The sequence below is a fragment of the Petromyzon marinus genome, chromosome 27 (assembly GCF_048934315.1).
Source record: "Petromyzon marinus isolate PM22_M1 ecotype Great Lakes invasive population chromosome 27, UKy_Petmar_22M1.pri1.0, whole genome shotgun sequence".
NCBI classification, from domain to species: domain Eukaryota; kingdom Metazoa; phylum Chordata; class Hyperoartia; order Petromyzontiformes; family Petromyzontidae; genus Petromyzon; species Petromyzon marinus.
The window spans coordinates 2348141-2420229 of NC_133693.1; the positions used below are offsets into that span (position 1 = coordinate 2348141).

Below are 72089 nucleotides of genomic sequence, written 5' to 3' on the forward strand. Positions count from 1 at the left end.
CCACCCAACGCATCCACCCACCCACCCAACGCACCAACCCAATGCAGCCACCCAAACCACCGACCCAACGCATCCACCCACCCACCCAACGCACCAACCCAACGCACCCACCCACCAAACGAACTCAGCCACCCACCCAACGCACCCACCCACCCAACGCATCCACCCACCCACCCAACGCACCAACCCAACGCACCCACCCACCAAACGCACCCACCCAAACCACCGACCCAACGCACCCACCCACCCACCAAACCACCCACCCAACGCACTTACCCACCCGCAGTTGAGCTGTTTGGCTCTCCGATGCGTTTTCAGATTGTGCCGTGCATTGTTTTGGCACGATGTCTGACATTTTCCTCCATGTACTCGGAATGTCTTCAGGAATTTAATTAAATTTATTAAGTCCCGAAGCAACTGTACGTATGTTGAACTTTTTTCGCACCGTATGTAGCCAACCGTGCAAATCGGAGGTGCGGGGCGAGGAATGTTTAGTTCCTGGAGAAGCTCCCAGCACATAGAGCTCGACATCAAACATCGTGCTAAACAACCCCCATCACCTCTCCCTCGCTCATCCTACTTCTACCGCTACTCCCTGCCCCCACCCTGCAGCTACAACCAGGCCTACCCCTATCACTACCCCATCACTACCCCAACCCCTATCACTACCCCTGCCTCTATCACTACCCCTACTTAACCACTCCCACATGTTATCCTGTCATCACCATGACTACACCACCACTTACAACAAAAAAACCCGATCTTCATTTCAACCACTATCATCATATGTACACTTTTAAAATTGTTCTAAAGCACCCTGGAATAAGGTGCTGTATAAATCCATATACTACGAGACATCGGAGAGATAAACGTCGCGTTTTTTTCCCTGTTCTCTTTTGCCCGCAGTGTTCACGACGGGTTCCTCTCGCTCACGCAGCCTCTCTCGCGCCGAGCATCCCGTCCTCCGTGACCTTGCCAAGGTCCCCGACAGACTCTCCCCTCCACGCCCTTCTCCGGTCACTTTCATCTTCCGCAACTTCGCGCCTCAACGGTCAACGTTAATTCTCATTCCAGATACGTGAAGCAACAACGCTGGGAAATGAATTTCCCCCCTGTGGTTCACACGGTGCAATGTGTGTTGATTATATTTTTCATCAGCGTTGGCGCAGTGGTCGGCCCATTGACCGCCCTCTGGACGCGGGCCACCAGAGTTTGAATCCCGAGGACATGGCTGTCACCACCGGCAATTATCTCAACTTGTCCCTGGGCTCTTTCCTAGACTCACTCGGCCTCAAATGTGTACCTGGTTTAGTTGTGCAAACACATCTGGAGTTGGGGAGACAAAGGCGGCTGGGTGTGGTGCTGGCCACCCCCCCCCCCCTCTCGAGTGCCATCTCGGCCTTCATTGGTCCCCATTAACAGAGCTCGCCGCCAACAGTCTGTGTGGTCTACACGGGGGGAGCCCGCTGTCTTTGGTTTTTAATCTCCCATGTGCACAATTCCAATATCAAAGCCGTAGGCTCTAAGGCAGTTTAAGATTGTTTTTGTTTCAACAAATGCAAATGTTTCCAGACACTGTAGAATGTTATTTTTTCTCAATCTGTTAAGTCAGAGGATAGGAGATGTCGAGTGGTTAAATGCAGTGCATAGTCGTGAATGATGGCGTGTGCATTTAAACAAATTGCTTGGGGAATATTTACTTCCCTGCTTGGCCTGAAGAGCTTTCATGACTGCACGACACCTGTTGAAATCATTTGTCGGCCGATCTTTAAAGAGCCCTTCCGGCATATTTAATTCATAAGCGTATATATGCATGTAATTTAGTGGAGGCTTTTGCAAATGAAGCATTCCGAAAAGGGGTCCCATTTTACTACGCTGCAATGCATCAGGTGTGTCTGTACACACGCCCCAGACTCGTCCATCTCTCTCAATCGGCAAGACGATCACCACCCGGGTAATGTTCAGGGGCTGCGTTTTAAGTTCGCAATCGAAATTGCGACGTCAATCACAGAGGCGGCACAAGGCATGAGTAAACCAAGCACAGGCTCAAGGACCCAAGTAGCTCAAGGAATCCCGCCAACCCCCCCGTCCCCCCCCACCTTCTCCCCAGATACCATGGAATTAAAATACAAAATGCACCACAATCACCAACATCATCATCAGCCATCCATAATAGATGTTTTGGGTTAGAGCACACTACACAATTGTGTTTAATCTCCAAAACATCGGTGTGTTCAACGAATTGCCATGTTTTGATTCCGTGACAACACTTTCTAATTGGCTGTGTCGGGTGGTGGCGGGTTTAACGACACATTTATATATTTACGCTTTATTATGGATAATATTCGTCGCGAAAGCCGACCACGTGTTAAATCATCAGCCATGGTCAATCCGCTGCCGGATGAAGGCTTTCCCAAGCTTCCGCCATCTCGCACTGGCCACACGGTGCAATAATCCAGCGAGGACTCGCACGCGAGGCGATGCCACCGCTCCGTCTCCTTTGCCTGGCGTGTCCCGGGATGCTAAACGCCACCGTTGGACATTCAGATCGCGCGCAAACCGCATTGGCGAGTGTACAGACATCCGCCGACCGTTCCCGCATTCAGAGTCATTGGCTCTCACGGTGGCAACGCGGTGAATTCACATCAGGCTCAGGGGTGGGGGGGGGAGAGGGGGGGGGGGTGAAGCGATCGCTTATTGAAGGCTCTCCTAGAAAGGAACGGATTTGTGTATTTTCGTTTTACTTTGTATTTTTCCACTGTCCACCGCCAAAATAAAAAAAAACGCGATTGTGAAGAGTGATGCATATAGCTCGCTTGCGATTGACAAACCGGAGAATCTACATTTACGGTAATCATCATAAAATAATAGCAATTTCCTGAGTAACGGAGCATTGAGGGATTGGTGCTTGTCTCTTGCTTACAGCGCTGAACCATTGGTGGAAATTCCACATTCATATGGCAGGGGGCGAGTCTTTCCATAGGACAACCACTGTTGACTTTTCAACAAAGCGGTACTCATTTTATCGACACCGTGAGCGTGATGGAGCTGCAGTCAATCCCCCAACCAGGATCCGAACTCGCAACCTTTCGATCGCGAGCCCCTCGCGCTCTCCACCTCTGAGCCATCTGGTTGGATAAATATTAATGAGACACATCAGCAGAAACACAGAAGCGTTCAACATTAGGTCACGCGTACCGACCATAACGATTGGTGCAGTGTAATGGCAGCGAACTATCAGGAGCATATGTTGTGTTATAGGGGTGACGATGGCACGTTGTTCCTCCGCGCTCATGCTGACAGATGTTCCTCATTTACCCATTTAGGTGTGGATGATGCATCAATACACTCTTAGCATCTCGAAGTTAGTACGTCATCAATAAACTCTAAGAATCTCGAAGTTAGTACATCATCAAGAAACTCTAAGCATCTCGAAGTTAGTACGTCATCAATAAACTCTAAGCATCTCGAAGTTAGTACGTCATCAATAAACTCTAAGAATCTCGAAGTTAGTACGTCATCAATAAACCCTAACCATCTCGAAGTTAGTACGTCATCAATAAACTCTAAGCATCTCGAAGTTAGTACGTCACAAATTACACGTCAGAACCAGGGAAGCATGAGTCATGGAACATTCGGATGTTTATTAAAAAATATGTTTTTATATTCACATATTGCTTTTTCACAATTATAGTCTGATATCAGTGGCATGTCATCATATAAAGATATGTAAATTGGGAACTCTGATAGCTGGCAATGCACTGGCAGTTGACCAGCACATCATAACTATACTCTTTGGTTTTTTCGGTAAAGTCACGTAGGTAAAATAAAAATAAAAGAAAACAACTAAATTAAATCACGACGTTTCGGAGGCAACACAAGCTTCCGTCTTCAGGTTGAACAGACACAGCAAAATCAGCTGTATCCAGTGAACAGCTCTGGGACACCCGAGCTTATATACAGGTTAAGGGCGGGGGGAGGAGCCAGGAAGGGACGTGGGTGGGGAGGGGAGGGCTAAGTTAAGGGGGGGGGAGGAGCCAGGAAGAGACGTGGGTGGGGAGGGGAGGGCTAAGTTAAGGGGGGGGAGGAGCCAGGAAGTGACGTGGGTGGGGAGGGGATGGGCTAAGTTAAGCCGCCTTTTGTTTTGCTGCAGGGGGTTCGGGGGGAGCGGTGGCGTGCTGCACGAGAGCAAGCACCATCCTGGTAGAAACGGAAACGGCTGTACAATTATCAGCCAGCTAACGTTTGACTTGGTTGATGACATCTTTCCAAAAGTTGCTCAGTTGAAACCATCCTCTCGGTTGAAGTTGTGTCTATGTTTGTATATCTGGATGGCTTCATGGACAAATCTTAGGTAATAACCGGGAGGTTTGCAGATAACTTTGGTATCGGAGAAAACAATGTCATGAGAACCCGCTGTGTTGACACCATGATCAGCCACAGTCGAAGAATTCGTTCTGCCGTGTTTCAAATCTGATTTGTGCTCGCGAATTCGGTCAGAAATATGTCGTTTCGTCTCCCCGATATAGCAGTCACCACAGGTACAACTCAATTTGTAAACACCGGGGTACTGTAAGTCAGGAATGGCATAATTTACGGATGGGATCAGATCCCGGATTTTGTGTATTGTATTGAACCGGACCTGGATCTTGTGTTTGTTTAGAATTTTGGAAATCTTTTTGGTAACGCCTGCTATGTATGACAGTGTGATGGTTTTGATCGGAGTATCAGGTGGTTGTTTCTGTATGGTGGGAGAAACAGCTTGGCGGATGGTACGGTCAGAGTATCCGTTCTTCTTGAGGGCCAGATGTACATGTTTTAATTCACTGGCCAGGTGGTGTTGGTCAGAAATGCAATGAGCCCTATGGTATAATAAAACGCATGTCAAAAATGTTATAAATTGATTTGCATTTGAATGAGGGAAATAAGTATTTGACCCCTCTGCAAACATAACTTAGTACTTGGTGGCAAAACCCTTGTTGGCAATCACAGAGGTCAGACGTTTCTTGTAGTTGGCCACCAAGTTTGCACACATCTCAGGAGGGATTTTGTCCCACTCCTCTTTTCAGATCTTCTCCAAGTCATTAAGGTTTTGAGGCTGACGTTTGGCAACTCGAACCTTCAGCTCCCTCCACTGATTTTCTATGGGATTAAGGTCTGGAGACTGGCTAGGCCACTCCAGGTCCTTAATGTGCTTTTCTTGAGCCACTCCTTTGTTGCCTTGGCCGTGTGTTTTGGGTCATTGTTATGCTGGAATACCCATCTACGGCCCATTTTCAATGCCCTGGCTGAGGAAAGGAGGTTCTCACCCAAGATTTGACGGTACATGGCCCCGTCCAACGTCCCTTTGCTGCGGTGAAGTTGTCCTGTCCACCTAAGCAGAAAAACACCCCCAAAGCATAATGTTTCCACCTCCATGTTTGACGGTGGGGATGGTGTTCTTGGGGTCATAGGCAGCATTCCTCCTCCTCCAAACACGGCGAGTTGAGTTGATGCCAAAGAGCTCCATTTTGGTCTCATCTGACCACAACACTTTCACCCAGTTGTCCTCTGAATCATTCAGATGTTCATTGGCAAACTTCAGACGGGCATGTATATGTGCTTTCTTGAGCAGGGGGACCTTGCGGGGGCTGCAGGATTTCAGTCCTTCACGGCGTAGTGTGTTACCAATTGTTTTCTTGGTGACTATGGTCCCAGCTGCCTTGAGATCATTGACAAGATCCTCCCGTGTAGTTCTGGGGTGATTCCTCACCGTTCTCATGATCATTGCAACTCCACATGGAGCCCCAGGCCGAGGGAGATTGACAGTTCTTTTGTGTTTTTTCCATTTGTGAATAATCGCACCAACTGTTGTCACCTTCTCACCAAGCTGCTTGGCAATGGTCTTGTAGCCCATTCCAGCCTTGTGTAGGTCTACAATCTTGTCCCTGACATCCTTGGATAGCTCTTTGGTCTTGGCCATGGTGGAGAGTTTGGAATCTGATTGATTGCTTCTGTTGACATGTGTCTTTTATACAGGTAACAAGCTGAGATTAGGAACACTCCCTTTAAGAGTGTGCTCCTAATCTCAGCTCGTTACCTGTATAAAAGACAGCTGGGAGCCAGAAATCTTTCTGATTGAGAGGGGATCAAATACTTATTTCCCTCATTCAAATGCAAATCAATTTATAACATTTTTGATATGCGTTTTTCTGGATATTTTTGTTGTTATGCTGTCTCTCACTGTTCAAATAAACCTACCATTAAAATTATAGACTGATCATTTCTTTGTCAGTGGGCAAACGTACAAAATCAGCAGGGGATCAAATACGTTTTTCCCTCACTGTATATATAACTGGCCAATGTGCTGGACAAGGGCTAAAATTAAGAGCTCTATGGGTAATAGTGTGAAAGAAAAGACATTGGCCATAATATAAATCTGTGATAAAAAAAAATTCATCCACTGCTGGATGAGGGCCTCCGCACGCCATGTCGGCCAATGAGGGTTGCTTAACTTACGGCTCACCTCACCAGCTGAGTCATCAAAACCAACGGAGTCAGACCCAACGCGACCATTTGAGGGCTGCAGGCCCTCCGCACGGTCTCTCTCTCCCACACGCCTCTGTCTCGCACCAGCACCAACGGCCTGCTGGAACCCTCTAAACAAGAGACACGATTTACACTTTAGTTTTACGTCCATGTTGAATAGAGCTTAAGGTGAACACCGACCATGGTGAACACCGCCCATGATGAACAATACTCATGGTGTACACCACCCATTGTGGACACCGCCAATGGTGAACACCTACCATGGTGGACACTGGGAGCATTTTCCACCCCAGATGGTACCGATCAAGCCACTTGGTTCGTGGGCCACGGGCAGCGTGGCTCATGCGTGTTCACCCTGCCTCAAAAACAAAGGGAAACCTGATTAGCACGGTTGGCTACGTACGGTGCGAAAGAAGTTCAGCAAACACACACATATATACTCCCACGGGAGGTCATGCGGGAGATATCCGTGTGAACATCCGATGTCCATTTTGTTATCGATCTCACTGTGTTTCCATCTGACTGATGCACGTACAGCATAACAACAGCGAGCACGTGTCCCCGAGTATTAAATGGACCGGAGACAATGGAATACAAATAAGTCAGTTGTTTGAGAAATCAAGGCTTTTATCTGCCGTATAGATCTTCTGTATCACATCACCATTGCGTTCAAATAATACTTAGCACGTCGTAGAAGGCGTGAAGTGAGTCATCGAAAATCGCTTGACCGTCTGATTCTGGGCTCCATAAGCAGTTGCGATCACTCTGTGTGGATATTGTTCCTGGCAGCGCGTCGTTGAGACAGGAAAACATTGCATCGAGTCGCTAACACAATCATATCAACACACCACTGCACAACTACTGCTACCCTAAGTCATCAGCCGAAGTAGCCTTTTGGCGTCCTCTGGTCATGTCACTGGTGGTGTGACGGGGCCACACAGAAGGCTGGCTGCCTCTAGTGTAGGCCAAACATTACCAAAGACAATGCATATATTAATAATGATCATTATAGAAAGCACGTTTGTTTGCATGTTAACCGCAAGCGCGTGTGGTTAATGCAGACTTGACTCCGAGCAAAAGGTGTCTATTTAGAGTTTGAACATCTTAACACCTATTTTGTTGCCAGAAAGGCTAAAGTTTACGATTCTTATTTTTCCATACAGACATCCCCCTGGTGCACATTCAAACCGCTGCGAAGGCTACACCACATTTCTGGGGAGGCTTCAGCCGAGAGACGTGGCGAGCTGGGAAAGGCCCTCCCCTCTGTCTTCCTCAGCCCCGCCCATTTTGCACATAACCACGCCCACTCGCTCGCTAGCCCCCCACACCCAGTGAGCGTGCCGTTCGTTCTCACTGGAGGAGATGCCGGTGACAAAAAAATACGTTGAATTATCACTTGAGCGGTCACATAGGTTCGGAACTGAGCCGAGGATCACTTAAATATTATTTTAAATATTATTAAATATTATTGTTTTCGTGCTAAATATTAAATATTATTGTTATAGTGCAATGGAAGTCATGTTTGTTGGGATGAAGTGGGGCCGGTTGGGGAGGCGAGCTGCGCTGATGCTCTCTCTGTGAGCTGACCAATAACCACTGGGAGCCCTTCGCTAGTCGGGCAGCCCGCAACGTACCATAGTGCGGCTACGCTTTGGCCCGGTGGTGGGCAAAAGCCTCGCGCTGGATTGTGAAACACCCTGACAGATGGAGCACCTGGGCACTGAATAATCAGAGGATGGAGAATCCAGAGGGAGTCGTTCAATCTCCCCGGTGCAGTGATATGAAAAAAAACATAAATTGGTGTGAGTAAAAGCCCCACCTCTGTCTGCCCAGCGGCATAATGTGGTACACCGCAGTGAGTCCTGATGACGACCGCTTGTGTTGCGATCGAAACGTCGTGGTTTCTGTTTTTATTTATAAAATGTGTTTTTATATTTAAATTACTGAAAGAACCAAGAATAAGTCTACATTATAGACTGCTAGTACACTCACTCAGTTTAATAACCATTGCTACAGTCTACATCATTGACTGCCAATATGCTCACCAGTTTAAAAACCAGACTACAGTCTACATTATAGACTGCCAGTACGATCACCGAGGTTAAGAACCAGGCTATAGCATACATTATAGACTGCCAGTACGCTCACCGAGGTTAAGAACCAGGCTACAGTCTACATTAGTGGTTTTTTGTTGTTTATTTATTTTTATTCTATTTTTTATTCACTTTTTATTATTGTTTTACTATCTACGTGACTTTACCGAAAGAACCAAAAAATGTACACGGAATACACCAAAGTATGTGTTCTGTTTGTTTGCAGCTCAGAAGGTGGCAACCTTATCCAAGACATCCGGTCAGCGAGAAAGAGAAGGCCAAATTACTCTCGAGAGGGGCTCTGAAAATCTGAATCTTTATTTATACTGGGGGAATCCGATGAGCTATAAACCTTTTTTTTTACAAATGTCCAATATATGACAGATGTCCAAAGCAGTGAGAGTCCTGTTGCGAGTAACTACAGGGCTACACCCTAATCCAGCTAGAGAGACAGAAAGAGAGTGAAACAAAGATTGGCTATTCAGAGAGAAAACTCGCAGAGGTACGGACGGCTGTAGAGACACTTTGAGCAACAATGCAGCAGGACTTTGAATTTTGACTGTGAGGAATCCGAAGCTGGAGAAGCCACACAAACAAGCAGTTTTCAAGATGTAGAAGTGAAACTGGGGAAACAGCAGAGGGAGTTCAAAGTGGGGGGGGGGGGGGGGGGGAGTTGGAGAGAGACAACAAACAACAGCTACTTGCAATGGACGGCCGCCACACCTGGCTGGGGATTGGTGCGGAGCAGCAGTGGCGGCGAATCGGACACTTTGATTGTAAACGATTGTTTGTCTTCTATCGTTAAGAGAACACCCGGGTGCGTGCTTAGGGGGACGTTGCGCTTATCAGATGTCACGCACCGAAGCAGCCGCGCATTTCGTTCAGAGATAATTAGGTCACTGCAGGAGCGAAACACTCAGCAACATTTTTACGGCCACCGATGCAATACTGGTAAGGGAGACTGCACTTGTTCTCTGCAAGACTGGCGTTTTTGTTTTGCTGCTGCTGCTGTGTTCCCCGCAGCACCACGAATATCCCCCTCGTAAGATAGCCGGGCAGCCGGCTTGACGGCATCGTCCGCCTAACAAATCATAACAAACGAACATGACTGCACCTCCAACACAACGTGGCATCGAACATCATCACGCACCAAGGTTAGGCAACAAGAAAGTACCTGTGAAGTGAGAAGGGCCCCGTCGAAGCAATGTGTGGCACAAATGTTTCCACGAATAACACGGAGCTCGTCTTGTCCTATTTTGTTGTGCACTTGAAAAAAATGTTCGTCCAAGTGTGGGTTCAAATACGTATCTTTATTTTCACTTCTGAGATGTGAGAAATTGATGAAAATATATTCAGGCAAACTGCCAGGGCTGTCGGCGCTGGGGGGGGGGGGGGGTTGCTGGTGTGTGGCCTCCACCACCAAATGTCCCTTTGACATAATTACAACCGTCTGGTCCACAGGACGGGTTGTGCAGGATGAGAAGTATTCCCCGGTGGTCACATTTATTGTTTAAAAAGAAGGGGGACCGCATTGATTGCAAACAACTCACGGGGCAGTTCTCTCCCCCACTGTGTCGGGAATGGTCCTGGCAAGAGTAATACAACATTGCCTTGTCAAGCATGCGAAGGAGAGGCTTGCAGATTCCCAAAGTGGTTTCAGATTCCCAATGTGGTTTCAGATTGGGGAGTTTCTGCATAGATGCAATGTTATTTGTCTGTCTGCTACAGCAGAGAAGTAAGGAAGTTTAACAGGATCAAAATCTATGCTTTATTTATACCGTAAAGGCATATAATACAATCAATATGCCTTGGCTTTGGGTTATTCTTTGTGGTTTTGGGGTCTCTGGTCTGATATTCTACTTGCAATGATTTAAGCGCAAGTCATTACGGTGGGCAGGCCTGGGTAAAGTTGCGTGGTCGGAAGGCAGAGACATTTCCTGTTCACCTTGGGGTGCGACATGTCCTCTGGCCCATACATTATTTAACATATTTTTTATCACTTAGTTGAAGAAGCTTGCCATCGCTGTTTCTGAGGAATTTCCAGATGCAATGGGAGGCTAATCGATGCCTGGATTGTGGTCAAGGGACGGCTCTCTCTTGGGCAATCATGTTTTGTATACTAATGATGAGGTAATTTCTGCTCACTGTGACAAAGAGTTGGAGACTATTCTGAACCCGAAGTGTGCCACTTAAGAGATGGGGGTAAAAATCCCACTTCACACGGCCTCAAAGTGCACCTAGCCTGGTACAAGCACCGTGGTGATGTTACTTTCCACAGCGGTGAATGGCAGCTGCGTTTGTTGTGTTTATAGTTTGGAACTACTTTGGGCATCAGCTAAGCCTTGTGGTGGAGTTTGCAGACAGCGGAGGCAAGAATACATGAATGCCTTACAAATAAAAAAAATTCAGGAATCTCAATGTTAAACCAGAGCGTCAATACCTCATATTGAGACAGTTGTTACATAAGTATAACCCGGTCTGAACAGGTACCACGGCATGGAAATATGCCACGACATCATTTACAATGTAAAATTTATATATTTTTAAAATAACGTTTATCACCTTGCAAATGTGTTTTTACATTTGTCTGTTATAGTTTGTGACGATTACTTAGCAGTTATTTAACTGCAGTTCACTCCGTATGTTGTCTCATGTTCTGATAAATATAAACCTGCCAAAATAATTCTAATAATTGCGATTTTAAGCTTATAACACACGGTGCTGTCAGTAACACAAATATACTTAATGAAATAATATCAATAATTAAAAGTAGCAAGATACATAACAGAAATGCCATAAATTATTCCGGAAAATATTTGGCAGACCACTAACTTAATTGGTAATAGCTACACGTATATGTTGGTAACCTTTATTATTGATTTTGTCATGTCATACATATATTCTCGGTATATTAAGTATTTAAGAGAAGGAAAACGAACAACACTCACCGTGTGAGAAATAATGAGCAAAATGGACGAGACAAATATCGCGCATCTCGTATCATACGATACATCGCATCAGGAACGGTGCAATGGTTATCACACTGGACTTTTACATCCACCGGTTGCCGGTTCAATTTAAATCTTCCAGGCGATGCGGTAGTTGCAACGGGCAACAGCAGCACAGTTAGTCGACCGGCAAGTCACGTGCGGTCGCCGATGGGGGGAGGGGGTCAAGTGTGGGCACTGCCACCTGTTCCGAGACGTCTGCCTATCGTGGAAGAGTAGACCAAATACCCCGCAACTGGGGTATATATCGCGGTGGCGAGATGTTATCTGCTTCGCCTGGTATGCAGCAGGTCGTGGGTTCGATCCCGACCCTGATGCCTGCTCAATATTTGGAGTTGGTGTGTTTCTCTCGCGCGTGGTCATGTGGATTATTCTCTAGGTTTCCCTCTCCACATGTATCACTATTTGGCTGCTCTGCATTTCCACATAGCCAGCCACTTCGTTGAGCTCTCATTTGTGGCCAGGTCGCCCCTGAAAAAGCAGTAATAGGTCAGTGGGCCTTACCTTGCTATAACAAAAATAGTAAAGGTGAGTTTTTGTTAAGTACATTCATAAACGTGCAACCCTTTTGACATGGGTTATCGCGAGCGAGCAGTATTCACACATCGTCAACTCTATCAAACAGCTCTGTCTTGAATTTCCTACTGAACTGGTTGAATGTATGTGAAGAGTCTCTCCGAGTCCTCCTATGGAGGCCGTTCTGCCAGCAGTGTCGTGTGAGCAATCATTCTGCAGCGTTGCGCCTACACCTCTGTTGTTACTTCTCCCGGTTGTACTGCCGCCGTGATTCCGTGTCGCGGCAATGGTGTTTGAATTCAATACGGCCGGAGGCACGGGGAGGTCACGAGGACCCTCAGACACAATGAGTCACCCTGCTGGAAGAATACCGGCGGCCACGATCAATGGGACGCTTGCAGAGTGGGGCCGTGCATCGACAAACGTATCTCCACTACTCCTGGAGGGAATCATTCCTCACGCCATTATTTGTATGTAATCGACGGTGCGTGTGCATGCGTTCATATTGCTGTAGGCGAGCATGAGAGTGCATTATTATTATTATCATTGATCATGTTTCGAATCCATTTTCACACTAAATATGCCTGATTGGGTAAAGGCGAAAGAGTTGGGCACGTAACTAAAAAGAGCCGTACGATGACAATGCTTTGGAAGTTACCGCTCACTAATTTATAATATTGGTGTCCACGTCGGTTCTGAGGCGTACTGATCCCCGGCTGCACCCCACAGCCGCACCTCAGACCACAGAGAGACCGGGGAATGGAGATTGCAGCGCTAGCATCAGGGGAGACAATGGGAACTGTTCCCCATTGTTATATATACATATATATTTTTAAAGGTCACCGATTAGAGCTGAAATTCTATTACCCTCGAACAAAGCGCCGCGATTGTTCGATTACGCGGGACGGACACCACCACTGTGAGGAGGAGGAGGACGAGGAGGAGGACGAGGAGGAGACGCGTGATTAAAGAGCGTGAGCAGAACGCGTGGAGGGGGGAGGGACGCGAAATGAGGGACGTGAGTCAGGGCCGGCGCCTGGGGTGGGACCCGTACCACGAAATGTCCCTTTGGTCAACTAAACTATAATGATTATTTTTACCAGATAAGGCCGACTGAGCTACATAGCTATTTTTCAGAAGTAAATTGGCTATCACCAATGATAGCTCAACGGGAGTGGCTTATCACGTGGAAATGTATTGCAGCCAAATACTCTCAAGCGAATAATGCTCAACGAGGAGGGGAATAGCGGAGGACGCGGATACAAAAAAATCGACGCGACCACGGGGAGAACATACAAACTCGAAATATACAGCAGCAGGTGTCAGGTTTGGGATCGAACCCACGACCTCTTGCATAGTAGGCGAGGTAGTTAACATCTCACCACCATGGCTCCCCATAGTAGAGACGTGTGTGTGGTGGCTTCCCACACACGTGGCTCAACTGCCCCCCCCCTTCTCCCCCCCCCCCCCCATGCGAGAGGAGCTGGAGTCGGGCCTGGGTGCGGGAGAGTGAGCGAGAACTAAAACTATAAGCGGTCGTCATGATGAGAGGCTCGCAGCCCACCGAGGGGAAAACTTGGAGGAGCTTGAGACAAATTTGACACGACCACGGGGAGAAAGACACGCAAACTCCAAATATACAGCAGCAGGCGTCAGGATCGGTGTCGAACCCAACGCCCTCCTGCATACCAGGCGAGTGAGTTAACATCTCACCACTCCGGCGCCCATCTCATTTGTATGAAGTTCAAGTTTGGTTTGTATAATTGTGCTCACTCCATCAGCTTACACGCTAAAAATAACAGATTAAATAGCTCATCGTTTGGAAATGTGCAGCCCTGCAATTTCATAAGACATTGTTGGCGGGATGTCTTCCACCAACCAAAGGGAGCTCTGGATAGAATCCCTTTCTAGATGGTATTTTTGGCCTACTCTTGGAAGAGGTGGGAGTTACCTACATTCTACCCCGCCACACGCGGCCTGCAGATCGACTAACTGTACATTTTCCATCATTGGTGCGAACCAGAAATAATTGATTCTTTCTTGCACAATTCGATGCATCATTACCTGCATAGTTGAGAATCAAAATGGAATATTACAACTTCATATTTAACTTGAGCTTTTCAATACGTGCATCATCATCACCACCGGGAGCCATGATCTACACACTGCTGGATGCCATCGCCATCTCCCTTGCTCTTGCATTGCAACAATCCGGATAGCACACCTGCACGCGACTCAATCCCCCCCCCCTCTCTCCACAATAGGCATCGTCTCACTCCTTTGGCTGCCACTCAGCCGTCAGTCTTGACAATCAGATATTATCCCTCCTGAAGCCCACTTTCTTAACAGTCAAAATGATGTCTCGCGTACGTGCCCTCTAATCCACGTGTCCCTACTATATAAAAAAAAACAAAGATGACAGTAAAAGTTGTGGCTGGCAATACGTTGGGGAATGGAATTTTTTTTTTTACATTTCATGGGTGAATAATGCGCACTCCGTTCGAAGCAAATGGGAGAGGCTGCTTGGTGCCTGCTATGTAACATCACTTGGCTTGCAGGCGACGCACAGTGGCTGCGCGATCCGCAAAGACCATCATCGTTCGTTGCTCGTGCACCGCAAGCAATGCCCTCGCTATAAGAATGGGAGTGGAATTTACCCCGTAGGTTGTACGCAGCTTTGGGAATAGGCCTTCATTCGGCAGCGGATTGCCCACGACTGATGATGCTGCTGCTGATGCTGCTGCTGATGATGACAATGATATGAAGGAAGAATTAGTTACAAACTGATGTAGCCCATTCAGTCGTGCGGTCAACAGATATCGGAGGGCGAAATGTGTGCATTGTGTCCGGGCTGTTGCCCCTTTGGGATGTTTCCCCCCCCCCCACCCCCGTCTCGTTTATTTTTCCTCCTCGGTCGCTAGGGGAGAAATTGGTTGTCGACGATATTTAGGAAGCGCCGTTTACGAAATCGATCGCCGCTGCACGAGAATATCGGCCCGCCACACGTGACACGGAGCCCATTACGACATACACACGCGCTTTTGTTTATTGTTATACGTACAACGAACATGTTGTGGCGCATTCCAAGAGTCGTTTCGTTCGAGAAAGAAGCGGGCGTTTTTTTTCAAATCAACGTGAATCATTTTAGCAATTCAACAAAAATATATAAATATATACGTACGTGGCAAACGACAACAGAATGCCCGTGCACATCTCTTGACAAACGCACTTGCCAGAGATGCCCAAAGGTACAGCAGCAGTGGGAAAACACTGAATGTTTGTTTCTTGGAACACGTATGCTTGATCGTGGGTGTGGGCGCACACACGTACACATACACACACACAGTCCAACCAACAAATCCATGAACAGCCAATTCAAAACGAATTATAGAAAGTGTCCCTCAGCTGAAGCAGATCTGTGAAAGCACTTATTTTCCATCGGACGACTTTAAAGATTTGCAACCTCCGAAAGTTAAAGACGGACGCGTTTTAACGTTCACCTTTTGCCGATGAACTATCGGTGCCTTCACGGAATTTGTTCTTATTTTTTTATTTTACGCCGCGCACACAGAGAGAGGGAGAGAGAGGGGGGGGGAGGGGCGAGGAATTGCGACTCCTCGCCAGGGTCCGTTCATTAGCGACAGCGGCCTCACGACTATTTTTTTGGCTGTCTATCGCGCACAAAGATCGTGGGGGTCACCGCATCGCAGCACGCTTGCAGCGGCGCTTCTGCGGCCGTCTGGGACGCTCTTCCTTCCGATATTAGGAAGCCACTGTGGAGCTACGCACTTTCAAATCTTCTAGCTTTAAAACTCGTTTCTTTAGGGCCGCTTTTTGCGTTTAGTTCTCTGTTCATTCGCCGCAAAACTCCAATTAGCACGGTTGGCTACGTACGGTGCGAAAAAAAGTTCAACATACAGTAGCATACATCCCGAGGTCCTTTGACTTTCTCGGAGCTTGATATTGAGAAGGCAAGCACAAAAAAACAAAAACGTTCAAAACAGTCGTCAATAACACTGCCCTAATCGGAATAAAACCCCGATAGATATATAACCGGCCGTGTTCCAGGCAATGGATCTTCTTCACAGCAAAGAGATGAAGCAGGGTTCATTGCCCGCAACTTCACCGATTATGTATCGTCCGCTGTTATACATTTTGACGGATGTGTTGAGTATTTGTTATTCCGTATCAATATCGGGAGACTTACATGAGCCGCTCTCACGGCTTGCACAATCACACCCAGTGCAGCCCGGTGGTGATGCTTCTTCTTCTTCACCTGGGGTGCACGCGCTCCCTGGTGGTGCGAGATGCCTTTTCTAGGGGTGCGAGACATGGCCAGGTTTTGTTTTAGAAGGTAAATAATCGAAGCACGTAAGTACAACGACTTTTATATTCTTGGTTCTTTCGGTAAAGTCACGTTGAAGGGAAACAATAAAATAATAAAATATATAAAACAATAAAATTCTCACGACGTTTCGACTGCAACACAAGCAGTCATCATCAGGTGTGAAAACCAACGGCAAGAACATTTGAAAGAAGTGGCGGTTTGTATTTATTTATTTATTTTTAAACGTCAGTGCCACGGATATCGATTTGACAGTTTGTTTAGATGGACGAGTCCATATATGTTCTGAAAAGAGGAGGGGGGAGACGAAAAATTAATGTATGCTGTCTGAAAGGCACCGTAAGCGTGAACGATCAATTAAGACCCGAAATGGTTTATCAAATCCTTCCAATGATTGCTAAGCCAGAATCCATCTTCTCGGTTGAAATTGTCTCTGTGTTTGTATATGTGGATAGCCCCATGAACGAATCTCTCATGGTAGCCAGATGGCTTGCAAAGAATCTCTGTCTTGGAGAAGTCAATGTCATGTGAGCCTACTGAATTATAACAGTGATCTGCCACGGCAGATCACTGTTTTTACCGAAAGAACCAAGAATATGAATCACTGCAGTCACGAAAGCTTTAAATCAAAATTTGACAACGGCTTTGTTTCATCAAGCCATATGTGTCTATTCACATTTTACAATGTTTTTGTTTTAGGATTGAGAACCAAAAGAGTGCAGGCCTACAGTAAAGGTGAAGAATCACTGGTCCAGCCGAACGGATCTCGCTCACTCGTTATCTCGCTCTTCCGCGCCATCTCAAGCGAGGCCCCCCCCCGCCCCCTTCCCGTGAGTGGGAATCTTTATTTAGACCGCAGGAATCCGATGAGCTACTGAAGCTCCCCTTCCTCACAGACGTCCAGCGGGACGCTAACGTCCGCCCAGCCGGCGGTCAGCACCCAACAACTGCGACTCCGTGCGGATTTCCATCGCGCGCTGATACGCGAACGCATCTCAACGCGCTGTGCGGAAACAGAGAGGGGAGGCGTTCGTATGGAGAACGGAGGCGGTCGGGCACAGGCAGAGGAATTTAAAGAGACGTCTTGAACCTGGACTTGAACAGGGGTAGGTTCGGGAGCTGACAATCATGGATGGCTGCTAGGGGTGGGGGGGGGGGGGGGAGATACGGGTGATTGGGGTAGCAGAGGAGAAGGAGTGACCTCCGTTAGATCATCTGCGCTGCTGGAAGATGGACACAATTAACTGCGGGGCAGATGCTGAGAGAAGGCGAAAAGAGCCGAGCAAGTCAGCGGCGAGATGACTTTAATGAGTTCAGAGGCCACCACTGGGCAGGAGCAACCTAGTAACGGAAGGCTTTGGAGATAATGGGGGGATGCCGTTGTTGCAGGCAGGGGGAAGTTACAGGATGGCAGCGAACAATAGCTGCTGACTAGGATCAAGACCTTCCCTCTTCTCCTCTGCCTTTGAGCGCCTCTCCCGTCACGCCACGCCGAGGACGCAGGCGTTTCAGATTTGCACCACGATGGATCTGCCACTTCACAGAAACCCTTAAATGCACAAGCAAAGTGGTGAAACACCAAATCAGAGATGGCATCTGTTGGACGTGTACTTGGCCAATGCACAGTTAACAAACGAGGCAATTCTAATACAAGTAATCTTCAATACGCACACACGAAAATAATGTCACATGCATAATAACTCTACCGATAATCCATTTCATCAACAGATCGTAAAGGAAATGTGTTGACATTTGTGCTCGAAGCATGGCCATTCACAATACGGCAGATGCAGAATCTTGTTCCAAGCAGGCAATAACGTGGTTATACGGGCACACGGGAACTTAAGTAGAACAATTATAATACGTGTATTTTCTGTTGCGTTATTCTCCGCAGCAAACTCACAGGGCTTGGGGAGAGGCAGGGAACGGTGGGGGAAGTGACGGTCGTACCACGTGTTCGGCACGATGTCCGACGTTTCGCTACACGTTCTGGGGGCTTCTTCAGGAACCGAATTGAACAGTTCACGTTCCACCTTGATGTATATCGTATTCGCTGCTGCTGCTGTTGTTGTTGGTTCCTGATGCTAATAAGCTCAGCTCTCTGTCTGCATCAGGGCGCCACGGTGGCTAGATGTTAACTACTTCGCCTGGTACACAGGAGGTCGTGGGTTCAATCCCGACCCTGACGCCTGCTGTATATTTGGAGTTTGCGTGTCTCTCTCTCGCTCTCCCCGTGGTCGTGTGGATTTTTATCTGGGTCCTCCGGTTATTTGTCTCCACATTTAGAATCAACGTGCGTTTAGAGTATTTGCCTGCTATGAATGTCCACGTGGTGAAGCACCTCGTTGAGCTATCATTTGTGACAGCCAGGTCGCTTCTGAAAAAAGAGAGCTATGCAGCTCAGTGGGCCCAGCCTGGTAAAATAACAAAAAACGTTTAATTAACTTTTTTTAGTTTAGTTTATCTGGGAGCTAACTGTGACACCAAAAACAGCAGCAGCCAGCGACGCTATATCATTGTTGGGAGAACGTGAGCTGCTCAGTTCAGTTCCTGAAGAAGGTCCTAAGTACGTGGAGTGAAACGTCGGACAAAACTCTCCGACGTGTTTTGTTTTCCGGTCGTACAACACGTTGTTTCGGCCGAGATGCCCGACCCGACAACACTTGGGGAGAGCTACACAGCACAACCGCGAAAAGCCCACACAGTCGTGTGAAGACAGCTCTGTTCTGTACACTTTGGGGCGCGGTAGTGGCTGTGGTTAGCTCGCTGAGCTACGAACCCGGCGACCCGAGTTCGATTTCAAGCTCACAGCCGCCAACACCCAATAACAATGATCTGAACCGGTCCTGGGTCTCCCCTAGGTCAACCCAGCTTCAACAGAGTACCTGGTGCGGTGTGTAAATATCGCCACTGGGGATACAAAGACGGTTATGCATGGTGCTGGGCAACAACCCCCGTCGTGTGCAGCGCCAGTCAACCGATGAGAGCTAACTCACTTTTATACTATTCCATGCCCCAAACTTGTGTATATATATATAAATAGTACGCTCTTTCCATTAAATTTAACTGAAAAGTAATTCCAAAAGGCCATTTGTATAGAGAGTACTAAGATTTGCATTTATATTTGACTATGTACAAACGATATTTACGTTATAAAACAAAGTAATGCGTCTCCGAGTTGAGAAGTATAATTAAGGTGCCAATTGAGGAATCAAAACATTTTGCTAAACAACTAAATCACCAAAGTGGAAATGGTTGATGAAAAATGACCAGGCTGTTGCTAAATTGCATTATTAAAAACTATTGTCATTTTAATCACGACGTTTCTTTTTATATTCTCTACATATTGTGTGGTGGGACAGTATAGCTTCAGAAACGGTGTCATAAAAATTTGGAGAGCAATTTAAATACAACGAAAATTAGTTATTGGTACCTATTATATGGTGATGACAAATGGCGATAAAATATATTTGTTTTACATAACGAATTATTAAATGACAAATATGCGTCAGTAATGTATTATACATGCTCATGTCTTAACTTTCTTGATTAAAAGAAGCAAAAAAAAGTACACGTGTTATCTGGGGAATTTGCATAAATATGCAACGCTTTTAGGCATGTTCCTGGCAATTAATATCTGGCCTTTAATTATAGCGAGAACAAAGCACATTTGGCTGAATAATGAACGGTGTAAATTACTGTTTGGCAGTGCATCATAAACATTCCTATCATGGACTAGGGGATGGCCGATTGCAAGATGTGCAATATTTCTTAGGACTCGAGTCGACTCCGTTAAGGAATTGATTTCGTAACGTCTCTAACAGACTACATCCAGAATCGATTCTTCTGGGAAGGGCTCCGATATCTCCAACGACCGTGGGCAAAGGGCCCTTGTTTGTGAGCGTCGTTCGTGCGAAATACAGCACAGCGTCGCATATCCGACTCGGCTGATATAGGCGAGTTTGTTAAAAGGCCAGATACGTGAGCATCCATCCAACAAAAAGCGTCAAACACAGGACCATGCTTCTGTGTGTGTAAAAATGTCGGATTTGTTAATTTCTGTAGATAAATGACAGTTAGACGAAGCACAGATAGTCCCCATGGGTGTGGACAGCTAATTGGTCCATGCCAATATGTCACGTGACGGTCGGATATACGACGCTGTACCGTTTTGATCATTATTTACCTTTGACAGACATTGAAAAATCTACCTTTAAGTATAGGTAATTCGGTTATAATGCATTATGTACTTAAAGCATACCTTTAAAATGCTACACCAATGTGCCAAGGACAAGCCGCGATGGTTAAACACCACGGGTGCCTCTAATGGGCAGAGCGCTCCAGAGAGCGCATTTATAATTGACCAACAACAACAACCCGTTAGCCCAGAGCGCATCGTCGTAACGGGAAGCTTGCAACGGTCTGAGAAGCCGCCTCGATGAGAATTCAACGGAGCGTGTCAACATCTAGCCAATCGGAGGCCACCGTTCCCTTCCCGCGAAACTTCTCGGCTCGCGGTAGCAAAGGCGCCGCACTCATTGGCTGACCCGTGTGCGTGACGTCACAATGCTGTCAATGGAGGGCTTCACATCCGCCTCGTCAACAGCACGACGTTAACGACGCAATAACCACATTCATATATTGAGCATTTGTCGTTACTTAGACAACAGTAAAAAAAACCCCACCAATATTGTTTATGGCAACTGTTTATCAGCATACACGTTATCTACATGCCTTGTTACCCTTTGCAAATGCATTCTCTTAATCGAGATTAGGATGAAAATGCACGCGGTTTGATTCTGGAATTCTTTGTCAGTCAAATATTCACGAGTATTTTTAAGCATGAAATAACGAATCATCGTTACCGCTTCCCTTCGCCGCACGGCACAACAGCACCCTCGAAAATTCTCGAATAGAACGTTCTGTAAACCGTGATCGAGATGGCAATCGATCTAACGACGCGCGGTTGGCGGTGTGCTCGCAGTGTAAACTATTCAACTATTTAAACTTTTTTTTTTTACCAGGTAAGGTCCACTGAGCTGTATATAGCTCTTTTTCAGAAGCGACCTGGCCACATATGATAGCTCAGCGAAGTGGCTAATCATGTGGAAATTTATAGCAGCCAAATACTGTCTACACATGTTTCTAAATGTGGAGGGGGAAACCGGAGGACCATGAGAAAAACCCACACGACCACAGGGAGATATGACGTGAAAACTCCAAATATAGAGGTGTCAGGGTTGGGTTGAAACCCACGACCTCCTGTATACCTGGCAAGGTAGTTAACATCTCACCACCGTAAGGTAAGCACCCACCATGTCGTCCTTGCATGCGACGTGGCCATCACGTAGCACGTACAATGATCTCAGCCTTGCACGCATTTGCCTGCTGCTGCGATGATGATAGCCTTGTCATTTACAGAAAGTGTTGGAATTGATTTTAAACAAAAACACGTTGATCAAATGTGTAAGTGACTAGGAAGTCCCACGTGTAATAAACAACAACAATCATAATTGCAGGCTGCATAACCGTAACTTTAAAACAAGGCCGCAAAAACCGTAATCACCATCGATATCCATATTTAGCAAATTTGAACAACTGACAGTTGCAGTGATGCAGCGTTAGGGGACCACAATGCACGGATTCAGGAAATGCCGATGGGTTTATTTTTTTGGTGCATACGCACAGTGGCTGTGCGCTTTCCACACATTTTTTACGTCTTGTTCGGAATTTTAAAACACATCAGCAGCGCCGAGTGGGCGGCAAGGAGGATGGGGGGGGGGGCGGTGCGGAGCGTCAGGACCATGATCCAGGGATGAGATTTTCTCAATACTACCATGGTTTTGTGTGGAACTCAACAGCGGGATCAGTTGTTTGCAAAATGACCGGTATTGGGCACGAGGAAAAGAGCAAACGAGGCCAATGGGCGTGTGGCAGCGCTGGCAAGTTGTTTTACATCCATCAGAACACACAAAATCCTCAACGCCCGTGTGAAATATGCTTACCTAGCAAAAGCAAATCTCAACATGGGACAGTAGTCTCAGACACATATATAAATATATGCAACCCACCGTAAATAAACCCAACATTCGTAGACACATTCTACGATCATATGGCAGTATATATTGGAGTATGCATTCAAGTGCATTGAAAGAGGAAACACACGGATCACGTGAATGTGATAGGCCAGGACGTGTCGCTCATGAGGATGATGGGTCAAGATGAATAACGGAGTGGCAGCCGCCAATGAATTAAAATGTGTCCGAAGAGGGCATTCGCCAAGGAGATGGAGCCATGGGTTCGGCTTGTCTGCAGATAACAGAGCATTTTAAAAACAAAAGCAACGTTAATAAGCAAAAACGTATGCCTCTGTTAAATGGGGAAAAAAAAAAAAATAATAATTAAACCGACAGTGGAGCATACTCACACATCAAAAATAATCCACTGGTCGCGAATGCCGCTTTATTATAGTCCGGGCTTGAGTGGTGACGCCGTGGTTAGTGCACTACTTTATGAACCCAGAAATCGAAGTTGTATTCACTACCACTGCCAACATCAGTGGTGAGTAAGATCTGAACTGGTCCTGGGCAACCAAGCTTCACCCTCACTGACCAGCGTGATGAAACAACTCCCATGAGCGACACTTGTGTGGGCTGGCCTTCATCCAGCAGCGGACTGACAAAAGGCGGCAACTGTAATAGTCTGACGCTTCACATTTCAGGGGATATATACCACGAATATTTTGCTGCGTCAGTGGCAAATATGAACGTGTTTTTTAGCGTGTTGTGACCCGCCCGGTGTATATAAATATTACTCTCATTGCCGTAGATGGGTATTAGCGCTCTTAACGTTGCTCGCGAATGTTCACTCTCGTTCACAGCGAACGCTTACACCATCGTGCAGCGCGATTGCGTAACCTGCATCTGCAGAGCAGTGGCTGCAGACACGTGGCGTATTTAAGAACGACACCGAATGTGGATTAATTCCAATCGAAACCAAAATGAGTACAAAAAATATATATGTTTTGCCGTTGCCGCGGTTATTTTTGATTTTTTTGTGTCAACATTCCCGGTGGTGCGTGGGGCTGCTACAGATGCACGTGGAAGGGTCCCGCAGGTTTGGAGAGAGAGGGCCCTCTGATTAATAGGTTTGCCACTCTACGGTGACATTATGATTTATGGTACGACGCGCGCCCCGCGAAAAAGCGTATCGTCCATCGTTACAAAATACCGTTCCGTTGCGCTTAGCGTTTTTGATTTGTCTCAAACAATTCACTTGCTGCTAAAATATTTAAGGCAATAACAAAATCAACAAATCAAATTGTAAATAAAACTCTTTAGTATTACCCATTATAAATTAGAGTACCGGACAGGATGGACATTACATGCCATCACTTGTGTTTCAATCATTTTTTGCATTATCGACAGCATGTGCGTTATAAGCGTTAGAGATGGTTGAGTGAAAAGCAGTTGAAACATTTAAATAATCTTACTCATACAGCAAACCACAAAAACAATAACATTTCAATCAGAATTACAATATAAACCGATAAAGTGATAGTTGTCAAACCGTGTTATTGAGATATTGTATCATACTGCTGAAATGATATCGCTGGTGACCCTGCTGATGATTCCAAGCTCGAACGGCCCTTTCGTGTTTTGGGCAGCCTCAAGGTTTGTCCCGGAGTGTGCCACCTGTCAGAGTAAAGCATCGTCGAGGTCACGACCATTCCGTAACGACGACTTCGCCGGTTTTTCGCGGTTTCGCCGTGCAGCTCTGCCACGTGTATTCGGTTGCTGAAAAATCTGCCAGCGCGTGGAGCGAAACGTCGGACATCATGGTGCGACCCGAAATCACTGCGGAGAGCCGTACGGCGCAACCGTGAACACCTACTCGGTAGTTTTAAGATGTTTAACCTTTAGCGGCAACAGTCGAAAGTTATGCATCGGCGAAACGCGGCACCTCGTTCAATCTACGAAAACACGTAGGTCAGCGAAGGACGACTAACGGCGATCACCGTACGGAAATAAAAAAAAAACGTTCCAGTTCAAAATGTCAACCTTGCTGCTCACGACACTGTGGAGCAGGTGCGATCAAGCACGAGTGCAGCATCCCTTCTCACTCGCGGAGTCAAAATAAATTCCAAGGTCCTGCCCGACACCGTGGATCGACGTGCAGGGAGCCAAAAGTTTCAAAGTGCCCGCAGTGCCAACTATTCAAAGCCGAAGAAGCTCCCAGCAGATAGGAGCGAAACGACGGACACCGTGCCGAACGACGCGCGGTACGACCCTCTAACAGACATTGGGAGGGCTTACGCAGAGCACACAACCGCGAACATCGACAAACTCTACAACGCTCATCGGTTTCCCACCACAAGAGGAGGGTGCTCTTAAAAATACACAACGAACACTCACTCCATCTAATCGCTAATAACAATCGTGATAACTGTGCCGATGGGAACAATCGTTGCTCAGTGAAAACACGCAAATGTGTTCCTTTTCCTTCTCCTAAACGAACCGCGAGGGAGCCGGCGGTGTCCCGGTGCTGCCCGCGGAGTCACCGTCGCAAGGCTCGTGGCCCATGCCTCGCTCCCACCGGCCCCGCGCTCAGAAAGAATCAGCTGCAGCTCTTGGGGGGGGGGGGGGGGATGGAGGAGGCAAAGCGATCAATCATTCGCTCCGTCTAAAGCACCTCCATCAAACCCGCTGGCTTTATTCCATGCACTTGGATCGGTTGAGGGGGGTTTTTGTTTTTTCTCTTACACGACTTGGAAACTGAAAAAGGGCAAGTGGTGAATGTGAAGGTGTAGCTGTTGGCGCTGCTGGTGGAGGGGACTCACCACCAGTGTGATCTCTAGATGGCCCACCTCCACTAGAGGCTACTTTGGTCTACTCTTTCACATTGGCCAGATGTCGTTAGGAGTGGTGTGCGCAGCCACATTTTACCACACCACCAGACAAAACTTGCCGATCCACTGTTGGTATTATAATATTCATGTATACTGCAGGAATCCGATGAGAGGAATCCGATGAGCGATAAAGCTTTTCTGCACAGATGCCCAGTAGGGTTGACGGAGGTGACGGAGGAGATTTAAGAAACTTGCCTCATTATTTCCGAGGAATCGAATTCAGGCGGCAAAACCACGACGCGGTGGCAGCGCCAGGTAGTGGCCCAAAATATACGCAGCCCCCTACACAGAGGGCCATTTTTTATGTTTAGATTTTAAGTGATAATTAGGATAAGTGGGCGGCCCAAACGGCCGAACAGATCGCTCAACTGCGGCGCTCACAGCCCGCCGTGCTGGCGCGCGTCGGGAGTGAGCCAAGTCACAAAAAAGTGAATCGCGAAGCGGACATCGCCAAATTGGCAAAAGTGAATCACAGCGCTCCATTGCCGGCGCAAGCGGCAGCAGCAGCGGCAGCCACAACGACGTGCATCGTCGTCGGCATCATCGTCGTCGGCATCATCGTCGTCGTCGGCATCATCGTCGTCGTCATCATCGTCGTCGGCATCATCGTCGTCGTCGTCATCATCATCGTCGTCGTCATCATCATCGTCGGCATCAACGTCGTCGTCGTCATCATCATCGTCGGCATCATCGTTGTCGTCGTCATCATCGTCGTCGGCATCATTGTCGTCGTCGTCGTCATCATCATCGTCGGCATCATCGTTGTCGTCGTCATCATCGTCGTCGGCATCATCGTCGTCGTCGTCATCATCATCGTCGGCATCATCGTCGTCGTCGTCGTCATCATCGTCGGCATCAACGTCGTCGGCATCATCGTCGTCGTCGTCATCATCATCGTCGTCATCAACGTCGTCGGCGGTGCTCACTCAGCGCGCTCGCAGGGGCCGTGTCGGCACTTCGATCGCGCTCGTTGTTGACAAAGCGTCCCAATCAGATTGCCGCTCTATATTTGTTTCTTATTCGGAGGCCTAGAACGAAAAATGTGCGCGATCCAGATAAGCGGCCGCTATGTGCCCCCTGTCAAATCTTCGCGATCGCGGCCGAGGGGCGAGATGGGGGTGCCGTGGTAACTGTCCCATGTTTTTCAAGCTGCTTTGTAAACTCGGCAGGACATCGCCGGGGCCCAAGCAAAGCGGCCGTGCATTGATTTCGTGTCGCCCGCGGCCACGGCAGTCCACCTGACCGCCTTACCGCCGCCACCACCACCGCCGTTTTCGGTCGTGCGGCGGTGGATGGCGACCCCGTCGCACGTGGTCATTCCTCGCTCGCTGCAGAGCGACCGGCCTGTGTCACAAGCACGACAGGAACACAGGCACAACCGCGTCAGACGTGACGCCCAAGCCGTCGCAGCCACTTGTGCGCTTCGACTCGTTTGTGGAGCTCCTTGACCCCAGTCCGTTGGGGACGCTCCGTCAGTCGAGGTTTTTCGGGCGCGTCTGAAAAGACGTCAATTTTCGCTTGCGTATCCGTCTTGGGTGGGGTGTTGTTTTTCTCTCAGTTTTAACGCTAAAAGTCGTTTTTCTTTTTACTGGGATTGTATTGTAAAGCGCTGCGAGGCCTTGTGTGAATGGCGCTATATGTGTAAAACTCGAGTTTTGCTTACTTACAACTCTTGAAAGTTCTTCGCTCGTCGCTTGTCACGGGAGACGGCGGAGGGGGGCAGTTCCGATGCGGTCGGTGCGCGGATTTGACGTTGAACTGAAGCGGCATTTGAGTCGGTGTCTTTGAGAGAAGCATCACCGCTATCGATCGCGGGAGATTTCGAAGAGCTCACGACTGTCGTTTGAAAGGAGGGGGGGGGTGAAGTATTTGCGGATTAATATGCGAAGGGATGTTTCCATTCTTGAAGTGCATCGTCAGTCATGGAGCCGCGTTTGAGACTTTGATCAATTACGTTGTTCGCCTGATGGGAAAAGGAGGAATATATTGTGCAGCTCTGCTTCGTGTCCTCCTCCTCCAGCTCTATGCTCCCTTGCAATCCCCCCGACCTTTAACCTCTCCGCAATTCCCAATCGCACGACCCCACTAGCCGCCTCTGATTTTAAAGCAATCGCCGCAATCTCCACCTTTGTCCCTCGTAATTTTGTAAATAGCGTGACCGCGACCCTTCGGCACAGCCTCATGTGCTGTTTGTAAAAAAAAATCCATACGTGGCTGATGGAATGGCTCTTAGGTGAGAGCGGCTGAGCTGGTACCCGATTAAATTATAGGTTCAAATCCAGGTTTGCGGACGCCCGTCATTAAACCGGGTTCTCAATGTTCTAGTGAGTTGATGGTCTCAGCCGGGTCACTGACAATTTGCACACTAAATTTTGATACCACAAAAATTTGGTTCTTTCAGAAAAAAGAAAAAACAATATCTTCCTGTCACGCGACGATCGTTACAGTCGCGAAAGTGCCAACTCTCTAACGCGTGAGGCAGAGGTCAGCTCGAACGGATCTCAGATACATTTCCGTGATATCTGCTTCCGCGGGGCCATTTCCAAACACGGAGGGTCTCGCCGCTCCACGAGAGGTCTGAACGGTTTCTTGATCTCACGTTCTGACGGCCATAGCACAACTAAAAGCAATGAAAGCACGCCACGTTAGAGCACGCAAGCGGAGTGACGCTGCCCCTGCGCGCTCCGGGCAGCCCCACCACCACCACCACCGCCGCCGCTTGCACTCGAGGGCACGGCGCCGGGGCCGGAGACGCCAGGCCTCGGCCGCGCCGGCCCTGCCGGCAGGGGGGACAGCTCCACGACTAGTCAGGTCTGCGCCGTGCTCTGCTCCTCCTGCGGGGACGGCGGCTGGCGGCGAGCCAGGCTCATGACGCGCGTCGTGGTGCCGATCTTGAGCTTGCACAGCGGCGGCACGGAGCAGAACTCGCGGAAGCAGCGCTTGAAGTTCTCATCGAGGAAGGCGTAGAGCACGGGGTTGAGGCAGCTGTTGGCGTAGCCGAGCGCGATGCAGAAGTGCCAGCTGGCGAGCACCGTCGGCGAGTCCGCGATGGACACGAGCGCCCGCAGGATCACGTAGATGTGGATGGGCGTCCAGCACACGATGAAGACGGCCACGACGATGAGCACCATGCGCGTGATGCGGCGCAGGTTGCGGTCCTTCTCCTTGGAGCCTGACAGCATCCGCACGCTGCGCAGGCGCAGGATCATGAGGCCGTAGCATACGGTGATGATGCACACGGGCACGATGTAGGCGAAGACGAACACGCAGATCTTCAGCAGGTTGTCCCAGTACCAGTGCGGGCGCGGGAACTGCACGACGCAGTCGAGGTCGCCTGCGACGACGGCGACGACGAGGGGAGGGAGGGAGGGAAGGAGGGAGGGAGGGACAAAAAAAATCTCACGAAATTGTAACCGATGACGTTGGTAATGGACTTCTTGCCTTGGGAGTCTGAGATTATTTAATGCGTGCGTGTGCGTGTGTGACAAGGAGGCTGATTGGCGATGAAATGGTTCTGCGTCGTATATCAAAGCGCCCGTTGTTGACCGCGTGAAAAGCCACCGGCTGCGTAAATTTGTGACTGCAGACTGAGGAGAATCAAGCAAAAGGATTTGCAAGGCGGAATATGCGGCCAGCGCATTCAACCTAATCCCATTCTTAAACAGGTGTCACCGGGGTTTGAGAATTAAACACGGGATGTGGGCGGCTTGCTCTGGAGGAGTTGGAGGTTCGAGCTGCCAACCGCTGAGATTCTGGATTCCTATTGAGGCACCCGCCCGGTTGTTATAACCGAGTTCTCGAGTCCAGTGAGTTGATTGTCTCACAGCCCGATCAGCAATGACTTCCTAAAAAAAATCCATCCCATTCAAATTGGATCTGCACTTACTTTGGCTAAATTCCAGCTCCGAGGATATTAAATATCGCCTCTGACTGTCATGCAATTAAATTTACCATGAGTGGCAGTGCGGGTGGGAACATTCCACCCCCGACGATGTGGATTGGAGGTAATTTCATTGGATGTCAGAATTAGTTGTGTCATATTCACTTCTGTGGTCTGCAGTCTGACATGAAGGTTTGCTCTGCTCTACAAGAAATGCAGTTGGATGCTTTGTCTCATGATGTGACATTGATAACACAATTGGAAAATTGGGCAAAAGATATATATATGTTTTAAAGAAGACAGATATGTTGGCTTTGACTAACGCAAAGCGCCATCGCACAGGCCACACAGCAGTTGAAGAGCCACGCTTCACTTGGTGAAATATTCAATTCCTTGGGCAGTATTTTATTTAACTGATATATCTCATCTGTCAAGATGATGTAAATTATTCATGTAACAGTATCATATTTTAACCACTCCCGTGAAATATGTTCCACAGTGGAGATAAAAGAAACTGAAAAACAGTGATCTCTAATTTACATAACCCTACTAGGTACGCGATTGTGGTTACATTTAACAACTATGTTTTTTATTTATTTATTTTCCATCAGCCATGCTTTTATTGCACTCAATAGGACTTTCATTGTAAGTTTCATGCAGGAATGATTTAATATTTTTTAACTCCCACGGGAGCATTCCAATTGGGGCCAGGCAGTTACCAAGTGATATAAACATTGTGTGTGCCCAGAGACGCAAGCTTCTGCATGGATAAGCCACCAACGACCTGTGATGACCTTGAAGCTCACCACCATCAATTATCATCGGCCATGGTCAGGACACTGCTGGATAAAGGTCTCCCCAAGACGCCGCCACCTAACAATCCACCTAGAAACTCCACGTGAGCAGATTTCATCTGTCATCTCCACGGATGGAGCACATCCGATTAGCACGGTTGGCTACGTACGGTGCAAAAGCAGTTCAACATGCAGACTACTTCCTCTATGACGTGCTCCGTTCCTTGGCTGCCACTCCACGTGTCAATCTTGACCGTGGGCCATCTTTCCATGATGCGTCCTGTCCAAGGCCACTTACTTTTCTTCGTCGTTTAAGGGACGTCATTAAATCTGCGTAATATCTCACAATCCATCATCTTCCCTCTCTCTGTCTCTCAATGCAATTCCAAAAGTACATCGCTCCGTGCGCATGATTGAAGATAAGACTACAGAAAACCCACACGGGTCACCAGTCATCTACTGGGAGATTACTTACGTTCGCGGAATAGCAAAGCATCCGTTACCTACCTCGGGTCTCGTGCGAGATGGGAAGTTGTCAGTGAATGGTGGGGGTGTGGAAGCACAGATACATCACTGCTTCCCCAAAACTTGTGTGTGTGTGAAAAGCACACGCACAAAACCCTCCCTCGAGCCTCAATGACTGCAGGAGTAAGCGCTTCTTAGCCAGCATGTCAAGTCTGCCACGTTAAGTCTGCTATGAAGGGTGCCAGGGTTGTGAAATGTTAAATACCTCGCCTGACGCCTGCTGTATATTTGGAGTTTGCATATTTCCCCTCGTGGTTGCGTGGATTTTTCTCCGGGTCCTCCGGGTTTTCCCCTCCGCAATTGAGAATCAACGCACGTTTATAGAGTGTTTGGCTGCGAGAAATTTACGCACCATGAGCCACTGCGTTGAGCTCTCATTTGTGACAGCCAGGTCCCCTCTGACAAAGGAGCTATACACAGCTTTACCTGGTAAGTAAAAAAATAATAATAAAGTTTAAATAGAAAGAAAGTCTACATTTTGCCCACCTTTCTTGTTGTACTGCGTGCCCGCCATGATGATGACCGGCAGCCCCACGGTGGAGGAGAGCAGCCAGATGCACACGTTGATGAGCTTGGCGTTGCGTGGCGTGCGGAAGTCCAGGGCCCTGACCGGGTGGCACACGGCGATGTAGCGGTCCACGCTCATCATGGTGAGCGTCAGGATGCTGGTGAACATGTTGTAGTAGTCGATGGAGATGACGAGCTTGCACAGGATCTGACCGAAGGGCCACGTGTCCAGCATGTAGTTGGTGCTCTGGAAGGGCATGGTGCTGGTGGCGAGGGCGTCTGCCAGCGCCAGGTTGAAGATGTAGATGTTGGTAGCGGTCTTCATCTTGGTGTACCTGCGAAGACGGTCACGCGGGGTGGGAGGGGGGGGGGGCGAGAGTGATTTTTCTAAGTCGTGAAGATGCGAGCAGCGTTGTTGTTGTTTGTGTGTGTTTTTTTGTAATCAAATAAGGTGAAGAGGTAAAGGTGCAGCCCTGAAATTGCCAGCTTATACCACCGCCTCGCCAAAGGGCCTCCACTAAGAGGGAGTTCTATAGACGCCCCCCCCCCCTTCCTAACGCCATTTTTGGCCTACTCTTCCACGCTGGACAGACGCCGTGGAAGGGATGGAAGCACCCCGCACTTGACCCCACCGCTCGCGACCTGCCGATTGTCTAACCGTGGCGTGCCCATTGATGCCGCCGGGCGTTCAGAGGCGGCGGAGAGGGGAGGGGGGGAAGGAGGCGTTTAAGAGAAGTTACACCACCGTCGTTTTAGCCGCCGTGGCCCGGAGATCGAATCGAACCTCCCGAGCGCTCTGGATTGCAAGTGAGCTCGTTAATCCTCTTGATCCCCTATGGGATATAAGGCTGCTCTGGATTGCAAGTGAGCTCGTTAATCATGTTCATCCCCTATGGGATATAAGGCTGCTTTGGATTGCAAGTGAGCTCATTAATCCTCTTGATCCCCTATGGGATATAAGGCTGCTCTGGATTGCAAGTGAGCTCGTTAATCCTCTCATCCCCTATGGGATATAAGGCTGCTCTGGATTGCAAGTGCAGTGTGCTAACCATTGCATGACGGCAGAATCCCTTTGTATTGAACAGAATTTGCCGTTATTTGTACAACGCTGGACAGTGTGTAAAGAGCATTTTGCATAAATTGTCTCCTCACGGCACACACCACAGCGTGATCCTGTTAGTATTATTTCTTTCTGTTCCTAGCGTGTGTCAGCCTTTATGGAACGATGACGTTTTCAAAAGCTTCCGCGAGTCAAGAATGAACCCGAATGCGTTCGATGAATGGAAAAGAAATCACGAACGGCTGATAGTCTACGGACCCTTGTCATTCCACTCGTGGGCTGAAGGCCTTCCGATGACGTGTCCACCACGCTGGGCCATACTTCACCACGCTCGGCCATACTTCACCACGCTGGGCCATAGTTCACCACACTGGGCCATACTTCACCACGCTGGGCCATACTTCACCATGCTGGGCCATACTTCACCACGCTGGGCCATACTTCACCACACTGGGCCATACTTCACCACGCTGGGCCATACTTCACCACACTGGGCCATACTTCACCACGCTGGGCCATACTTCACCACGCTGGGCCATACTTCACCATGCTGGGCCGTACTTCACCACGCTGGGCCATACTTCACCACGCTGGGCCATACTTCACCACACTGGGCCATACTTCACCACACTGGGTCATACTTCACCATGCTGGGCCATACTTCACCACACTGGGCCGTACTTCACCACACTTGACCACACTTCACCACACTGGGCCGTTCTTCACCACGCCGGTCAGTGTGGGGGTTGGCGAATGTGCGGGACAACCCGGGACCGGTCCACGTACATCACTCGTGCAAGCAGGTTTAAAAGCGCGGCGTGCTATACAAACGCTTCGCCCCACAAGCCACAATACGACGCGCTATTAAAATGTTGGGAGGCAATCAATTTGCGACACATTGTCACGTGGGAAAATAAATGAAGATCGGTCAGTGTGAACAGGCTTGGGCAGCCTGTTCCTTCCTCTCTCGGGGTCATCTGCTGGACGAATACATTATAAGGTCGCGCTCATTGCACACAGAGTGCTTTCCACTAATGAACCACCAATACCTCGCTGAGCTCATAAATGAGCAGAAACGCGAACTCCGCTCATCCTCGCAGCAGCGGATTTTGGCGAACCTTTGAACGAAGGCGTTTACTGCGTTGCTCGCTTTCAGATGTACTTCTGCGGCCGTCTGGAACGCTCTTTCTTCCGATATTAGGAAGCTACTGGAGCTACGTAATTTTAAATATAAATTGAAAACGCATTTGCTTAGAACTGCTTTGTGTGTTTAGTTTGTCGTCCTTCGATTGTCACTGTTGGACACGTACGGTGCGATAGAAGTTCAACGTGCGTACGTACATCCGCTGCTTTTGAATCCTCAGTGGAACGTTGAGTTTGATGGAGAACGTCAATGCTTATTATGTCACCGCTGGAGCGTCCCGTTGGAGCAAAGGCACACACATATCTGCAGGTGCAGTAGAACCCATCCTCACCACGCTGATTGGTTTCACGAAACTGGTCATTAAGTGATTTGTTCATTAAGCGAGCTGAGGAAATACACGGTCAAGGCTTAATTCGTTTCGAAAGTTACCTTGTTCCACCGGAGAAGCGTACTTCATAATATTTAAAACAATGGTATTACATGAAGATACTAACAACATTATGAACACATAATATTAAAATAAACATGGTTAATCGATGCATTAATTAATGTTTACTGTAGATACAACAGCCCGTCGTTAACAGGGGAATGTTGGTAAGCGAACACATTGGGCTCTATGGAGGCACTACACTGTTATACACTATACACTACACTACTATACAGTACACTATACACTACACTACTATACACTACACTACTATACACTACACTATACACTACACTACTATACACTACACTACTATACACTACACTACTATACACTTCACTATACACTACACTATACACTGCATTATACACTAAACTATACACTACTATACACTACACTAAACACTACACTATACACTGCACTATACACTACACTACTATACACTACACTATACACTATACACTACACTATACACTACTATACACTACACTATACACTACACTATACACTACACTACTATACACTACACTATACACTACACTATACACTGCACTATACACTACACTATACACTACACTACACACTACTATACACTACACTATACACTACACTATACACTACACTATACACTAGACTACACTATACACTCCACTATACACTACACTATACACTACTATACACTACACTAAACACTACTATACACGACTATACACTACACTACTATACACTACACTACTATACACTACACTACTATACACTACACTATACACTACACTATACACTGCATTATACACTAAACTATACACTACTATACACTACACTAAACACTACACTATACACTGCACTATACACTATACACTACACTACTATACACTACACTATACACTATACACTACACTATACACTATACACTACACTATACACTACACTATACACTACACTACTATACACTACACTATACACTACACTATACACTGCACTATACACTACACTATACACTACACTACACACTACTATACACTACACTATACACTACACTATACACTACACTACACTATACATTCCACTATACACTACACTATACACTACTATACACTACACTAAACACTACTATACACGACTATACACTACACTACTATACACTACACTATACACTACACTGCTTACACTACACTACTATACACTACACTACTATACACTACACTATACACGACACTATATACTACACTACTATACACTACACTATACACTACACTATACACTACACTATACACGACACTATACACTACACTATACACTGCACTATACACTACACTACTATCTACTACACTATACACTACACTATACACTGCACTATACACTACACTTTACACTACACTATACACTACACTATACACTGCACTATACACTACACTATACACTACACTATACGCTACACTATACACGACTATACTCTACACTACTATACACTACACTATACACTACATTGCTATACACTACACTATACACTACACTATACACTACACTATGCACTACTATATACTACACTATACACTGCACTATACACTACACTATACACTATACACTACACTATACACTACACTATACACTACACTATACACTGCACTATACACTACACTATACACTACACTATACACTACTATACACTACTATACACTACACTACTAAACACTACACTACTATACACTACACTACTATACACTGCACTATACACTACACTTTACACTACACTATACACTACTATACACTACACTATGCTGCACTATACACTACACTATACACTGCACTATACACTACATTATACACTGCACTATACACTACCATACACTACATTGTACACTACACTATACACTACTATACACTACACTATACACTACACTTAAACTACGCTATACACTACACTATACACTACACTATACACTACACTATACACTACTATACACTACACTATACACTACCCTATACACTACACTATACACTACACTATACACTACACATGGGGCTCTATGGAGGCACGTCGTTAAGCGATTAGTCGTTAACAGGGGTGGTCGGTCGGAGGGGTTCTACGTTACACACTTCAGAATATATCAACAAGAACGAAAAGGAAAATGTGATGCATTTCACGGAGTGCATTTCAGACATTTAAACTGTGCATTTTTAGAGGCACGTTTTTAGCATTTTCTCAATAAAATTACCCAACAGGAAACTATTTATCAAGGTACCAAGTTTATCCGAGCGCACACTCACTGCGACTTCGTAAAGTCGAGCAAGGAGAAGGCAGGGGAGCTGGTGGCCTATGCAAAGGATCTCACAGTGAGTGAGGCCGACACAGCCAGAAACAACCACACAACAACGATGGAAAAAAATAATCCTGTGAAAAAAATAATTAATATGTATACATATTCTTGGTTCTTTCGGTAAAGTCACGTAGAAGGGAAACAATAAAATCATAAAAATATAAAAACAATAAAATTCTCACGACGTTTCGACTGCAACACAAGCAATCATCATCAGGTGTGAAAACCACAGCAAGAAGATTTGAAAAAAGTGGCGTTTTTTCTCTTAACGCCACTTTATTCAAATTTTCTTGCCGTGGTTTATTGTCAAGATCATGTCTCCAATTAGCATTTGTTGACCGATATGTTGTTTAATTTTAGTTTTTTTTACTTGTGACCTAGGTCATGGATGAATATAATTTGAAATTATATATTTTTCAATCAATACATTTCCTTCAAGGCTCACCAAAAAACAGCCAAGCTTCATTAATACCACGCTACAGGCAGTGTTGCAGTGGGAAGGGCGACAGGGTGGCACAGGTGCTACTGCTCGTGCCACATGGAAAAAAGTTCTCGAGTTCGAATTCCCGACTTGGGAGTCTGTCTGTGAGGAGTTTGTCTTTTTTTCCCCCAGTTCTGCTTTGGGTTCTTCTGGGTTCTCTCATTTCCTCCCATGGCTAAAGCTAAAAAAAAACATAGTAACCGTTAGTGGCCGATAACATCCAAATGCTGAAAGAAACCCCTGCAAATTACTCAATTGTTATTTCACACAGGAGCAACACTGCAAAACCTTGGTTCGATCATCCTGAAAAAGAGTGTTGAGAATCAGGCGTGGATAAGCAAGTCTAAATAAATAAATTCAGTAAAAAAAATGCAGACAGCTATGGATTTTACGATTTTTAACTTGGATTGAATGTTGATGGGAGCAGAGGTGCAGCAAAATAGCACGCTGCACCATGAACCCGGGTAACCCGAGTCTCCCAGTTATGGGTTAGAGTTACATCACTGGCACGTGATATCTAAGCGGGCCCTGGGCCTCGCCTTTACCCACCCACACTGACCAGCGAGATAAAGTACAGCCAAATAATCTCCATGACAGCGCGGGAGTGGCCTTTTTCCAGGAGTTGGATTGACATTGTCACTGTAACCTAGGATGTTGGAATCTGTCTTCAGTGTGCAATTTAAAATTGACCTTTTTTCAACATACAATTTCATAACATACAAACAAAATGTCAACGTTATTACCTTCATTTTTCCATTGAGGCGGTGATAACCTGATCACAGCCCTGAATTCCCCATTCCTCTGGCGGGGGTGAGTCTATCCATCCAACAGCCACTGTTGACTTCACCGCGAAGTGGTACTACTAATTTAAAATGATCCCAAGTGTATGACGAGCTCAGTCAACCCACCCACCACAATCTAGGATGTAAACCTTTGGATTGCCAGCCATTTGCTCTCCTGCCGACCCACCTGGGAACGAATATGTTGCAAGATTACATATTCTGTCGATTGAGAAGGATAGTAGAACTCAGCACCATCAGCTGGCGAGCTCCGCTTAGCGAGGAGGATGACTGTACACGTTCTTAACGAAGGCAGTAACGGATGCACAAAATCACTTTAAGGAATTTCCAAAACCCAGGAGGTAAAATGAAAGAACATTCATCCTCACATGCTGGTGTCATCTGCCACTGAGCCTGACATTTCCCGACTGGAGGTTGCTAATGGTCACGGGGACAATGGTGGCAATTTACTCCAATTTAAACTCACCCTGTGTTAGCTGGAAAAGGCCACCAGCCCTTAATGAGCACACAATAAATTACATCAGACGCCATAAACGTATTGGCAGAGAAGGCTACATTAGCGGTGGTTCGTTGCCAATGCAGCATAACTAAACGAGTTGTGCAGAATTCCATTCTAAACGGTGGTGATTTGTGGTCCAAGATATTTATGAAGTGTTAATCGCTTCACTTTTAGTGGTGGAAGTGCGGGTTAGTGGACCTCGAGGTCCACTGTAAACCTGGTGACCCTATTTCAATTCCATGGCCCTGGATAACATCAGCGGTGAGCGATATCTGAACTGGTTCTGAGTTCTACTGTAACCCTACATCGACCCACACAGACCAACCCCAGTGTGGGGAGACCTTCATCTAGCAGTGGAGATATATAATACATATTATTTACTCATATTTACTGACTTACTTTACAACTTTCTCTATATTGCACTCCTATCGTTTTGTATGGTTTGATGTTGTAACTTGCTGTGCTGCCGATACTGGACATATGCGAAAAGAGCTTCATAGCTCATCGGATTCCTACTGGAGCAAAAATAAAAATTCCAAATCGGAGTGACAAAAAGTATCCATCAACTGATCACGTTTTTCTTCTTCGTCTTCTTCTTCTTGTATATTTGGGTCCATTCTTCACACAATGAAGTGGTGGACCGAGACTTACCAACAGAAGAACAACGAGTGATTGCACGGGGTGACCAGCCTGGGTGTAGTAGAGACATGGTGAGCAGTACAGGGCTTCTACAGAAAAATCCACGAGAAGTTTAACACGTAAGCTCTCGCGACCAATATCATCCATAAGAAGTGTTTTGGGTTAGGTCGCGTAAATCTATAAATGTGTCGTTAAACCCACCACCACCCGACACAGCCAATTAGTAAGGATTGTCACGTAAACAGAACATGCCAATGCGTTACTAGTACAGCACACCGGTGTGTTGGAGAGCAAAGCCACAACATTTACAATCTGAGTACTGCCAGTAATTACAACCAGCTTCATCAGGCGACAGCCAGATTAGTGAAGAAATCCTCCTGTTCCGTTCCTTAAATAGAGGGGTGGGTGTGATGACGTCACTTGTGAGCACTTCTTGAGCGACGTGGGGGGGGGGGAGGATTCCTGATTGCACATTAATGACGATGGGTATCCATTGCCGGTTGAGTTATTTGTACGGCAATCAACGTACATTATGCATGCACATTATGCAAGCCCATCGCGGATTACAAAAATGTAATCCACCATCGTTCTATACTCCCCCCCCCCCCCGGTGCTCCTTTGCAACTCGCACTGGCTAGCGGGGTGAAGTATGGTCAAACAAGCCCCATGGATTGCCAAAGGGCCGTAGATTATTATTGATTTGGAGGGGATGATAGAGCGTTGTATTTTAGTTGCCGGTGACCCAGCGATGGCAGTGGAAAGTCCCGTGAATCCAATTAATGAAACTGCAAACGGCAATGCATTCGTGCTGGTGGCACACATTTCCACATTTAAAATAAAAATTTATCCGTAAAAAAATAACTAAGTTACAGCGACCTAAAAACCCAAATCCAAGAGAAATAATTTGAGTTTTCAAAAAAGTTCATGAACAGTGAGGTCATCTTTGTTTTGGTTCTTTCGGTAAAGTCACGTAGAAGGGAAATAATAAAATAATAAAATAATAAAAATAAAACATATGCCATCGTCAGCAGCCATTATCAATCCACTGCTGGACTAAAGCCTTCCCCAAACCACCGCCATCTCTCAAGATCTTGCGATTTAAAGCTTTCGTGACTGCGAGGATTCATTCTCTTTGGTTCTTTCGGTAAGGTCACGTAGAATGAGAATAAAATAATAAAATAACACAATAAAATTATCACGACGTTTCGGCCACAACGCAAGCGGCCGTCTTCAGGTGAAGGTGAAGACGACCGCTTGCGTTGTGGCCGAAACGTCGTGAGAATTTTATCGTGTTATTTTATTATTTTATTCTCATTCTACGTGACCTTACCGAAAGAACCAAAGAAGATCTCTCAAGATCTTGCGATGAAGCAATTCCGCTGCACACCAGCTGACGTCGTTGCTCCACCTGCACGAGGTCCGTCCCCTCGGCTGCCGCTCCGCTCTCAGTCTCGACCGTCCGCCACGGCCTGCTCTGGCTGCGACGCGCCTGCCCACGTCCGCTCACTCACCTCTACCTCTCTCTCTCTCCTTAGCACTTTGAGTCACGTCTTTAGCCTGCCCATTTCTTCGAATCCACGCACTCCTCTGCATGGCGAGGCGGTAATCCGGTTTCTAAATCAAACTAACTGCAGCAGAAGCATTGGAAGCTATTGCATGCTGTTAAATGCATTTCATTACACACGCAGTGTTCTGTCTTCACCAAACGTAACCCAAATAAGCAGTGAGGCCCCCTGATTTCCTGCTCACGCCACTGCTCTATAGAGGGTCCTCTACCAGAAGTAGCTTTCGAGAGTCCCACCCAGAGAGTAATTCGCCTTCACTTCCACGCTGTCCACGCCAAGAGATCAGCTCGAGCCGGTGACCGCTGGATTGCAACTCGAGTGTGCTGCTAACTGTTACAACTACGCCTGTAAAGCCGTAGTGCGCTCCACCACTGCTATACGTTTAAATGCGGCGCCGTTGTTTAAACAGCGGCTCTAAGATGCATTTAAAATCACCGCAAATGTAATTGAAGTGACGGTTTTTTACAGGACGCACATAAAGTGCATATGCTGCAGACATTGCTCTGCTTAGAAATTGGTCTATGAAAACAAATCCATGCATTTAAGCGGCCACATGAATCTGTAATAAGTACAAGGTCTTGCTGCGTATGTAATTATTGGCGCGTGATGAAAACGTGGGCTAGATAACGTAGGCTGCTAGGTGACACGATGCCTAGAAATGTGGGCATTGACACAAATGTAATTTGAACAAAAAAATCTGAAAATTGTGCAAAGACTCATGGGGAGGTGTGTAGGTGCAAAAACAAACGAAAACAAATTACCAGATAGATTTAACAGCATTAGGGAGTCAGAGACACAGACGTGGATTGGGCAGGGAAAGCCGCTGGGAGCCATAATGGGCGGTGGTCGAGACTAGCGGCGAAGTAGCAGCCAAGGCAGAGAGCCGAGAGGAGATGGAGCGATGGAATCAACTCGTGGACAAGTGGTGCTAGGTGAATTGTAGCATTGGGAGACCGTGAGGGATGGACACGGCTTGGGGAGGGCTTCGTCCAGCAGTGGATTGATCATTGCTGATGTAGATCATTGTTATTTATTACTGTATTTAGTATCCCTAGTTCCTAACAATTCTAACCGAGCGCCTCTTTAAGGAGGTTACGGAGCAATTGTGGGGCATGCCCGTGACCACACAGCACCAACCTTCGTGTGCAGATATGTTTAGGCCGAGTCGACCTAAAGGACGGACAGAGGGACCACGCCAGGCAGTAGGCAGGGGCGCAGCTAGGTGGCTACGGGGTTGGTTACAAACATTCTGCTCAGTTTGTCATACCTGAATCTACCCAGGCCTTAAACTCCAGCTGGAGCTGTCCGAAGCTGAGTTCTGGAAGAGATTTTCTCCGAGAAATTACGGCCTGAATCTCGCCACAACTACTAGTCACTTGACTCGGTAGTGAGCCTACGATTAACTTGGGAGCAGCACAGCCCACAAGCATACGTGCCTATGTCACCATGTTGATGGGACAAAAACGTGGACTGTATAAATTGTAGGACATTTGTCCAAAATGCTGTGGGTGTCTCCGGTACCCACATCCAGCACCCAGGGATTCATTTTGTTTTCACAATATAGAGCTCAGCCCCAGACAGCTCCGGCTGGTTGTCGGACACCCATCACACCCACCAGAGGCTGATGCTGCGACGCACACAGGCAGTAAGTAGGTCGGTAAGTAGTCAAGGTAGGAGGTAGGTAGGTACAGAGGTAGGGACTGCGGGCGGCGCTCCTTACCGGAGGATGACGAACATCACGAGCAGGTTGCCGGACACGCCGAGCACGCACACGATAGAGTAGACGGTCGTGATGATGATGGGCATGGCGGAGAGCGGTTGCTGGGTGGAGCTCGCATTGGTCACCGAGAGATTGAGGCCGACCCTCTCGGCCAGCCACACCGCGGTGTCCACGCAGCCCTGGCTGGCGTTCTTGTTGTTGTTGTTGTTGCCGCCGAGGTGGACCGCGGAGTCATCGTCCATGGGCTGAATTTTGAACACCTCCATGGTCTCGCCCTGCCACGCGTCCTAGAAGACGTAAGGTAAGGTAAAGGTGCAGCCCCTGCAATCGCTCGCTCACGCCACTGCTGGCGGCGTGGCCCCCAGCTCGAGAGAGCTCGAGGAGGGGAGATCCCCTCTGGGGGGGGGGTGTATTTTGAACAACATTTCTTGCTAAAAATCTTGGGAGGGCCCACACTTTGCCCCACCTTACGCGCGAGCTGCCGATCGAGTCGCGGTGGATATTTATACTGCTGCAAGGACGGAGGGGTGGGTGTGGGGGGGGCTTTAAGAAACGTGCCCATTGTGTGAAGTGCCGCGCCGGGAGATATAATCGAACCGGCGACGTCTACAATTCCAAGTCTTATTTTTTGGGGGGGTGGAGGGGGTCTCTGACCCGGACAGACCCCGGCTGAAATTAAGCGCCCTGGGTCATGAATGACAAATCACGAGTCCTTAAAGGAGACGTTTTCATTCGTCAATCTGCCAACTGCTCCTTTGGCTCGCTCACAAATGCAAACTTCCTACGGACGATGAACGTGCGATGCGTTCTTGAAGTCGCCTCTTACTTTTACCAAACGTGAGCACGGAAGATGCCATCAAATTCGCACTGACGACGTGGAGCCAAACGCGAGGTCGTGCCCCCGCCTCCTCCTCCTCACCACCACCACCACCACGTGAACGTGTGCGGGCGTGGCTTTGTCATTTTATAGGGGTGGCTGAAAGTGCACGTAGCCTGGCACGATCGCCTTGGCGACGTCACCGCAGCTTCGTGTCGAATGGCGGTTGTTGTTGTTGTAGTGCGAGCGTAGGTGTGGCTTGGCCTTCGGCGGTGCTCGCGAACAGCACTTGCACCTACAGTCTGCTCAGGCTACACGGGGGGGATCTTTACAGGTGTGGCTATGTGCGTGCAGGTGCGGCTACGTGTGTGTTCCATTCCCGCTCACGGCCAACACCAGCGACACCGACCTGAACCGGTCCTGAGCCTCCCCTAGGTCGACTCAGCCTTAAATGAGTACCTGGGACGGTGTGTAAACATCGCCACTGGGGAGACAAAGGCGGCCGAGCGTGGTGCTCGCGTGCCGTGCCGGTCTTCATCGGAGCTACTCGTTAGCAGCACTTGCCCCAACAGCTTGTTTAAGCTATACGGGGGATCTTTGTTTGTGTACCTGTGTTAGTACGTGTGAAGGTCCTTGGAAGCATATCTCTCTATGTGCCTTTAAATCAGTTTCGGTTCGCGGCGCCGATTTGTCCAGGCAAATTATGCCCCCTCGGGATTTCCAGTCTCAGGTGATAACGCGTGCGGATGCAGGCCTCATTGATAAGACAGAGGCAGCGTGTGATGGTGGTGGTGATCGTGATATCCCTCGTGCTGGGTCGGGGGGTGGGCTGTGTGCGTCTGTCTGCTGACGATGAAGCCACTTGCCTAGTGCATTCCAGTTTAGCTGTGGGTCTCCTTGCGTTGTGCCTATGAGTGGGGGGTGGTAGTGTAGCGGTTAGCGCGCTACGCCGAGAACCCGACGACGCGAGTTCGATTCCTGCTCACGGCCAACACCGGTGACGATTATCTGAACTGGTCCCTGGGCCTCCCCTAGGTCGACTCAGCCTCAACTGGATACCTTCTGCGATGTGTAAACATTGCCACGAGGGTAACAAAGGCGGCCGGGTGTGGTGCTGGCTATGGGGGATCTTTGTCTTGATTTATTAATACATCGGTCGACGAGGATATATGCGAGTCTATGGCTCTCTGTGTGAGTCTATGGGTCTCTATGTGAATCTGTGGCTATTTGTGTTAGTCTATGGGTCGTTGTGTGTGATTGTCGTTCTCTATGTGGGTGTGTCGGTCCGTGCGTTAGCCTATGGGTCTCTATGTTGATCTATGGGTCTCTGTGTTAGCCTATGGGTCTCTATGTCGATCTATGGGTCTCTATGTTAGTCTATGGGTCTCTATGAATCTATGGATATCTGTGTTAGTCTATGGGTACCTGTCTTAGTCTATGGGTATCTGTGTTAGTCTATGGGTCTCTGTGTTAGTCTATGGGTATCTGTGTTAGTCTATGGGTCTCTGTGTTAGTCTATGGGTCTCTGTGTTAGTCTATGGGTATCTGTGTTAGTCTCTGGGTCTCTGTGTTAGCATATGGGTCTCTGTGTTAGTCTATGGGTCTCTGTTAATCTATGAGTAACTGTGTTAGTATATGGGTCTCTTTGAATATGTATATCTGTGTTAGTCTATGGGTCTCTGTGTTAGTCTATGGGTACCTGTGTTAGACTCTGGGTCTCTGTGTTAGTCTATGGGTCTATGTGTTAGTCTATGGGTACCTGTGTTAGACTCTGGGTCTCTGTGTTAGTCTATGGATCTATGTGTTAGTCTCTGGGTCTCTGTGTTAGCCTAAGGGTCTCTGTGTTAGTCTCTGGGTCTCTGTGTTAGTCTATGGGTCTATGTGTTAGTCTATGGGTCTCTGTGTTAGTCTCTGGGTCTCTATGTTAGTCTATGGGTCTCTGAGATAACTATGCCACACAATCGAGTTGCAGTATCTCGATGAGCCCACCGTCACGCAGAAGCTGTTGCCCCGTCATCTGCTCGAGCAACGCACCGCCGACTGCTGCATGGCATCTGCTGTCCGTGCATGCGTATGTGTGGGCGCACATGTCCATGCAGCTACGCCTGCACGAATGAGTTCACCTGTTATCGCAGTTGTGTGTGTGTGTGCAGCGGTGAGTCTAAGCCGTATGTGCAGCAGTGCCTGTATGGGGTTGTGCAGCAGTGGGCGAAACAGTTGGTGCATCTGTGTGCAGCAGTGAGTGTAAGCTACGTTCAGCAGTGAGCGCATCTGTCCGTGCAGCAGTCTGATAGCGCGGCAGCGAGTGCATATGGGTGTGCAGCAAGTGGGTGCAACAGTTGGTGCATCTGTGTGCGCGCAACAGTATTTGTAAGCGCTACAGTGAGTGTAACTTACCTGCAGCAGTGAGTGTGTATGGGAGTGCAGCAGTGCCTGTATCTGAGTGTGCAACAGGGTGCAGCAGCATCTGTGCGAGCAGCAGCGGACTCTCGTGTCCGTGGGGATGTTTGTCGGTGTGTGAGTGCAGCCGTGGTGCAGCGGTTTGCGCGCTGTGCTATGAAACTGGCTGCGCGGGTTTGATTCCCGCTCTCGGCCAACACCATTGACGATTAGCTGAATTGGGCATCCCCTAGAGCGACTCAGCCACAAATGAGTGCATGGTGTGATGTGTAAACATCGCTCACGAGAAAGACAAAGGCGGCCGAGTGCGGTGCTAGCCACCCACCCCCTCGTGTGCCGTGCCGGCCTTCATAGGTGCTACTCGCTAAGAGCACTTGCCCCAACAGTTTGTTGAGGCTATACCGGGAAACGTTGTCTTTGAGCGCAGCAGCAGTGGTGAGTTTACCCGTGGGCGCCCAGGTAAGCGAATCTGTTTGTGCACTTCTGTGTGCAGCAGCAGCAGCAGCGAGTGAGTGTACGCGCGCACACACACGCAGACGCACGGACGCAGCGTTACTCATCTCTTCCCGGGAGGAGCACTCACCGCGATCGCCTCGCGCCGTCTCCTCTCCACTCCTTGCCGCTCCGCGTCCACCGCCCGCCTCGCTCGCCCTGCAGATCGCGCGTGAGCGGCACCGACGCGCGCGCGCGCGTGCCGTCTGCCGTCCTCGTCAATTCATGAGTACGACTATTGACTATTTACTGCTGCTGCTGCGTAAACGACTCTCAGCTCGACGATCGAGCAGAGAGTAGTTGAGAGGTGATATCTGCGGTGGCGCCGCTCGGCGAGCAGAGGCGAACGTCTCGATAACAACATCAACAACAACATTAAGGCGACTCCCGCCGGCGTTCGTCTCCACCGTAACCCGGTGCCGCGGTTTCAACCGAGAGAAATCCTTCGCTTTGACAGTTCGACTCGAGGACACGGTCCCTAAACGACGCAGCGGTGTTCGCGTGTAGATAGCCCCCCCTTTCTCGCGCCCGACGAAGAAAGAAGGCGAGAGAGCTTGGGATTGGGGGGGTGCTATATGGGAGGCAGCGAGTATCCTCTCTCCTTCCCTCCCTCCCTCCCGCCCTCTCTCCCTCCTCCATCCCCCAGCGTTCTTCATTGGAAGCGCCCGCGCCGCGCAAAGAGCCCAACAACCAAAGACAAAGCTTCCCCCGTGTGACCCTGGGGCAAGGGGTGCTGTTAGCGAACACCTATGAAGGCCGGCAGGGCGCACGAGATGGTATGGGTGGCCAACACCACGGTACCGGCCGCCTTTGTCTCCCCAGTGCTAATGTTTACACTCCCATAACAGGTACACATTTAAGGCTGAGTCGACCTAGGGGAGGCGGGAGGTCCGGGACTGGCTAAATCTTAGTTGCCTTGTTGTTGTTGTTTGACTTGCATCCCACTGGGATTTTATGCACACAGCGTTGGTGTACGGTGCTCTTTCAGGAATATTTTGCTGTTTTTTCATGGATTTTCTGTTTGCACAGTCACATAGTCACTTTAAGATGTTTTCTTGTTCATGTTTTTTGTTTGTTTGTTGCGGTTGCACCCGATTCAAGAGCCGAATGGCTCACAGGGCTATACCAAATAAATTAAACCATGAAACTAAGAAATGGCTCAAATTTTCTCTACCATTTGGGTCGTGCGTGGGAATAAAACTCGAGTCGCTGGGTTGGCAGCAGAGTGCGCTCACCACTGTGCCACCGCTCCCCACCACCATCCCCCACTCGCCCCTCACGCGATTGACTCCTGCACGAAAGCGTGCCCTTTAGTCAACGTCATTAATTATTATTATTAGTCTTGCAGTCAGCGATCATGCGAATTCGCTTCCTATATTAACGTATGCACGAGTGTGTGTGTGTGTGTGCGTGACGACGCCCCACGTGCTCGCCCCGTGCCCGTGGGACCCGCATCGGGGCCACCCCTTGCGGCTGCTGCTGCGCTGTGTTCTAGGTCGACTCCGCCTTGAATGAGTACTTGCTGTCGTGTGTAAACATCGCCACTTCGGGAGACAAAGGCGGCCGGGCGGGGTTCTGGTCACCCCCACCACCACGTGTGTCGTGCCTGCCTTCATAGGTGCTACTCGCTCACAGCTCTTGCCTCAATCGTCTGTTTAAGGCTATCCGGATGATCTTTGTATTTGTGTGGTGTGTGGTGTGGATGTGTGTGTAGTGTAACAGCGCCGGCTGGTGGACAGCAGCGGCAACTGTGGTGTACAGACGCCGGTGAGGGCGTGCGCGGGGTGTAGGCAGAGGGAGTAACTTGGGGAAGGGTCACGGGAGACCCCATTTGGAGGCCCCTAGAACCTTCTAGCGGGTTCGAGAAGGGAGGCGCTGGGGAAGGACAACAAACTAGAGACCCATTTCTAAAGACATTTCTAAAGAAATGGGTCTCTAAAGGAATATAAGTCTATGAACCTCCACGTGAGTTGATATCTTAAACCACCAACCACATGAGTCTGCACGTGTGTCCCTGGGTGTCTATATCCGTGGGTGTCTATGTGCAAAGCATGTGTCCGTGGTGTCTATGGATGTCTATGTGTCCGTGTGCGTTTGGTTCGTTTCTGCCGGAGTGGCCTCCGTTGCATGCGCCCGACGTCTTTATCGCGCGCAAGAGGAGCGACATTAGTGATGATGAGGCGATCATTGCCGAGCTTAATTCACTCAGCAAAAGACAAAGATGCCCCGTATAGCCTCAACAGACTGTTGGGGCAAGCGCTGTTCGCGAGCACCTGTGAAGGTCGGAACAGCACACGAAGCGAGTTGGGTAGCCAGCGTCACGCCCGACCGCCTTTGTCTCCTGAGTAGCGATGTTTACACACCGCACCTGGTACTCATTTGAGGCTGCGCAGACCTAGGGGATGGCCCAGGACCGGTTAATATATTCGTCACCCGATGTTCGCCGTGGGCGCGACTCGAACTGGGCAGCTGAGCGCTAACCGAGACGTTGCGCTGCAACTGCTCACGATGAGCACTCTGCGGAGGTAATTGTCCATGTGTGACTGGGTGCACTGCCGCACGCCGATATGACGGGGCCATACTGGGAGCCAGAGGGCTTCAACAATTACCGCGTCGTCGTCGTCGCCGCCGCCGTCAGCAGCTCGAACGCGCCGCTTGCGTATTCACGGACGGCTCTGCCCGTGCGGTCGAATTATTCGCACGCGCCCAATATCGCACATGTGGACGTGCCTGCAAGGTTAGTCAATTTAAAGGAAACGCAAAATTATTCCCGCGACATCAAAGGCGCAATATTGCAGGGCACCTTATTTGCACAGCCATTTATTTATATAATCGGATGTGCACGCGTACGCTAAATCCTGGTTTACATTTGTGCAGGCGTGGTACGTTTGTGAAGGGTGTTTAAGGCAAAGTTAAAGGCGCAGCGCTGAAATTTGTTTCTCACGCCTCTGCTCGCGGAAGGGCCCCCACGAGAGGGCGCTCTAGAGAGCAGCCTTCTGTCTCACTGTTCCGCGTTGGCCAGACGTCTCGCATGTGACAATAGTGGTGAAACATCACACTGTGTCTGTGGTGTGTGTGTGTGTGGTCTAGCAGCGCGACGGCTTGCGAGCGGCGCCACGAACCCGGCGAACCAGGTTCGATTCCCACTCACGGCCGGCACCAGTGACGATTATCTGAACCGGTTCAGCCTTAAATGAGTACCTGGTGCGGTGTATAAAGATCGCCACTGGGGAGACAAAGGCAGGTGGTGCTGGCCACCCGACTTCTGGTGTGCCGTGCCGGCCTTCATAGGTGCTACTCGCTAACGACGCTTACCCCAACGGCCTGTTAATAGGGGTCTTTGTCTTTGTATATGGGGGCAGCTTTGGCACAATGGTTAGCGCACTATCCTATGACGCTGGCGACCTGGATTTTATTCCCATCCGCATCTAGCATCTTTGGCGAGTGATAATTGAGTATCTCTATGGGTCCTGGGCCTCCCATTTGGAGACAAAGGCAGTCAAAAGTGGTTATAGCCACACTGCCTCGGTCACGTGTTGAGCTGGCCTTAATAGGTGCTCGTTTACAGCATTTGTCCCAATAGTCTATAAACGGCTATACGGGGGATCTTAGTCGTTTGCGACGTATGTGAAGTCCCTGTACACGTTGAATTTAATTTGCCACAGCGATGAAAGGGTAGTTAGAATGTCCCATTAGCCCACGCAAATACCAATTTGGTTTTCTTAATGACCGCGTTGCCAAGCTGACGTGATGAATGATGGCAACACTTCACATGCAGTGTTCTGGCTGATCACTAATGCTATCTGCTCGGTGACGCAAGCGTCAATGAATGGCTCTGAGCAAGTGTCACCAACTGGGAGCATTGGAACATCGCACGGCTGTCTCTCCGACCCTGACGGACAATCCTGGGCAGCTTCACAGCGGGACATGCGGTCTCAACTCTCCTAAGCAGGGACCGCAGAGTAAGTGCACTGCCACCGTTCGCTGAGCGCAATTCCACAGATGCTACGAGTCTCTATGCGAGCTTATGTTTTACGGTATGTATGCTGAACTTCTTTGGCGTCGTGCGTAGCCAACCGTGCTCATCGGAGGTGCGGGGAGAGGATAACAAACTAAACGCAAAAAAAAAAATCAGTAAAGAAATGGGTCTCTCTATGCAAGTTCACGAACCTCCGCGCGAGCCTATGTCTTAAACTACAAACCATAGCATAACGGCCACGATGCCCGCTTCGATCATTCAGCGTCACAGATGCTCAATGTGAGCATAAGAACGTCGCTGATCAACTCCCCACCGCACAGAAGAGAAAACCCAAGACAGACGTTGCTGTCATCTGCTGTCAAGTGTTAACTGAATGCAAAACTGGGCACGGCAGAGTAAACTGTTGATGGTAGCCTGCAAGTCGAGACCGCACGGGCGACATGCGTGCGTGTCACTGTGATGTCAGGTCTGAAATGCAATTTTGTTCGCATCATCTGGAAGGACTTCAAAAATGTAAGGAGAAAAAAAAAACTAAACATCGAAATCATAAATGTGGATAAAATGCGATCCTTGAGATAGCAGAGATAGCAAACTTTTACCGAATGAAATAGAAGCACAGCCCACATCGAGTGGCTGTTGTTAAAGCGTTGTCTGTCTCGACCACTGAAATAAATGTATTTCCATTGCGCCCTGCCCCAAAGAACAGACCTTTTGGTACGCATGGGAACTGTTAGGAAGCTCAATGTAGTTGCTATTTACTATATTATTTACCAGAGCCAAGCCCCGTGACCTATGAGCTCCTTTTTAGAGACAACGTGGCCACACAGGGTAGTGGCTTTATCGTCATCACAGTGGGGAATTACAGTGGCAGCCAAAAATAATCTAAACGCACACATCTCAATGTGGAGAGCAAAAACCGAAGGACCCAGAAAAAGTACGCGCGACCAGAGAACACGCGGCCTCCTAATATACAAGAGACATCGCAGGGGTAGAGATAGAATCCACGGTCCCCTGCGTACCAGGAAAGGAAAATGATATTTCCACTAGGGTCGCTTCCTTATTCGTTACGGACAATCTCAAAATAATCATGATGATCCAGATTATTGGCGAACCCATGATGTAACGAAAGGAAACAGAAGAGGCTTTGAGAACATGACCACAGAAGAGCCGGCTGCTGTTACTGATCACTGTGACAAAATGAGGTTATAAAGCATTACAACAACAACAAAACCTGTGTTCTAAATAAGCCAGAAGGAATGATGGCAGGTCAAGAATAATGACGGAGTGGCAGCCGAGAACGAATGGAACGTGTCCGAGGAGACGTCATAGAAAACAGGGGAAAGCCATTATTGCTCAGCGGTGAGAAGGCCTCACAACAGCGATGTGAACAGCAGCAGCATCAGCAGCAGGCCACGCCAGGGTACGAACGATGGAGCAAAATCCAGAGATGGCTTTTTGTGGAATGTGCATCCCCATGACAAGGCCGGGAACATTTCTCCGCAGCCTCCCGAGCATCGAACAATGTACAAATAAAAGCGAGGATTCAACAACAATTTGTCCTTGTGCTGTTACCAAACAAAAGACTTTTTTTTTATATCGTACCGGGATAGAAACACGCTTTGTATTCTGTGTGGACAACACGGGGATAATGTGTGTTTTTTTACATATTCTGATCGCTCCTTTACAATTACACTACCACTGTTATTGCTTTAAACTCATTAAAATACACAGGAATCAATGCGTGCTGTCTCCTCGGTCTGTGTTTTTTACTTGCCACAAATATATGAACTGATAGGTAATTTCCCGATGTCCTGGTTTAATGAGAAATTAGACAACAGCTTCTAGACACTGTTGATGATCTACAGCGGGACTGTGAATAAAACCCCCACACACTGACAAAGCGGATTACACCCATCAATACGTATTTGTGAAAAGCAGGGGTGACGGTGTGTCGCAAGCAGTGCGCACAATAACATACTGGTCAATAACACAGCTGGCATTATAATACATGCTTCACCGTTAAAATGAGACGTTGACACGCCGTGTTTTTCAGGAGAGAGAAAAAAAGACAACGCTCCTTGGATGCGTCGGCTAAGGTTATCCCGTGCCTCTTACGACGATGCAGTTGCTGTGCGTTTGAACACGCGACGGTGTCTGTTTGATAGTGCGCAGAGAGGATTCTAGTCGGAGTTTATGTGAGTGCCAGGCGCTGGTTGATGTGAGTAGTGCCAGGCGCTGGTTGATGTGAGTCTAGTGCCAGGCGCTGAGTCTAGTGCCAGGCGCTGGTTGGTGTGAGTCTAGTGCCAGGCGCTGGTTGATGTGAGTAGTGCCAGGCGCTGGTTGATGTGAGTCTAGTGCCAGGCGCTGGTTGATGTGAGTAGTGCCAGGTTCTGGTTGATGTGAGTCTAGTGCCAGGCTCTGGTTGATGTGAGTCTAGTGCCAGGCGCTGAGTCTAGTGCCAGGCGCTGGTTGGTGTGAGTCTAGTGCCAGGCGCTGAGTCTAGTGCCAGGCGCTGGTTGATGTGAGTCTAGTGCCAGGCTCTGGTTGATGTGAGTCTAGTGCCAGGCGCTGGTTGATGTGAGTCTAGTGCCAGGCTCTGGTTGATGTGAGTAGTGCCAGACGCTGGTTGATGTGAGTCTAGTGCCAGGCGCTGGTTGATGTGAGTAGTGCCAGGCGCTGGTTGATGTGAGTCTAGTGCCAGGCTCTGGTTGATGTGAGTAGTGCCAGGCGCTGGTTGGTGTGAGTCTAGTGACAGGCTCTGGTTGATGTGAGTCTAGTGTCAGGCTCTGGTTGGTGTGAGTAGTGCCAGGCGCTGGTTGGTGTGAGTCTAGTGACAGGCTCTGGTTGGTGTGAGTAGTGCCAGGCGCTGGTTGAAGTGAGTCTAGTGCCAGCCGCTGGTGACTCTGCACGTCTGTAACATCGTAGACGAACTCTGGAGGTGGGGGTGAGGGTGGATCACACCCGTTTGTGAAACTCTCTCCTCACCCGTGGGCGTCGAGGTCACCATCTCCCATCTTACCAGGCTCTGGCATTTGCAGCAAGTGGACTAATGTCAGTCCGTATGGGAATTAAGCGTTACCTGCCCCCCTTCCCCACCCCACCCACGCCTTGCACGTATGGGCGTTCTCCAGTTCTCGTGTTTTCTCTCACGTATAACAAAAAAAACTCATTGATGGAGTTTGGCAAAAACATTTGAATATAGGACTACAGAGCTCGGGCAATTGTTGGTAGCATCGGCGCTGGCTGCCTTCACAAGTGCTTGTCTGCGGTAACCCGCGCCTCCGTGCAACATTTGTGTCGAGGTGCATCACTATCATCGTTAACTAGTAAGGCCCTCTGAACTACGTAGCTCGTTTTCAGAAGCGACCTGGTCGCAAATGATGGCTCATCAAAGTGGCTTATATCGTGTGGAAATGTATAGCAGTCAAATCCTCTAAACACACGTTGGTACTAAATGCAGAGGGAAAAACCGGAGGACCCGGAGAAAAATCCACGCAACCTCTGCCAGAGAGAGAGAGAGAACACGCAAACTCCAAACATACAGCAGGCGTCAGAGTTGGGATCGAACCCACGACCCCCTGTATACCAGGTGGAGCCCACGAACGCGATCCATTCGCCCCACCGCCGCGCGTCAGCGAGCAGGAGAAATCGCCGTGCTCCGATTCAGTGTTGAAATGCGGGGAACATCGCAAGCGGCTCTCTCTCGCTCGCTCGCTCGCTCTCAGCCTGCTTTGAAAATTGTCTCACGTGCTGATCGACGGTTGGTGGGAACAGATTTGATTCAGGTGCTTCCGTGTGCAAGGAAACTCGGAGGGAATTCAACGTTGTGATGATGCCACAGTGGGCCCGTGGTATGGATGGAAGTGTATATTAGGAACGTAAACATCCCGCGTTGGGATTTCCTTTAAAAAAATGCAATGCCGTGTGTAAAGTACCCTGCAATATAACCATCGAAGGATAGTCAAGGCAAAGAGTTGGAGACACTGTCATGGGAATGGAGGGGGAGGGAGTTATGGCGCAGCGGTTAGCACGTTGCATTGTGAGTTCGATTCGCGACCACGGCTAACATCAGTGGCGAATGATATCTGATCTGTTTCGCAGTCGTTTTGCGAGAAAAACGCATTGTTGAGCGCTGTAACAGAACGATATTAATCCGTGACAGAATGAATGATAAATTATATTCATGTCCAGGGCAGCTCATGGTCGTCATTGGGCGAGCTAACAAACAAAAATGCCACCAATGGACTTTTTCACATCCACAAATCGTGTGATAGGAGTCATAATACCGATTTCTAGTTGAAAAAATCGCCTATGATCGATCACTACTTGAATGTGTGTCTATGTGATCGAGCAGTGATCGAGCTTTGGATTCGTTCTGCCGCTGAAAAGTCGGTATCGTTTCTGACGATGCCCCGTTCCAGTACAGTGCCTTATTTGGGCAATAAGAACGCACCGCCAAAATACTGTAACCGTATTTGGGCAAAGTCAAGTCCCAATCCCTCCATATACGGGCCTCAAAATGAAGGTCATAATGTGTCATTTGTTCTGTCGCAGATTCAATGATGCCCTTTTACAGCAAGCGCACTCAACCAACTTGAGCAATGTGCCGGCCCTGTTCACCGCTGGCGTCTGCGATTTGACCGAGCCGTGCAACACACTCGGGAATGTGACACAGATTGTCAACAGACTCGGCCGCTGGTGGCATCAACATCAAATAGATCTTTATCCGGCAGAGAATTGGAAATATCATCATCATCATCACCATCAGCTCGCTGACACGTGTTGTTGCGCAACAGCTTGGGGAGATAGAATCTAACAATATTTTACTCCTTGGTCTGTTTTCTGGCAAGCATGTATGCGTGTGGTTGGTTCATGCCCAATATTACGCCCAGGCTGCTGTCGCTGACATCCTGTCTGGACGGTGTTTGTTTAGAGCATGTCACTCTCCCCGAGAAATCGCCTGTCCCCCCCCACGGTTCTGACAATGTGATGGGATTGTGAGAGTCCATGAGGGTGCGAAGGTGCACACACAGCCTCTCGTGATATCGCTTTTAGATTTTTGCATAAATATTTGCTTTATCGCAATTAACGTTGCTATCAAACATCTTCAACTGGGCATGATATTCATCTGAATTGCGTCTTAATTTATCGTTACTTGTAGGAGGGAGTAATGAATAATTTTCCGCATGAGAAACTCTTATGTATTTTAAAATAAAATGAAAAACATAACCTTGCATCGCCCTTTTTTTCTAATTTACAGCCCTTCGTCAGCCTTCTGCTGATTGAAGGCCTTCCCATGCCGTGTAAGTCATTGGGGGTTGTTTGACCATACTTCACCACGCGGGTTAGTGCGAGTTGGTGAAGGTGGAGTACGCTACAGTACCGGTTCAGACATCACTCGCCGGTCACTGCTCTCCATGGACAAAACCAATGTTGAGGCCACTGCACAGACCACCGCCACTGCTCCACCCCAACATATTTATTTATTTATTTAGTTGCCCTTTTTCCCTTTCAATTCTGCATATACCTCGCTGGCCTCGTCCAGGAGCATAAGCAATCATCACGCGAACTCCGCTCATCCTCACAGCAGCGGCTCTTGGCTGGCTATCGAACAAAGGCGAGCTTTCAGATGCGCTTGTGCGGCCGTCTGGAACGCTCTTCCTTCCGATATTCGGAAGCCAGTGGAGCTATACACTTATTGATCTTTACTTGAAAACAAATTACTTCAGAACTGAGTTTTGCGTCTTGTTTGTTGTCCTTTCCCCCCCCCCCCCCCCCCCCCGGCACCTCCGATTCGCAAGCTTGGCTACGTACGGTGCAAAAGAAGTTCAACAAACACACATACAACATTTCCGAACCAATACACATCGTCATTCATGTAGCTAAATTGTTATGACCGGCTCTCTTTAAAACATTTATCAGTTCGTTTTAGACGCGTCATTGGCTCAATGTTTTCATTTTTGAACAAGCTATGTAATTATAAAAAAAGGTGGAGAAGGAGGGGGAGGAGACGGGTGGGGGCGGAGGAGGATGGTGGGGGTAGTGGGGGAGGGGGGCAACCCGCGATGGGTTCGAACATCTGCCTACATCGTGACGTCATCTTCACCGGGGGGGGGGGGCTCTTAAAGGTGCCCTCCACATTGATGGAGATCCCTTTAAGAGCGACGTCGAGAGGTGCCACCTGTCCCAGACTCGGGGGAATTGGCGTGCACTCGGCTGGCAGGAGTTGATTTGTACCAAGGTCTGGTGAGCGTCATTGCGTTGAACTTTATTTCAGGAGACTGCACAGTGTCGATGGACCCTGGTGCCGGCTGAGAAAGGCACCTTGGAACAATGTGGTTCGGTCCGTTGGAAAAGGTGTCGCCCCTACAGTAGTTATGGGCCCAGGGTTGGCTTTCCACCACGACCATGATGAATTCTCAGCGGCTGACCTCGAGGCCATGAAATAAAGAATTGGAAAGAGCTACGCTGGTGTGAGGATCAGATGAGGAATGGAGATGCGACGACAGAGAGTGACTAAGGGTACGGTGTACTGAGAAGGCTGATGAAGAATATAGGAAGGTGGCACTTGCAGGACATCGCCTCAGAGGGTCACAGCTGCAGTGGAAGAAATGGGGTTGCAAGGCCCCAGAACGCCGTGGTGGGAGTGAACATTTGAACCCGAAAGGAAGCAAGGATTCACTTTTTTTTACTCATAGATAGACCCCTAGGCTAACAGAGACCCACATACACGCTCAGAGACCCATAGACACGCACAGGGACTCACAGACACGCACAGATACCCACAAACACGCACGGAGATCCACAGACAGACACGGAGACCCACATACACGCATATATACCCACACACACACAAGACATATCAGTGTACGGTCCAGATGTAGTGTACAGCTGGAGACACGGAGAAGGAGATTCCCGCAGGGAATACAGACGGGAAGGTGGGAGAGGAAGGAGACGGATCTGTTGGTGGGACAGTTTGCGGTAGATGGAAGATGAAGATCGTGGAATATGGAAGCGTCTCTCATGGACATCAACCGTCAGTTACGAGGATGATACGAGATAGACATGCAGTAGATTGACCTCTCATTCTGTTACAAATTGCCCCCGCGTCAGCATAGGGAATTTCGGAACAGCAGGGCTTGGCGATATCCTCTGACTCTTGACTGCGGGGAATATCTGAGGCTCTGATCTGTGACTGTAAGCCCTGGAGACTGAGAAAATGCCAATTCAAATCAGCATCTCGTACCAGGGATATAGAAATTGATTTCTTTGTGTGGGCTTCAGAGAGCTTGGTAACTGGCAGCTCTGATGTGATCGTGATAATGGGGCTGCAAGTAGTTGCTTCATGACAATGGCGCGTGTCACCAATTAAAATTATGATAAAATGCCACACTGGTTCGAGTTGCGGTTTACTTGACAAGGCGAGATGCTCGAGATACCACGGGGTGTCTCATTTGCAAGAGTTACCTCGGTCAACAAAATGGCAAAAACTAAACAGAGCAACGAAGCAAAAAATACAATCAGAGCAAATAATAATGATGATAATGATGATGAATTGAGATGCACAAATGAGTCGTGGTATCCATAATCGAGGTTTTTTTTGGTCGCGAAAATATTGGTCGTGTAAGCCTGCGTGTTAAACTGAGGAGTGATACGTGATGCCACTATCCCAACAATGATAGCGTGTGCCCGCGAGATGTTGCAGTGACACTCACACATTGACAGTGACACTCACACATTGACAGTGACACTCACGCATTGACACTCACACATTGACAGTGACACTCACACATTGACAGTGACACTCACGCATTGACACTCACGCATTGACAGTGACACTCACGCATTGACAGTGACACTCACACATTGACAGTGACACTCACGCATTGACAGTGACACTCACACATTGACACTCACACATTGACAGTGACACTCACGCAGTGACGGTGACACTCACGCATTGACAGTGACACTCACGCATTGACAGTGACACTCACACATTGACAGTGACACTCACGCAGTGACACTCACACATTGACAGTGACACTCACGCAGTGACAGTGACACTCATACATTGACAGTGACACTCACGCAGTGACAGTGGCACTCACACATTGACAGTGACACTCACGCAGTGACAGTGACACTCACACATTGACAGTGACACTCATACATTGGCAGTGACACTCACGCATTGACACTCACACATTGACAGTGACACTCACGCAGTGACAGTGACACTCACACATTGACAGTGACACTCACGCATTGACACTCACACATTGACAGTGACACTCACACATTGACAGTGACACTCACGCAGTGACAGTGACACTCACACATTGACAGTGACACTCACGCAGTGACACTCACACATTGACAGTGACACTCACACATTGACAGTGACACTCACGCAGTGACACTCACACATTGACAGTGACACTCACACATTGACAGTGACACTCATACATTGACAGTGACACTCACGCAGTGACAGTGACACTCACACATTGACAGTGACACTCACGCATTGACAGTGACACTCACGCATTGACACTCACACATTGACAGTGACACTCACGCATTGACACTCACACATTGACAGTGACACTCATACATTGACAGTGACACTCACGCAGTGACAGTGACACTCACACATTGACAGTGACACTCACGCATCGGTAGTGACACTCACGAATTGACAGTGATACTCACGCATTGACACTCACGCATTGACAGTGACACTCACGCAGTGACACTCACACATTGACAGTGACACTCACGCAGTGACACTCACGCATTGACAGTGACACTCACACATTGACACTCACACATTGACAGTGACACTCACGCATTGACACTCACACATTGACAGTGACACTCACGCAGTGACACTCACGCATTGACAGTGACACTCACGCATTGACAGTGACACTCACGCACCGGCAGTGACACTCACACATTGACAGTGACACTCACGCATTGACACTCACACATTGACAGTGTCACTCACGCAGTGACACTCACGCATTGACAGTGACACTCACGCATTGACAGTGACACTCACGCACCGGCAGTGACACTCACACATTGACAGTGACACTCACGCATTGACAGTGACACTCACGCATTGACACTCACACATTGACAGTGACACTCACGCATTGACACTCACACATTGACAGTGACACTCACGCATTGACACTCACGCAGTGTCACTCACACATTGACAGTGACACTCACGCAGTGACACTCACGCATTGACAGTGACACTCACGCAGTGACACTCACGCATTGACAGTGACACTCACGCATTGACAATGACACTCAAGCATTGAAAGTGACACTCACGCACCGGCAGTGTCACTCACGCATTGACACTCACGCATTGACAGTGACACTCACGCATTGACAGTGACACTCACGCATTGACAGTGACACTCACGCAGTGACACTCACACATTGACAGTGACACTCACGCATTGACAGTGACACTCACGCATTGGCAGTGACACTCACGCATTGACAGTGACACTCACGCACCGGCAGTGTCACTCACGCATTGACACTCACGCATTGACAGTGACACTCACGCATTGGCAGTGACACTCACGCATTGACAGTGACACTCACGCATTGACAGTGACACTCACGCATTGACAGTGACACTCACGCATTGACAGTGACACTCACGCATTGACAGTGACACTCACGCATTGACTGTGACACTCACACATCGGCACAGAGTACCGTATATATGCGAATTGCGCAAAGCTGCATCGACTCCATTGATCAGTGTGACATCATTTGCATACGGTAATCGAGCAGTGAATATCAAGAAATGCCATTCCATCCTCCACCTTTCAAAACGGTCGCCACGTGCGTTTTACGTCGCCCTAGTTTATCATAAGGGACACGATCCAGCGCATTGTAATGTTATTTTTAAAAAATATATATTTGCAGGTGGAAGCGGTCCTTTTTTTTCTGCACAGATAAGGGCCGCTCGAATGTAAATGATCTTGGCTTATCAAGTCCCCGCGGATAATCGCAAAGGGGCTGCAAGAGCACTTTAATTGCTCACATGTCGAGCCGTCGTAACCACGATGTGAGCTGCCTGGCTTTGTACCTTTTCGTAGCATCGTGGGGAAAATGTGCAACGTGAAATGCGTAGGTTAGCACGCTTGTGCCGTATTGCTCTCGATCGTGCGTTCACGACGTTCTGCACACGCAGTGTGACTTGCACATCGTGTGGATGGTAATATACACACACAGTGGTGAAATTGGAAACGTAGAAGTCCCGTTACGAAATCTATTTATCCTGCAGCTCACGTTAACGCCTGCTTCCCTGGTGCGGCTATTTTACACGGGAGATCCGTGGTGCTGCGTGAGCACAGCAGGAACAACAACAACAATAACACAGACTAAAACATCGACATTGCTGAAGAACGAAGACTGCGTCCTTCAGGAAAGAGACCGGAAGGGGGGGGGGGGGGAACATGTATTTAGACAAAATACACCGGTTAAATGGGATCACATTGTTCGCTCGGGAAAGTAAGTGGGCTTGAGCAAGGACACTCGAATGGACGGACCGTGACTCAGCGCTGCCGTGCGCCTGTAAATCTGCGCGCCTCTCCGGAGGAGGTTTGGGCCCACGGCGCCTGCGACGCCCTTGAGGCATCACAGCCGCTTCGCCGAGATGCCTGGAGATCCGCCAACACGTCATTTTACTCCCCCTGTGCTCATCGAGGCGGTAAAAAAAAAATCATTCAAGGGTTCCCTTTTCCTAAATCGTAACGTCTGTTGAAGCCACCAAATCCGTCATCTTCTCACCCGCCCTTTTGAACACTGCAAATTTTGTACACTTTTTTTCTTCCCAAAATACAATTGATATTATCAGATGCCACCTTCTATCCTCTTCATCTGCGTACTTAGACGATCGGGGAGACCTTTAACAACGTTCACTGAAACTACGCCTGCGTGCCAGTGTTTACATTTCCCCTGTCCTTACGTTACGCGCATTTTCACAAATTCCTTTCAGTCTGGTTTCGTGCCGTCTGCTTAAAAAAAAAATGCAGCTAATCGCTCTGCTTGCTCAGCTGCAGAGGTCCGACGAGATGGGGCACATTTAGAGCAATTTAACAAATGTAGGATAATTTGGTCGGATGAAATCATATGACAGGACCAACATTCCCCCTGCCTAGCCAATATCTACCCCCACCCCTCCCTCCCCCCGGCTCGGTATTCCTGTGGAGTGTTCCAGCGTAAAGAGTGCGCATATATAGCTGCGATGTGGGCCACAATTTTCACAGCAGCGGAACTTCGTGTGACTTTTTGTGGTACGTGCAAATGAATAATGGTGCAAACACAATCATCGCACCGAATTTGCCGGTGTCGGCTGCTTTCGATTCAAGCTCCGTCCGATACATCGTAAAATCAGGGAGGGGGGGGGGCGGGGGTGAACAACCAAAAATTAGTTGTGGCCGTGTTCTCCGGATTAAAAGGCGCACATTTTCCCCTGTATTTGTCTTGGTGTTGACGCTCAAAGATCCTCACGGATAGCTCCAAGAACCCATTGCTGTACTACCATCTCCTGACCACATCGCAGCCAAGCCTGAAGCACGTGAAATCATCAAGCAGTTTCCCGTTCAGTACTAACCAGAGTCAAGCGTGCGCATGAGCTGATCTCTTCCCTCTATGTACTATTTGCGATTTGTCGATCAAGGGTTTCACAGTCATCAACATCTTTTTTTGTTGGCCTTCGTGCTCCCGTTGTTTGGAGAGACACCCTCCATAATTCTTGGTGTTCCATAATATCTTTCCCCATTCCTTCGCGAGAGGTTCTGTAAGTTGTAATGTTTCATTTGGCATCTTCATCGATTTTTCATACCTCCTCTGAGTTTCTCGTGGCTTTAGATAACTTTTCCCCTCCCAGCCCCTGACGTCGTCTTCCTCGTCAACAGCCATGGTCAACCCACTGCTGGATGAAGGTCTTCCTAAGGTGCCACCATCTCTCACGATCCCACTCAAATACATGTGGGGGTGGGGGGATGTGCAATGCACATTCAAGGTTAAGCGTTGCTCACACACAACAGGGAGGCCTCATGTTAGTAATTAAATTATCATTTGGGATTATTTTTTTTGGACAAAATTATCAATTACTGTGCTCCAATGCCTTATTAATGCTCGTGGCTGGAAATTCGAGCAATAATACATTTTCAGCCTCAATGGCCATGTTTAAAATATACATATATATTGCTAAATTGGCACAATAAGGGGATGTATTCAGCCTCACTGATAAGCAACGGAAACATATTTTTACTTTTATCAAATTGTCATCAACAAATATAATACCAGAAAAAAAAACATGTACCGAAACACATTCTGTTGTCTCTTTTGATTCGCAAGCTCAGCAACTAATATCACCATCAGCCATGGCCACTGCACGTCTAGATAAAGTCTTTCCTGAGCCGCCTCAGACGACCTCACAATGTTTATAATCCACCCAGCACTCACATGAACCTCATCATCTCATTCTGGACCACAGTGAACCACTCTCATGTCATGTTAATTGACATTATTCAGAAAATGTTTTTTTCAAAGGGGGGGGGGGGGTTGCTAATTTACCACATATTACAAGCTAAACAAATAAATGAGCCTTGTTGATGAATAATATTATTATTATTTTGTGAGCAATGTCACACGGTATGCTAATTCATAAATATATCCATTAAATATTACAGTGAACTAAATTAGAGGCCAGCCAATTTGTTTAAATCTGACAAAAACAATGGTTTGGCAGGCAACATTACTTTTAGGCATATAAATAAATTATCTCTGTCAATATTTAATAACGCTTTGGTGTAATTCTGTGATGAATGTTTATGTTAATCTGCCCTCAAAGACAACAGGGGTCTCTGCGCATAACCATGACAGATATACGTACCGGTGGGGATACCATTTATTTAGCGGTGTAGTGTTTAAAGCCGTCACAAGCGAACCTATAAAACTGACAGCATTTACCTTCCCGTAGACGTCAATGGCGTGTGATAGCCTGCCGAGACAGGCACGCGATGCCTCGTGACCTTAATTCAACCACGACTGGAGGGAGCTCTACGGGGTAATTTGGCCTACTCTTCCTTAGATGCATTGGAAAGAGGTTGGCGTACCCCACAATTCACTCCACCACGCGTCACCTGCGGACCCGCGAGCTGTGGTGTACCCATTGCATACTGCTGGGTTGAACTGCCCAACCTCTGGGATTGCAAGTCCAGCATCTCTTCTTTAACCAGAGCGCTCACTCACGATCATGCATTGCGCATCCTCATTACATTGGACGAGTCACTCGGTCGCAAACGGTAACCATCTCACGGGTATGAACGCATAAAACATGCACATTTATTTTGGACAGAGCAAATAGCGTAGCTCTCCGACGTGCTTTGGGTTGCGCTGCGCGTTGCTCGGCATGCAGTCTCTCCGCGTGCAGTGGGCTTATTCTTCGGTGTCTGGGAGCGAAACGTCGGACATCGTGCCGAACAACACGCAGACGATCGTGGAAACACATCGGTGAGCTGTAATTTGCAAACCGTGAAAACAAAGCGCAAACGTCGGATCGGTGCTTAATTTAATCTGCAATAGTCATGAATGCGGTAATTACCATTAATTTGATATTTCCACATCCACCGAGCTTTTTTTGAGTCTTACACCTGCTAATAGGATTTTAGGAATGTGGGGCACCGTTAGAAATGATCATGGATAGGCGTATTTTGTACTCAACTGCTCATGCCTTATGATCATAATCCCTACTCCAAGCCAGCACAGCAGGCGTTACCGAAAATATTGGGTGATAAATTAAGCCTTGAGTGGGAAGTTTATTATTTCAAGTAAGCACGATATTATATTTCTACAAATTTAATGCAGCGCTTTGGAGGAAAAGGGGAGGGCAAATTTTATTTTAAAAATGACATCTCTGAGCAGAACAAAGTGGGCCATGAATGATGTGGCCCTGGATGTGTATTTGGCGATGTACGGTGCGGAAGGAGTTCAACATATAGACATACGAGGAGTCGGTTTAATCACAAAGTATTTGCCTGGATTCGAACCTGCGACCTCGGTAGTGCCAGTAAACACAACGAGCACTTCTAAAGACGTGAGTTTCCCTCTAATGTAGTGAGTTGATGGTCTCAACTCAGTCGTACCGATAAATTTGGTTCTGCACTTACTTTGGTTAAATCTCACCTCTGAGAATTAAAATATAGTTTTGACTGCACTCCTATGTCGAGTGGGTGGGAAAGTGGTGCCCTCTGCTGTGTGAGCCAGAGGTCACTCTATGAATGGATATCAAAGCTAGCTCTGTGATATCCACTTCAATGACCCATTCTCGAACACAACAGGTCGCGCTGCTCTGCGAGAGATCCGAATTGGACATTTCATCTCATGCCGTGACGCCAAAAGCGCAATTGGGATAAAATTGTGGTAAAATGACAGCAAATATATATTTGTAAGTCACATTTCACTGGGCTTGACTGGAAATGTAAAGCAGGGGTACCTTAGATGCTGGGTCCCATGAACAGAATGATATCACAAAGAAGCACGTATTACTGTAACCTTCAGGAACCACAGCGGGCGTAGCCACTGCTGTAGAGTTTGACCTTTGATATATTTGTGTTTTTTAGAAGGGTAGGACGGGGGCTTCCGAGTGGCGTGCGGGAAGGCCGAGTTGGTGGAGGATAGAATTGGGGGTGGGTGGGGGGGGGTTAATAATAGCAGCTGAGTGGCTCTGGAGGTGATGGATGGAGAGGGAACGCTATCGCCCAGGGACCCGGTGGCCTCACCGGTGCGTCAGCTGTGACGGCGAACGACGTGCGACACCCTCACTCTTGGGTGTGCAGCATCTCTGTGGTGGTGGAGCCCCTCGCGACAAAAACCACACAGATCCACCCTCCCTCCCCGGTGGGTGATGGCAACACGGAGGGCCTTGACGCCGACCCCCCGTCGAAGTGGTTGTCCCCACAACGGCGTCGGGGCACGAGCGGACGGCGCCGGCGGGGGCACGGGTCGCGAATGCCCAGCACCGCCTGCCGACGGCCCCATTGATTTGTGGGAGAATTCAATTGTACGTCACGCTTTTGTGTGCGCGTGTGGTTGTTGTTGTTCTAGGGTATGAAGATTTTTAACATCGACGATTGTATGGGGGGGGGGGGGGGGGGACGACAGTGACGCTGCGTCATAAATAGTAGCCTGGTCGCTCCCGGTGTGGTAGACAATGGTCTCCCGGTGTGGTAGACAATGGTCTCCCGGTGTGGTAGACAATGGTCACTCCCGGTGTGGTAGACAATGGTCTCCCGGTGTGCTAGACAATGGTCTCCCGGTGTGGTAGACAATGGTCTCCTGGTGTGGTAGACAATGGTCTCCTGGTGTGGTAGACAATGGTCTCCCGGTGTGGTAGACAATGGTCTCCCGGTGTGGTAGACAATGGTCTCCTGGTGTGGTAGACAATGGTCTCCCGGTGTGGTACACAATGGTCTCTCGGTGTGGTAGACAATGGTCTCCCGGTGTGGTAGACAATGGTCTCCCGGTGTGGTAGACAATGGTCTCCCGGTGTGGTAGACAATGGTCTCCCGGTGTGGTACACAATGGTCTCTCGGTGTGCTAGACAATGGTCTCCCGGTGTGCTAGACAATGGTCTCCCGGTGTGGTAGACAATGGTCTCCCGGTGTGCTAGACAATGGTCTCCCGGTGTGGTAGACAATGGTCTCCTGGTGTGGTAGACAATGGTCTCCCAGTGTGGTAGACAATGGTCTCCCGGTGTGCTAGACAATGGTCTCCCGGTGTGGTAGACAATGGTCTCCCGGTGTGCTAGACAATGGTCTCCCGGTGTGGTAGACAATGGTCTCCTGGTGTGGTAGACAATGGTCTCCCGGTGTGATAGACAATGGTCTCCCGGTGTGGTAGACAATGGTCTCCCGGTGTGGTACACAATGGTCTCTCGGTGTGGTAGACAATGGTCTCCCGGTGTGCTAGACAATGGTCTCCCGGTGTGGTAGACAATGGTCTCTCGGTGTGGTACACAATGGTCTCCCGGTGTGGTAGACAATGGTCTCCCGGTGTGCTAGACAATGGTCTCCCGGTGTGGTACACAATGGTCTCCCGGTGTGGTAGACAATGGTCTCCCGGTGTGGTAGACAATGGTCTCCCGGTGTGGTAGACAATGGTCTCCCGGTGTGCTAGACAATGGTCTCCTGGTGTGGTAGACAATGGTCTCCCGGTGTGGTACACAATGGTCTCTCGGTGTGCTAGACAATGGTCTCCCGGTGTGCTAGACAATGGTCTCCCGGTGTGGTAGACAATGGTCTCCCGGTGTGGTAGACAATGGTCTCCCGGTGTGGTAGACAATGGTCTCCCGGTGTGGTACACAATGGTCTCCCGGTGTGGTAGACAATGGTCTCCCGGTGTGGTAGACAATGGTCTCCCGGTGTGCTAGACAATGGTCTCCCGGTGTGATAGACAATGGTCTCCCGGTGTGCTAGACAATGGTCTCCTGGTGTGGTAGACAATGGTCTCCCGGTGTGGTACACAATGGTCTCTCGGTGTGCTAGACAATGGTCTCCTGGTGTGCTAGACAATGGTCTCCCGGTGTGGTAGACAATGGTCTCCCGGTGTGCTAGACAATGGTCTCCCGGTGTGGTAGACAATGGTCTCCCGGTGTGGTAGACAATGGTCTCCCAGTGTGGTAGACAATGGTCTCCCGGTGTGCTAGACAATGGTCTCCCGGTGTGGTAGACAATGGTCTCCCGGTGTGCTAGACAATGGTCTCCCGGTGTGGTAGACAATGGTCTCCTGGTGTGGTAGACAATGGTCTCCCGGTGTGATAGACAATGGTCTCCCGGTGTGGTAGACAATGGTCTCCCGGTGTGGTACACAATGGTCTCTCGGTGTGGTAGACAATGGTCTCCCGGTGTGCTAGACAATGGTCTCCCGGTGTGGTAGACAATGGTCTCTCGGTGTGGTAGACAATGGTCTCCCAGTGTGGTACACAATGGTCTCTCGGTGTGCTAGACAATGGTCTCCCGGTGTGGTAGACAATGGTCTCCCGGTGTGGTAGACAATGGTCTCCCGGTGTGGTAGACAATGGTCTCCCAGTGTGGTAGACAATGGTCTCCTGGTGTGCTAGACAATGGTCTCCCGGTGTGGTAGACAATGGTCTCCTGGTGTGGTAGACAATGGTCTCCCGGTGTGATAGACAATGGTCTCCCGGTGTGGTAGACAATGGTCTCCCGGTGTGGTACACAATGGTCTCTCGGTGTGGTAGACAATGGTCTCCCGGTGTGCTAGACAATGGTCTCCCGGTGTGGTACAAAATGGTCTCCCGGTGTGCTAGACAATGGTCTCCCGGTGTGGTAGACAATGGTCTCTCGGTGTGGTAGACAATGGTCTCCCGGTGTGGTAGACAATGGTCTCCCGGTGTGGTACACAATGGTCTCCCAGTGTGGTAGACAATGGTCTCCCGGTGTGGTAGACAATGGTCTCCCAGTGTGGTAGACAATGGTCTCCCGGTGTGGTAGACAATGGTCTCCCGGTGTGGTAGACAATAGTCTCCCGGTGTGGTAGACAATGGTCTCCCGGTGTGGTAGACAATGGTTTCCCGGTGTGCTAGACAATGGTCTCCCAGTGTGCTAGACAATGGTCTCCCGGTGTGGTAGACAATGGCGCACGTCTCTTACATCTCCCCCCACCGCGTGCCCCCTCCCACCCGCACTCCCACCGCCTCTGGCCCCCCAGCGGTGTCCGATGGCTCTGTCCACCCAGCGGTGTCCCATGGCTCTGTCCACCCAGCGGTGTCCCATGGCTCTGTCCACCCAGCGGTGTCCCATGGCTTCACCGCAGTCAGTCGGCAGGTCGCGTTTGGTGGGCTAAAGTGTGTTAGTGCGCCCACATCTTCGAGGACGTCTGGCCCGGCGTGGAACAGTTTGCCGACTTAGCTGGAGCTCCCTCGCGTGGGAAGTCACCCAGAGCGGTGGCATTTCTCGTGCTGATCCTTTACCTATTTCAGTGCGACACGTGAGAGAACTTAAGTCCACCGATTGGCCACTGTTAACATCAGCGGCGAGTGATGATATGAACCAGTTATGCACTACGCCACAGTTAACTCGGAAATACATGGGCATATTTTGCTGTGTGTAAACATAAGTACTCCGCCGCGGTGCTGAGATGTTAACTACCGCGCAGCAGGTCGTGGGTTCTCTACGTTGTCGCGTGGATTTGTCTCCGGGTCCTCCGGGTTTTCCCTCCACATTTAGAAACACGCGTTTAGAGGATTTGGCTGCTACACATATCCAAATGATTATAAGCCACTTCGTTGAGCTCTCATTTGTGGCCAGGTCGCTTCTGAAAAAGAGCTATACAGCTCAGTGGACCTTACCTGGATGAATAAAAAATAGTTTATAGTTTTACTGGGAGACAAAGGTAGGGCAACTGTGTTTGTGCCTGCACCACCACCTCGTGCACTTTGCGGGCCATAATAGGCGCTCGCTAACACCAGTGGCGAGTGGTATCTGACATAGTCCTAGGCCTCTTCCTCACCAACGCTCACTGACCAGAGTGGTGAAGTATGGTCAAAAAACCCCTGAGACTGACATGGCGGTGTGGGGGATACATTTTGCCCAGCAGTGGATTGGCAAAGGCTCTGTAAAATTGCAATTTTCATTTCTATTCCACGATATAAAGTATGCTGCGAATATATATGCTATGTACATATTGTTTTTCTTCTTGTACGATTGGACAAGTAAAACTTGGGATAACTTTTGTACACCAAAAGCGCATGCACATTTAAAATTGACTTGTGAGTGCTCTTCGGTGGAATGGAAAAGCAACGACGGTGGATTTCATCCTGCCGAAGGCTCGCACGTCAAAGGCGACAAAGCGCAAAGGGGAAATGGGAAACGCGCTGCAAATACGGGCTGCGTCCAGCGTCTCGTGTGCCGGTCATCGTGTCTTGCCGATGGCGTTTCATCTCCCGTCGAAGGTCACCCGCCCGTGCGGCGGAACGTCGGACATCGTGCCGGACGACGCGTGGCGCGTCCCGCGGACGTGCGGAGGCGAACGCCGACCCCTACGCGGTCGCACTGCGGGCCAATTGTTTGTACGCTTGCACAAACATTAATATTCCATGGGCTAAAATATGCGGGTAGATTAGAGTACTTAATGAACAGGCTATAAATTATGATACATGTGTAGGCGTTGATAACCGAAATGAAACAGAAATACTGGGTTATTGTTTATAGTATGATATTAATTAGTGTCACACGTATATCTTGCGATACTGAGTTTGTAGTTGTACATGAGTACGAATAAAAAAACCTCAAGACGTTTAACAACAACACCGCCCGGCAAGGAGACGGGAACGCATCCAGCGACGAGACGGAATGATGGAATCAGTTTTGGGTGCAGGTGCAAGGTGAATATTTTGCATCGCAAGGTGATTAAAGGTGACGGCGAATTGGCGAAGCCTTCATGCAGCAGTGGATTGACCACGGTTGCTACTGCTGCTGTTGACGATGATTATGATGATGATAATCACGGTGATGAATCACATTTTCTTGTATTATAGGCGGCGTTTCGAGCAGTTGCTGTTTGATGTTTCATCTTAGGGCAGTGTGGCTGACGAATGTGTGCTGAGACTTTGTAACGCAGAAGCTCAACATGCAGCTGCAAGATTTAGCAAAGGCACAGAGGAGCTCTGCAATTTTGAATCTATCTTTTTATTTTAAAAAATGATAAAAGGACGGTCGCCCAATGTGTACGGCCCCGTGAGTCTGAGCGTGTCTTTGATTTTAGACAGGACGCGGATGGAACAAATCTTGAGAGGCGGTTGCGTTTACAAACGAAATAAGCACAAGCATGCTTATACCTAATGTGTTCCATGCATCCAGGCACTGGGTGCTCCACACGTGCAAGAACTCGTCACGTTGCAAATCGTGACCAGTAAAGGCGCAGCCCTGCAATTACGTTCACGCTTCCTGTCCTCGCGGCAGATAGAGCTTCACTTAGATTGAGCTCTGGAGAGGGCCCTCTGGTGGAGGGTATTTTGGCCTCCCCTTGCACGCTGGCCCAGACGCCTCGGAAGAAGTGGCAGCAACCACACTTCATCACACCAAACGTGACCCGGCGATTTATTGTGGTGAACCCATATTTCTGTGCCGCGCCGACAAGATGGTAATTACCTCGCCTGGTATGCAGGAGGTCGTGGGTTCGATCCCAACCCTGATTCTAAATGTGGAGGGAAAAAACGAAGCGCCCCGAGAAAAATACACACGGCCACGGGGAGAGAGACAATCAAACTCCAAATATATAGGAGCAGGCGTCAGAGTTGGGGTCGAACCCACGACTTCCTGTATACTAGGCGAGGTAGTTAACATCTCGCCACCGTGGCGCCTAATATTTAATCACCATTCAATTGTCAGCCACTGCCTCAAATGTCACTCCAGATTGATGTATTCTGACAAGAAGAGTTTTTTTTTAAGTTTCCAAACTCTCAAAAAGTTTAACATTGTGATATTCAAAAAAATTCACACACTTGCAAAGCACAGGCTCAAAGGCCCCAAAACATCAAACGGCCATGAACAAAAAGCGCAATACGAGTGTAAAACTTTCTTGAATTCATCAAGGGCATCATTTCAAGAGCTTTACATGTTCGAAATTGCACATATCCAATGTTATGCATGCAGAGAAATTCACAGGAAAGCCAGGTAAGCGAGCTTGGGAAGGACAGAGAACCACAAGAGATGATGGCCCACGGGTGAGATAGTCGATAGAATTACAGCTCAAGGAGGGAATTCTCCCGAGAGAATGATCCCTGCGTATAGAGAGCAATGAGATCAGCTCAGAAAGGCCTTGATCCAGCAGTGGATAGACTAATGGCGATGATGATGTATGCGGATAAGTAGGACAGTAAAGGCACTTTCAAACTTTAATGTAAAAAAAATAACAACCACTTTTTGGTAATTTACACCCATTGTTTTAAAACATTTCGGTGACAATTACTCACTTCGTTTTAGCATGAACGGCTTAATAGTTCCTCCGTGGAAGAATTCTCAGTTCTGTGTACTCTCCTGTGCCGTCACTCATCCGTAGGCAAACGCTGCGCCACCGGTGTGGCGGTGGCACGGGCGAGGCGCGGTGGACAAAACGCCAGAGCGGGGAAATGCCTCGGGGAGAACGGGGAGAGGCGACTCCTCCGGGAATTGGGTTAAGGTCATATTCCATTGATCCATCCTGTCGATCGTCGCTTTGATGCCTCGCCCGCTCGCGTTGGGTTTAAATTTAGTCACACTTATTGTTTTCACCCAGATGTAATCTTTCAGTAACAAGGCTCGTGCGCCTTGAAGGCGTGAACGTTTCTTTTCCATCGCGTTCGAACGACGAACGGCCACAGTCCAGTCGCCACACACACACTAATAAAATACCTCGAGCAGTGTAGTCAGCAAGCGATAACGGCCGTGTCAAATAACACCCAAAAGTTGCTGCGTCGGAACACCTCGACTCTCGTCCGCCACTGACGTTAGCAGTGCGTAAGTGAAAATTCAACTGAGGCCGAGGGCTCTGCTGGGATTCACTCGGCAAGCCACCGGCTGGATTCACAACCCGGACATCGACCAGTGACCGCTACTCACATTCATTATCCGCGCAATCGAGACATCTTACATCTTTAGCAGGACAATGCGGTGAGAGCCTTACCACGTGCTACGTTGTCCCCCTCGTGGATAAGTGCTTTCCGTATAACGCAAGTGTCAACACGTGCGACCCGCGCGTCGTTTATTCGTGTGTGACGTCCTTCCCTCAAAAGCACTGAGGTCGCCATAGCAACTCGAGGAAGCGGAGTCCTTGCGCAATCACCATGCTTCCTCGCGGAATAAAAACAGGCAGCTCTTGCACTCGCGCGCTCACGAGCGTCTCTCGGCCACTGTCGCAAATCGTCACGCTGTGCTGGGCGTTTTTAGCCGACCAGGTTGTTGTGGTTTTATCCTGCTGTGAAAAAAAGAGCTTCGTAGCTCATCGGATTCATCCAGTGCCGCCACAGATTCTGATTGTGATGGAGGGCGAACCGCTCGCAATCGAAAGGTCGCGAGCTCAAATTCTGCTTGCGAGTTGACTCGGTCAATCATGATGTCCAGGGTTGATAAAATCGGAATTACTTTGTTGGGAAGTCAAGAGTGGTTGTCTTATTGTGTGACCCCTTGCTATAGGACTTTGTAAATCCCACCACTGGCTCAGGGCTCTAAACAGGAGATGAGCACCGCCTCAAAACTCACTAGGGCAAGAAATCTCTGAATTTGTTTCATTGCCCTTCACCGTCCCACCATAACAATGGCAGAAGCCGTGGCTTTGCCCTCCTCTCTCCTCTTCATTATTCATTATATGGATAACGAAAGCCTAACTTAGTTGTTTTTTTGGGGTTCTCTTGTCTTTACGCAATGAGCACTTCGTGTCCTGGCGGAATTCAACCACCGTCGGAGACGGGGTCGCGTTGTTTCCCGGCAACATCTTGCAGGTCACTCGAAAAAATGTCAAACCCAACTCGATTTTTGCGCCGTTCGGGAAGCCGTAACCTCGCGCGAAGAGGCAACACAAACATTGACCGCGGGGCCG

The 72089-nt window shown here is 48.6% G+C and overlaps 1 protein-coding gene across 1 annotated transcript; it reads right to left on the reverse strand.

The window, feature by feature from the left end:
* Positions 1-15165: 15165 nt before the first annotated feature.
* Positions 15166-46055, reverse strand: LOC116946646 (delta-type opioid receptor-like). The gene is made up of 4 exons (XM_032961766.2): positions 45558-46055; positions 41758-42044; positions 31084-31439; positions 15166-28732 (listed from the first exon to the last, which is right to left on the reverse strand). The coding sequence occupies exons 2-4, from the start codon at positions 42021-42023 to the stop codon at positions 28206-28208; spliced, it is 1149 nt and encodes a 382-aa protein (XP_032817657.1). The 5' UTR covers positions 42024-42044; positions 45558-46055; the 3' UTR covers positions 15166-28205.
* Between the last annotated feature and the right edge of the window lie 26034 nt (positions 46056-72089).

What these genes read in the sequence shown, in the direction of transcription:
- LOC116946646 (XM_032961766.2), bottom strand. Translation starts at nt 42,023, where the DNA reads ATGGAGGTGTTCAAAATTCAGCCCATGGACGATGACTCCGCGGTCCAC. An exon ending in GTGATGTTCGTCATCCTCCG is followed by an intron (nt 31,440 to 41,757) that starts GTAAGGAGCGCC and finishes CCGTCTTCGCAG; the next exon opens with GTACACCAAGATGAAGACCG. An exon ending in CACGCAGTACAACAAGAAAG is followed by an intron (nt 28,733 to 31,083) that starts GTGGGCAAAATG and finishes CCGTCGTCGCAG; the next exon opens with GCGACCTCGACTGCGTCGTG.